This window comes from Pteropus vampyrus, unplaced genomic scaffold (assembly GCF_000151845.1).
Source record: "Pteropus vampyrus isolate Shadow unplaced genomic scaffold, Pvam_2.0 Scaffold19, whole genome shotgun sequence".
Classification (NCBI taxonomy): domain Eukaryota; kingdom Metazoa; phylum Chordata; class Mammalia; order Chiroptera; family Pteropodidae; genus Pteropus; species Pteropus vampyrus.
In genome coordinates this window covers 13,019,406-13,088,231 of record NW_011888800.1, presented here as the reverse complement: position 1 = coordinate 13,088,231, position 68,826 = coordinate 13,019,406, and the positions used below count along the sequence as shown (strand labels likewise).

Below are 68,826 nucleotides of genomic sequence, written 5' to 3'. Positions count from 1 at the left end.
CAAAAGATCTAGAATAGCCAAAGCAAATTTTAAGAAGATAAACAATATTAGAAGACATATACTACCTGAGTCCAGGACTTCTTATAAAGCTGCAGTTTTCAGATAGTGCATTATTGACATAAAGATAGACAAATACATCAATGAAACAGAATAGAGTCCAGAAATAATTCCATACCTATATTAATAATTGCTTTTCAACAAAGGTGTTGAGATAATTCAATGAGAAAAATAATCTTTCCAACAAATGGTGAGAAACAATTGGATAGCCATATGCAAAAAAAAATAAACATAAACCTCGGCCCTGATCTCATGCCACATACAAAAATTGACTCAAAATTCATCATAGACCTAAATGTAAAAACTAAAACTATTAAACTTCTGGAAGAAAACATAGGGAAAAATTTAATGGCCAGGGGTTTGACAAAGGTTTCTTAAATAGAGTCAAAAACTATATACTGTGAATGAAAAGAATCAATAAGTAAGACTTGATCAAAAACAAACAGTATTCTTCTTCAAAAGACATAGTAAAGAAAATAAAAATTCAAGCCACAGACTGGATGAAATATTTTGTAAAGCATATATCTAACAAAGGACTTGTATCTATAATATATAAGAAACTCTCACATGTCAGTAAAAGATGAAAAACCTACTTGAAAATGGGCAAAAGATTTAGCCAGACCTTTCAACAAAGAAGATACATAGATAACAAATATATGAGAAAATGTTCAACATCATTAGTTAGACAAATTAAAATTAAAAAGCACAGTTTGCTACAACTACACATTTATGAGAGTGGCTACCATTTAAAAAGACAAGTTAGCAAAGATGTGGATCAGCTGGAACTCTCACAAATTGATGATGGGAATGCAAATGGTACAACCACTTTGGAAAACAGGCAAATTCCTGAAAAAGTAAACCCAAACAGTCCACTCTTAGGTATTTAACCAAGGAAAATGAAACATATATCCACATACAGATTCACAAATATTCTTAGTGGCATTATTCGTTAATAGCCAAAAACTGGAAATGATCTAACTGCCCATCAGTGGTGAATAGATAAATAAATTATGGTATATCCATGCCATGAATGCTACACAACATGTAAGGAACTCTTGGAGGGATGCTGCATACTTCTTAAGGGTCCTAATGGAATAAAGCAGAGGTACCCGCCTTAATAATTCACCTCTGCTTCCCTAATCATGCTCTTTCACTACTGCTCCCCTGGGATCATTTCCCAAATACTCTACCTTCAACCAAGTCTGTCTCAGGCTCTGCTTTTATGAAAAAAAGGAAATAAAATGAAACTGAAACCACATGTACATCATGGTGGGAATGGTTAAGTGAATTTGAGTAAATCAGTGTGAAAAATTATTATGCATTCAGTTTTAAATGTTTACAACGACACAAAATTGCATTTGAGATAAAGGTTTTCTTTAAAGGGTTCGAAATGTACATAAGATATAGTCTTAATTATGCAAAATAAATAGAAAATAAAAAGGATCTTATACAATAAGTTCCACTTAAAAGTAGGGAATTTCTATATCTTATATAACCTGGTTAATAGTATCTTATCAAAAGCACTCATAAAATATTTGCAGAATAAACAAACATTACTGCAGGCAAAATGTCCAATAAACAACAGTCCAAAAATATAATGTGCCAATTATGTGCCGAAATCATTTTTTTAATTATTGTTTTAATACATCGTAATATATTATAAGCAAATAAGGCTTATCCCAGGAATGAAAAGACAGTTCAATAGAAAATCCATCAATGTAAATTATGACATTTTTTTAAAACTGATCTTCAAGACTGAGAAGACATTTCATAAAACTCAATACCCACTAATGATTTTTTTAATCTTAGCAAACTAAGAATTTTAAAAAAACAACAAAAAAGGAAGTCCTTAACTTAATAAAGCATACGTACTAGAAATCTACATTTATTATGTACCAGACTGTGTTTGACAGCACTGAAGAAGAGAGGCAGCTACAGTATCTGAACTCATAGAACTTGTAATCTACTGGGAAGAGGAGGGGAGATACTGGCAAGTAAGCAGATGATAATAATACAGCCTGGTAAAATACTATGACAAGAGAATTAGCTAGCCCTGACTTTGCTGGAAATAGTTACCGCAATAGACATAGTTTTTGGGCAAGGACATAGTTTTTTTCATCTTTCTATAAAGATAAAACAATGTCGGACACATGGTAAGTGTTCCTAAAATGTTTCTTAAATGAGTGAGCAAATGAACAAAATAAACAAATATTAAATAGTAGCCTTAGATTGTTTTGGAAGTCAGATACAATGTTTTAATAAATTAAATCATTCCTAAAAAGGAAAAAAATATATTTATTATAAATTTGATGTCTCCTAAAGAATTCATGTGGGTACAAATATAAACACACACACACACACACACACACACACACACACACTAGCAATCCTAAATACTCACGGGTACAAGGGATTTGTATTGGCCAGTTGAAGAGTGTGTGTTTTCACAGGTTCCACAGCTATTAACATATCTTGTTCCACAGCCATAGGAAGAACAGAATATCCACAGTAATCTATATGTTCTCCTAGAAAAAAAGAGAAAGCATTTTTTATCACTGATAGTATATGAAAGAGAAACTCCAGTTGATACACAGAAAAAGCTTGACCAACAGCCAGGTTTTAACAAAAAGTAAAAATACTATGGGCAGAAAGTGATTCAGTTTTCTTTTTCTCCCAGACATCTGAGCCAGGAAATTCTGTTAGCATAAATATATGTTATTAGTTTCTGTTAATGTTTAGAGTTCTTTAAAACTTCACTAGTTTTTTTCCCATTTTCTAATTCATAATGATCATGTTTATGTTATGTGACTAGTTATATGGAACATCAAGAAAAGCGTTATCTCCTTTCTCTATTGATTTTTGTATTAATTTTTAATATATGAACAATTGAAGCCTTTAGCACACTCTCCCTTATATTAACATTATGTGAGTCCCATTCTCTTCCTCCCTTGAGAATGAGCTTACTAAAGGTGAGGATCTTTGCTTCATTTTTTGTGGACTAACCAAATACCTAACAAATTACACTGGTACTAGTACATTGTGTTGAATGTGCTACACATAGCTAGGATAAAGAAAAGCTAGAAAAAGAATATTTAATCTGTACTACTTTATATGTAATAAGCAAATATAGGAAGGAAACTATTCTTTCTAATTCTTCTATGAAATACCAAGAGGAATTTTTTTTCTATTATACCATAATGTCTTCTCCAAATTATCATTTAAACTCAAGGTTGTTATTCATAACATTTAAATACAAAATAACAATTCAAGAAAGATGGGTTAAGCAAGCTCATTTATATTCACCAAAAACAGATTCTTATATCTGATTGTTCCTATGGCAGACATTGATCAGTTAAGATCAAAATGAATGGAAGGCAATTAAACTGCATAATTATATTTTAAAATAAATATTATTCTACATATTATTACAGGTAGCAAGTCTTGTTTCTACACTGACATGTCCATTGAAATAACAAAATAAAAAGCAATAATAATAATAAAGGGTTATTTTTCTGGATTGACAATGACAAATGAAGAAATGGTTTCCAAAGTTGTCTTTCTCTCCAATTTTCTTCAAGAAAACAATATTACACAAAACAGTGGTTCACAAGTAGAAAACATATTTAAACAAGGGGAAATCTAGGAGGGCACCAGATTCTGTTGGGAAGGCTGCAGTGTGGATGACAGCCTCCTGACATTCCTCCCTTTGTCAAAACTGATGGAAATACCCAAGTGAGGGGCATGAAGGGAACAGGAACTCCTGGCAAGTAAGGATATGAAGATGATTACATTCTGCATATTTAACGAAAATATAATAATGCTTTTTAATAAACACTGAAATTAATTTCATCCCAAGCACTAACTAAGCTAACTACATCGGAACATAATACCTCCCATTTTAAATCAGAAAACAGTCAATAAATTTACTAGAATAAGAATTACTTGTCAAGAAAATCCTTAATTTGGAAACCTTACACCCAAAACTAAGCAAAACTTGGCTCTCTTCTGAGGATATGGCTTCTTTGCAGTTCTCTCAGCAACAGCAAGGAGCTGTTGATGTTCTCCTTCCACTCCACCATTTCCAGGCCTTTTTTCTGTCCCCCTGTTCTTCACGGCTCATGCCACATTCTCTCCTCATCACTTTCATCTAAGGCTCTTAGATACTCTGTTCTTCACTGAAGACCTTATCATCTCATTTTAGCCCTCTCCATCCCAGTCCTGCAATAACCTGAACAACATCCAGGTAAACAACCTAGTCTTAGGTCCCAGCTTCCTAATTCCTTGACCTCAAAAAAACACGACTTCCCCTCTGCTCTGCTTACTTCCATGGCATTGACAAATCCAGCAATGGCCACAGACCTTATCACCTGGAACTTTTCTACCTATGAAATTTTAGTTTCAAATATCGAACTTCCCATCCTGCCATTTCTATTACAGTTTATCTCACTTTCCTGTTTTCCAGACTCAGTTCTTTGCCCATCCCACTCCCACCCGACAAGCTTCCTACTATCTCTTTCTTTTTCAACCCAGCATAGATTCCAGAGTTCATTACTTTACCTGCTCTCCTGCCAATATCATCAACTTCCTGATGCCTTGTCATTCTTCTGTTACCTCTATCCAAAACAAAACCCCAAACTTAGATCAAACACAGGCAACCTAGATTAGCTGAGACAGAAAAAAATGAAAACTTTGCAGACTGGTATTGCTACAATTCTATGGTCTCCAGCTCAAACCAGATCACAAAGCTACCCGGCAAAGCTTTTGTTGTTCTAGTCTTTTCCCTCTCCCATTCTTCACAAGGCTATTTCGAATTTTGTGCCTTCTTAAACTTCCAATCCCTCCAACTCTCTTCTACAAGAACTCCCTCAACTTTCTATTCAAAAATTATATATTTACCTACATCAAACTACATCCTTTTCTTTCTTGCCTTCTGTTAAAAGAGTCAAAGTGGCCCTCTTCCTGAGCTCTAGATACCAGCTCGCTTGTCTTCTTGGGAATTCTGCTCCATTAGTTTCTCCCTTCTCAGATGTCTTCAATCTCTCTCGCGCGCCACTGGGTTTACTTCGTTTTCCCTCCTTCTCATTTAACCTTACTCAAATATCTCATATTTTTAAAATTCTCTTTATTTGCTTCAAAATAAAATAAGATCGCCTGAGTTGATAATAATTGAAGCTGGATGTTGGGTACATAAGATTTCATTATACTACTCCAACTACTTTTTTGGATGTTCACATTTTCCATTATAAAAAGTTTTCATTTTAATCCTCCTTTGACTCCTGGATTTTTCTCAGTTCCCCATCTCATCTTCTCTCAATAAAACATACTCATTCTTCAGGTCACCACACTATTAAAAGCAAGAATACTGGTTTCCTAGTATTCCTCTAATCCAATGAATAAATAAATGTAAAACCACCAAAATCACTCAATTTAACCTGCAGCACACAAAAATATTTTCATCTCTCATGAAACAATATAATATTCAGATTCCAACAAATTTATAATTTTTTTAAATGAATGGGCAAAATTAACATTAATAACATAAACTGGGAAAGGTGAAAGTATAATGTGTTCCTTATGCAAAAGTTTGCCTTGCTGTAGCAGAAATATGTAAAATATTCTATTTTTTCAGTTCTCCTGGAAAATATTAAGAAAATAATGCATTAACAAAAATTTGTATTTTACCAAAGGACGAAAGAATTAAGAGAAGGGACTTTCGAAATACCTATTATGTTGACTCTTCCTGGTGCTCGAACATAAAACTTGGGAATGGATCCAAACTTAGAGTTAAATGTCTCTTTTAGCTTTAGCAATCTGGAAACAGAGAAGTAAACACCCAATAAATAAACAATACTGTAACCCCTTAAGTGACACAAGAGTATAGCTAAGCACAGAGAAGATTTAAAAAGTTAAATAAACTCATAAAATTTTTCTGTAGGTTTGGAAGTTCTTTCATGGACATAAATCTGGCACATCTTGCTGTGCTAGAAAGTAAGGAAGGGCTGAAACAATGACAGAAACATGTCAGAAGGACACAGAGACCCACATAAGGAGGTTCTTACTGCCCAAATCTGAAATAATCTGAGCATCAAAATAGTAAAAAGGTAACATACTATAACCCATAAAGTAAAGTAAAAATCAATAAATCCACACTGACACAAATAAATGGAAAAGGAAAAACACTTCCTTACACTGGAATGACAAATAATAAATATAAAAATATATTTAAAAAAACAAAAAAGTCACCATTTGGTGACCATTATAATAATAATTGACTCAAGCAAGGATCATCAATGTATGCTAAAACCAGTAAATTAAAGTTTGACATGAAACAGAATATTAACATCTTCTTAAAATATTTCACCAAAAGATACCTACTAATTACAGAAGAAATAATAGTAACTTTACAGTGGGAAAACCAGGTAGTGTCTCCTTAACCAAGTGATTCAAGTTAATAGCGTTGGTAATGGGACAAATAGATACCATGTGCCTCCTGATATGATGTACTGAGAAAACAAAATTACTTTTTTGTAGTTTTCCTACCAAAAATAAAGTGAGTCTAATCACGAAGAAATACTTAGATAAACTATTAAAAGAGAAAATTTTTAAAAGTATAATCATGACTCATACAGACATAAACATGTCTTAAAGATTTTATCTCATTAAAAAAAGATTTTATCTCATTAATTAATGACAAAACCATAATATAATTATTTAGAAGAATCCAAAGTACTCCTCATATATAGTCAAATAAGGAATTTGAAATGAACTCATAAATAGACAGAAAAACTGGTTAATAGCAAGCCACAACAATCAAATGTATTCCACCAAACACAATTTGCAATTTCTATGGACAAGAATCATTTGCATTGCTATCAGTTTTCTATGACATAAAGAGCTGTGAAAGAGCTTGAATATAAGGCTCAGAGCCATATAGAAATCAGATAATCTGGATGATAGGTATGTCAAGCTAATTCTGGTTCTCCTTGGAGATACCCATAAAGATTACTTTTGGTCCATTTCAATGTTTTCCACAATTTTTTCCTGCAACCCAAATTGAGGGATATTCTATAAAATAACTGATCATGAAATACAAAGACTGAGGAACTGCCTCCCACCAAAAAATAAAAGTTTTTAAAAACAACTAAAAGCAACATGTGTCCTAGATAGAACCCTGACCAAGAAAAAAATATTACTATTATTAATGTTTTTTGCTATAAAAGACATTAGTGGGATAATTGGTGCACTTGAGTTCTGCCAATTAGATAATATTCTATTAATATTAATTTCCTGATTTTGATCATTGTATTCTGATTATGTTAGAAAACGTCCTTTTTTCTGGGAAACACACTCCTGTATTTAAAGTTAAAGAGGTATCATGTCTTCATGTCTTCAACCTAAATCTTGAACTGTTTAGGAAAAAATTTATGAGAGAGAGAGAACAATAAAGTAATTACAAAAAATGTTAACATTTGGTGAATCTGGGAGAAGAGCATACAGTAATTTTTCTGTAAGTCTGAACTTACAGAAAACTTTTCTGTAAGTCTGAAATTATTTTAAAATAAAAAGTTTTCTTAAACAATGTGCTGATGCTTTACTAAGTACTCTATTTCAAAAGGAGATTAATAATAGTCCTTGGTCTCTAGGAATATAAAAGTCTGGCAAAAGAGAAAGATAGGTGAGCTAAAAAGTACAATACAGAGTGACAATAGAGTAATAAGCCAGTCTTCTTGGAGTACAGGGAAAAGCTATTTAGCTCCTACTATGGGAGAATGTGTATGCTAAGATAAATCTAGAAGGGGAAGAAAAAGTTAGAGAAGGCTTCTCCAAGAGGCAATCTCTTAAAATGAATTGTAAAGAATGATGTCAGACAAGTGGGATGGGGTGACACATTCTAGGTAAATGAAATGAAAAGGCCCAGCATGCTGCATTCAGAAAATTATAATTAGGGTTTCAAATACATCAAAAGAGAAAAATAGGAAAAGAGGCTAGTGGTAATCAAGTCCCAGATCATAAAGGCCTTTATATGCCAAGTTGAAGAATCTGGCTTTTAACACATAGCCAAGGGATGTGAACAAATATTTAAAGATAGAGTGATATTATCAGTTTCCCTCTTGCAAAAGTTTCCTGGGAAGTGTGTGGAAAATGGGTCATAGGAGGACAAGGCAGAAAAAAAAAAAAAAAAAATCCAATAGGAAGCCATTGTAGTTAACCTAGAAAGAAATCCTGAGGGTACATTAGTGGTGGAGATAGAGAAGGGTAAAAATTAAATTAAGAAAGTCGAATCCACAAGAATTGGTGACCAATTAGATGTGGGCAAGAGGGAGAAGTTTTCTGGCTTATATAACTCCACTAGCTACAATAGGGGCTAATGTTATTTCTGCTTATGAAAATCGTACATAGAAATAAATTCAAGTTCTGCTAACTTGAATCATTGTTAATTTGCTTTTATAAGCACTGCAAACACATACCAAAGAAAAAAGATGAAATACTAACAGCAATGTTATAATCAGTCTCTTAAAATATTTTAACAAAATGATTTTGAGTTATTAAATTTTGTGTTATTTTCCCAGACTACCTCAAGAAGACAGCGGACCATGCCTTACTGTAACTGCTCCTTCACAACAGGCTTACCATACAACATTCCTTGCCTTTGAAATTCAAATGTGCAGAGGCTATGAAAAAAAAACAAGGAAAGCACTTTTTCTAAGAATAGAAAGAACTGATGTGTACAGTGTTTTTCTAAACTTCATACCTAATCCTATAATAATGAAGCAGTTTTGCTGTAATTGGGGGAGTAGCTGCATTTTTATCACTCTCAGCTAGTCACCAGCCAGACTCCATCTCTTAAAATGTAGTCACTTAAAGTATGCCCTCAAAAAAGAGTACAATGAGCAGTTTTAATATGAAAATAAGAGCTCCTACAAAGATTACATTGTTAAAGGCAGAATTGGCCAAAATATCATCACATAAATTGCTGAATCTGGTGCTGTGAATGATCTTTTGACGTAAGATTTTTTTAACAGCAATTTAGTAACAGAACTTGAGAAACAAAATTATGACTGTAGTGAATGAAATTGATTTTACCATAAGGACTCATTCTCAGAGGACCCTAGGGTGAACAAATGGCTAACTACAGAGAAGAATAAATTAAAATTTCAGGAGACAAAACATGTATCTTTAGTTTGTCATTATGACCTGAGACAAGTCTTCTATCCTATTTGTGCCTCTGTTTTCTCATTAATATCAGGATAATCGCTCATGGCATTACATAAAATATAAATTTTTAATACTAATTTAAGAATAATTTGTTGTGAATATGTGTGTTTATGGTGAAGAGGATCAAAATGTGCCACTCCAAAATATGCCATTTGGCATGAGGATTATTTTGAGCGTAAGGCAATTAAGAAATAGCAGACACAGAAGGAGCTCTCTACCCTCTCTCTAGCCACCTAAAAGCTTGGCATAAATTTTTTCCCTTTGAGAAGCTGTCTATCCCCATACCAAGAGATGACTCTTATGACTTGAGACCTCATGACTTGAGTCTACATAAACAAACCTTACTAAAATAATTCTTATTTTCCATTAGTTTCCCCCACACAGTCACCTTTCCACAACTTCCCATCCCTAGAAACCCAGACCCCTACCCCTTTATCTAGTCACTTCTCACAATTTATCATCCTTTGTTAAAATGTTGCTCCCAGACCTAGCAACTTCTTTTGGTTTTCACATCTTTTCTGTAAAGCCCATGTGCATGAGAAATAAACATTTTCTCCTGTTAATCTGTCTTTTATCAGTTTAATTTACAGGACCCACCTACGAAACTTAACAGGATAGAGGAAAATTTTTTCCTCCCTTATTATGGTAATTTATATGAGTTGTTCTATCTCTCACTTTCCTCAACTACGTATTGAGCATAATAATAGAAATAACTGCAAAGTTTTGTTTTGAAGATTTTATAAGCATGTAATAATTATTAGTCATTATTATAAAATTATATTTGAGAATTTAACATATGTTAAAAATGGTATTCAAAGTGTGGATAATTGCCATTGGGGGAGGAAGGGCAATTTTAATCCCTACTTTGCTTCTTCCATCACAATATATTCTCCTAGATCAGAAATTTAAATGTAAAAATACAACAATAATTATATTAGAGATCTTGGAAAATAAAATCCTGATGGTAAAAATAAAAATAGTAGATGGGCCGAATAATAGGATGAAGGGTTAGAGAACAAATAAGTGAGCAAAAGATAACACTGAGGGAAAGTAGAAATAAAGCCAAAATTACAATTATTTAGAAAAAACAAAAATGAGTGATTTGTATATCAAAACTTATGAGATGCAACTATAACCGTACTCAGAGAAAACCTTCTAGCCTCAATGAATATAAGAAAACAAGAAATAATAAAAATTACTATACACATATCATTTTCTTTATTGCTAGCAAAAAAAAGCAATAAAGAAAGAAGAAATGAATTAAAAGGCAAGAGAATTTAATAAACTAAGGGGAAAATAGCAAAAATTTACAAACAGGTTCTTTGATAAAAATAATAATATAGAAAAAAACTTTTCTGAGTCTCATCACATAAAATCAATATTAGAAATAAAAGATAACTATAGATTCAAAAGAGATCTTATTTTTTAATCTATACAAAAGAGATGATTTTCCTAGGAAAATACAAATTTCTGAAAATTGACGGAAGAGAAAAAGAACAGGAAAAAAAAACAGAAAATGTGGTCAGAAATAACCCCGTTAATAAGACCCAGAAAATGTCATTAGTTCTCTCAAGACCTTAAAGAAAGATGATCCTTTGCTTTTATAAATGGTTGTTAACAATAGAAGCTATAGAAAGCATTCATTTTGTGAGGCCAATATAACCCAGATGCTAAAACTTAATAAAAGCCTCAAAGAGCAAACTCTCACTTGTGAAGATAGAAAATTTCTAAATAAAACACTGGTAAATTTAATTCATCATACATTATTTTATAAGTGACCAGACTTTATTCTAGAAATATGAAGGTAGTATGAGGAACTCTGTTGATTAAATGCATTATTCCAATGGAATAAAAAGGAAAACTCTATAACTCCATGCTTCTCTCAAAATATGCAAGAAAAACTGTAAAATTCAACAGCTATTACTAATTTTTAAATTTTTTTACATATTAAATTTTTTTTAAAGCTTCTGACATGCTAGAAAAGGAAATGCCCTTACAGCTAACATCATATTTGATGACAAAATGTTAGCAACGTCCCCATTAAAATCAGAATCAAGACAAGGGTACTAACATTCAACACTGTACTGCATAAAATATAAAATATCTACACAACAAAATATATCATAAAGTCAAAGGAAAAGTGCTAGACTGGGAATAATATTACATTATATATAAAATAACAAAGAGTTTATATCCAAAAATCCATATGTTCATACAAAAAATACATATATATGTAAAGAGCTTCTGAAAACTAACAAGAAATAGATAATCTAACAACATTTTTTTTTGCAGGGCCATTTGGCAGAAACTATCAAAATTTTAAATGTTCATTACTTTTGGCCCTGATTCTATTTCCATGTAAGCATTTAAAGAAATGTTCACAAAAATGCTCAAAGACATATGTAGAAAAGTCCTTCTTATAGCATTGTTTGTAAGAATGAAAAATTGAAAATTTAAATGTACACTCTAATAGTTGAGTGATTAAATAAATAATGTTCATACTATGAAATACTCTCAGCCCTTAAAACAGTGAAATAAATCTATATGGAGTGATATGCCAGAATCTCTGAGAAATATTAAGTGAAAAAAGTGACAGAAACAAACATGATTCTTATACTGATTCTTATATTACATTATATTACATGAATACACCATTTTCATAAAAAATGGTAACAATGATATTATAAGGATTCAATGATACTATAAGGATAAAATGATATTACAAGGATACAAGCCAAAGTGATAACTTCTCAGAAGGGAATTGGCAGCACAGGATAGGAATCAGAGAGTATAGTGAAGAAAGGGATTTCCAGGCTTTACTGAAAATTCTTTTAAATAATCCAAAACTTTCCTATTAAGAATGCATTCATAAAGCACCATTATTCATAGAGCCAAAAAGTAGAAACAATCCAAATATCCATCAACTGATGCAAATGTATAAACAAAATGTGGTATATCCATACCATGGAATACCATTCAACTATAAAAAGGAATGGCATACTGATAACAAGTTACAATGTGGAAAATATTACAGGAAGTGAAAGAAGCCAGTCACAAAAACTACATATTAAATTATTCCATTTATTTCAAACCTCCAGAATAAGTAAATCTATAGAGACAGAAAGTACATTAGAGATTGCTCTGGATTAGGGTAGGGGTGGAGAGGAGGTGATAGCTTAAAGAATGCAAGGTTCTTTGTGGGGTGATGAAAAAGTTCTAACTTTGATTATGGTGACAGTTGTACAATCCTGTGAATATACTAAAAACCATTTCACTGTAAACCTTTAACAGATTAACTGTTTGGTATGTGAATGATAGCTCAATAAAGCTGTTACAAAAAATAATACTAATCTAACAATTTCACAAAAAGAAGGAAGAGAAGAGAGAACGCTGCAAAGAAAACTAGAATAGTGAATTTTAAGTAGTCTTACAGTACAGGATACATGAAAGATTGGGATGAGAAAAAAATATTAGAGCTTCTACTTCTATTTGATTTTATATAAAAAGAATAAAAATGATGTTGTTTACTAAAATGTATATCATGGTTGATTAATGCCTTTACTCAGAAGATTATATGTCCTGTAAAGCTGAAGAGGCATCCTGAAGAAAGACCAGGAGTTCCACAAGAAGACTGTCTGACCTTGATGCTCTGGTGCATTTTTTTTTCCTTTCAACATGTTGTAACATATGAGCAGCTAGGTGAATTTATAGATACACTATCTAGATTTAACTGAACTCACCATTGCTAGAATGAATAAGTGGCTGAAACATTGCTTGACACTGACAATCACACTGCATGCACAAGTGAAAAACAAGAAAATGACAGAGAACAAACTCATCCAACTGCTATTATGATCTCTTCTGTGGCTAGCATTTGTTACATGAATGAACACTGTGAAAGTCACAAAAAGGCAAGAAACTCTAAAGAAATTTTATAAACAGTTTGTTTTTAATATGTTAGCATCATTCTCCCTCCCCTGCAGGGTAACTATAGAAATATTGAGCATTATGATTGAAATCATAAAAGAGAAGAAATTTATAGATATATTTTATATAAAAGACTAAACTACAAGGTGACAGATTATTTTCATGTAACAAATTCCTCATGAATCTTATTCGAAGCATGTCTTTAACAAAATATCCTTAATTCATTCAAATACATAAGGGCAACAGAGAATATAATGACATCCAGAGACATTCACAAGTAATCTAAAAGCAATGTTGATCTCCATAATAAAAAAGTATGTTTCTTTCTGGTAACTAAAGACCCATTGTTTGATAGCTTAATGGTGTAAAAGCATTCTCAAGTTTTAGTAAATTATATTGTCAACTGTCACATGACAGTCATATACCAGGAAGTAGAGAGAGCTTGAGGACATAATGTTAGAGAAAAAAGTTAACACGGGGGAAAAAAAGTAAAAATTAGAAACAGCAAAGGGAGAGAGAAATCACCCTTAGAAAAAATTGTAGCCGGTTATAGACTTCATACTAAGAGATTCAGTCCTGTGTCAGAATGAAGTATTCCTACAAAGTGTCTGCAAGACATCCTTAAATGAAAAGATCCTCCACTAGGTATCACTAAGCTTTTAGTTATTCTGTAGTTCAGTTATTCTGTAGTTAGGTACTGGCGGCAGATTAATTCCCACAGTGACAATTCATAGATTCCATTTGTTTAAAAGGATGCAGAGACCAAGGGTTTTTTGTTTCGTTTTGAGTGTTTGATTGTTTTCAATGAATATTTTAGAAAAGGGACCTTAAAAACTACTCTAAGTTGGCAGGCAAGACAAAGAGAGAAGAGGTTCAAAGTTAATTTGGGTATTTTTGCTAAAGCCCTGCAGAAGAGTGTGCCACCTTCAGCAAGAAAGGGAAAAGAAGGATCTGCATGACTGAAACAGAACACATCCCTGGTAGTAGCCAAGGTGGAAAGTGCGGTGTGCTCTTTCTTGCAAGCCCAGCCACACGGCTTTATAATATTCCTAGGATTCTGTCCGCCCCCGGGGGCAAAAGCAGCCCCAGTGAAGAGCCAAAAGCCCTGGACACCATCGGCACTTTGCCAATCCAGGAGATCCCAAACCGTGGTATCTCCTCTTCCCCACCTGGGATGTTCTGCCACCTGGATTCGACACGTGGCAGGGCCCTCCGTAGCCATATTTCGCTAGATCCTATTTTCTTCTGCAGTTTCAACTGGCGAAGTAAGGCTTCTGAGGTAATCACAAGACATCTGCAGCAGGAGTCCTTTCTTCCGGGCGACACCAACCCCCACCCTGCGGAAATCCCGCCGCTTTGCTGAGGTGACTGCTTCCAGTCCACCCCGCCTCTGGCTCCGCCTCCCTGGGCTCTAGGGATCCGTGCCCTCCTAGCCGCTGTCAGGCACAGCCACGTTGCTGCTCTGAGTTCAAGGGAACCCAGGACTCCTTAGAACCCTGCCTGGAGCCCATGAGAAAAAAGGTTTTGTTTTTGCGAATAGGGTTAAAATCTAGCACCTCAGGTTGCTTTTTTTCTTAAATTGGGTTTTTTTCTTCTTTAATGACCAGCAACTACTCCCCCAAATAACACTAAAATATTTAGTATTGCCTCTTATGTGGATTATTTCAAAATCAGGCAGTAGAAAATTGATGCAGCCCTCGATTTAAACATATTTGCATTCATTCCAATAATAGAGGCATTGGTAGGCCTTCCTAGAACATAATAACAAAAAGAAGAAAACGCGTCTTTCAAATTCTATACAGCCCTTAGCATCCAGTTCAACTTAAAGAAATCTCAGATGCCCAATATCAAGAAACACACCATCTCCACCCTATTATCACTCTACCACATTGCTGGTTTCCTTCCTTCATAGTTTTCACAAGTTATGCATATTTATTTTCTTATTTATTATCTGTCCCACCATTTCCATTGTCACTACCACTACAAGATAAGGAACTTTAGGGTAGGAACTGTGTATCCCCAGCACCCAGATCAGTACCTGGCTAATTGGTTTTTAATCAACAGGTAAGATGATATGAATGAATGACTGAAAGGTGAAGTGACTTGCCTAAAGTCACACTGTTAATTTGGTAGCAAAACCTGAATGAAACCTCAGGTCTATTAACTGTCTTGTGCACTTTGTACTTCAGAGTGCTGAGATTAAACCCAAGCAAAGCCAGCCAGCAATACACCCATTTCAAGTTTCCCTAGTTGAGGAAGTTTGGGCCAACACTAGGGGTAGCAGTATAACCCAAAAAGATTCAGTACATTGCCACTCCAGAACTTCTATATGTATACCTTGAGGAAAGGGAAATGGGAAATGAAGGCTAAAGTGTGAATTGACAATATCAAAGTGTAACTAAAGGGTTGCAGCCCCTTTGTACCCCCTTTCATTGTTACTGTAAATGGAACATCATGGAAACAAAGTTATTCTGGTCTCAGGACTATTTTCTATTGTCTCTGTCCCTCCTTATTACTTGCAATGAAGCAGTTATATCTTTTTTTTTTTTTTTGAAGCCCAATAAATCCCAGTATGATGTTTATTGTGGTTTACTCTTAAGAAGAGGCATCAATGTCATTTCTGTAAATAGGTTTGCATGGGGAGAGAATCTAAGTTAGAAAAAAAATTAAATTTTTAGGAACATCAGTAAATATGGAAAAGAAAAGATCATTTTTATACAGATATGTTTCTAATATATCCTTTTATGATCATTGAAAAATAATTAAATTTTGAAGTTTTGTAAATATTGTTAATCTCAAACTCATTTTGTACAGTATTTTAAAATGAATGCATTACCTATAGAAACTGTTTCATAAAAGAATATTTCCTATTGAACGTATATTTGATGACCAAATATTAACTTCACTAAATAAAACCTGATGGCAAAGCGTTACTTTGAATTTTAGATACATTTCAATTGCAGTCTCAATAAAGCTGATACAGACTAGAACACACTTTATACAGCAACAAGTAAAACTCCCTTTTTTAAAATGATTGGCCTAAAGTGAAAGAGTAAGGAAAGAATGGGGCTTGAATGAAAACCCAGATTCTAGACTCCTAGCCCAGCCCATTTCTGAATGTGTATGATCTTTGATGAGTCTCCAATGAAGTGTGCTTAAAAACAAATTATTGAAATGATTAGTAATTTTGTCTCAAAATTAAAATGTGTACATTATGATTTTTATATAACATTGGCCTTAAAATAACTTGTTCTTAAAGTACTAAAGAATCTCAAGTAGAAACCAAAAATCAAAACTCACATTACTTTCTTATACTTTCTTCTTTATGCCAGGCCTCTTACTAAGTAAGCACTTCGCATGTATTATTATCTCTTTAAATTTTCCCAACAATCCTTATGAAATAGAAAAGTATTGTTTCCTTGTCAATTTTAAGATATTCTTTTGGTCTTTATTGGACATATCTAATAGAGAAAATGTTTAATGTCTAAATTTTACAGTGTTTTTATTTTTATGAATCTTGGACTTCCCAGTTCTTTATTTTTTGCATATGGGCACACTTACAATAAGGTTTAGACTCTAAATTATAAATTAACAGGTATTTTATGATAGATTCTTAAACATAACCCTAATTAATAAACTTGACATTGTTTCTCTTCAAAGGATATTTGTTTCTGTTCAGATAAAGTATTGTAGCAAACAGAACACCAAAATGAAACAAAACAAAAACTTGTTCCAAATTCAAAGTAAAAACATTAGAGTCACACAGACCTGGCTAATTCTTACCTATGTTAGGTCTTAGCTTAAAAATCGCTTTCTTCAGGAAATTTTCTCTGTTCCCTGTCCCTATCTCTACCTTCAAAACTAAGTCTCTAAGACCATAGATCATTTATCTGAAATAATGTTATTTCTGTGGTTTAGTCTGTTTGTGCAACTTCTGGAAAATATTTCTTAACTTGACTTATAATAAAAAAAAAAAGTATTGTTCACAATTGGGAGAATCTATTTCAGTGACTTATTTTGTTTTTTCCCCATTATGGTAAAATATTATATTTCTTTATGTCTTCTTTATGATGTTCTTTATTCACCTGTATATAGAATAGATACATCTTTCTAACATATAATCATTTAAATAAGGGCAAAACATAAGACATGATTCAGAGAAATATGTATTTATATAGTTAAATATAGCATGCTAATCTTTTATAAATCAATGTGAAAGAAAGAAAAATTATCTGTGCAAAGGTGCTTTAACAGAATATAGGTTGTTTTGCAGTGAAAAACAACAACTAATCTAAATACCCTCTTCTTGCCCAGTCATAGCAATTATTACACCAGTACTGTTATTACTTGTGTTTTCTTGTCTATATAATCTAGAGCCTTGCTATTCAAAGTGTGGTCCTCAGACCAGCAGCATTGGCATCACCTGGGAACGTATTAGAAATATACAATCTTGGACCCGAACCCAGTGAATCAGATTCTAAAATACAAGCCAAATGTCATTTTAAATTTTCTATAAGTCACTTTTAAATGAGTAGAAATAAGTAAATTCATTTTAATAACATATTTTATACAATATATCCAAAATATCATTTCAAAATATAATCAATATAAAAAATATTCAGATATTTTACTTTTTCATCTGAACTTTTCAAAATCCAGTGTATTTTGAAATACATTTACAGCACACTTACGGCACATCTCAATTCCAACTAGAAAGATATGCCTGTTGTATTAGGCAGTTTCTATCTAGATTATAAACTCTCTGAAGGCAGAAACTTACTCTGGTTTTACTCTGGTTTTATAAACTCTGGCTCAGTGTCTATTAGGCACTCAAGAAATGTTTAATGAAAGAATACATCAATGAACCTGGATTAGAGTGATTCAGTCACTTACTAACTTTGCAACCCTGGGCAAGTCTGATTTTTTTCCTCCATAAAAGGGAGCTAAAAATACCTACTTCATAGCGTTGTTATAAAAAATTTTAAAAACCATCTAACCTTCCCTGCAGTCATTCTCCATCCCAAAACCTGGTTTGTTGTGTTTATGGCTATCTAAAATTAAATTATTTATTAATATTTATATTTGTTATATCTCTACCACCAGAATTTACATTTTAGGTTTCATCCATTGTTCTATCATTATTCTTTCATTCATTTAACAAATGTTTATTGTGTGCTACTATGTTCTAAGCACTATTCCAAGCATTGGGATATAATGATAAATATAAACAAAAAGTTCTATTACTCTGGCAAATTAAAATTTAACTAAATAAATGAATTGATAAAAAAAATTGGTACAAACTCTCCATATAGTACATATTCCATGAATAAAAACAAACTCTGGTATGTAAAAATTTAGATTAACTTGATTTTGAAATTAGAAGTTTACATTTCAAACTTAAAGTATACACATTGGACTGGACAAATTGCAGATAAACTGCCCCAATTTATAATCTATATTTTGTTTTTTCTTTTTACTTTCTTGACCCAGGAACTAAATATGGTACCAAGGATGTTCAAACTTGACAATACCTTCATCTTATCTTGTCATTACCATCCAATGTTGTCTACCTCAATAAGTAATTATGTTTATTATTTTAAAAAATTCTTTTTTTTTTCCTTTGGAAGGCATTTTAAGGGATCTCAAGTGACTGGCATAATTTAAGAATTTATTTTTCTAGGAAAACAATTGTGATAGTCAAAACAACTTATAACATCTAAGTGTGTTTCATTCTATAGAGAAAAGGAGTTTTTAAAATTTTTTTGATTCTCAGATCAATCCATGAAAGTAAATCTAAGCCATAATGCAGTAATAATAGTACTAATAACTCATCCAGAATCCAGAACCCTGAGGTCTCAAACTAAGTCCTTAATTAGAGATGGAGATGAAGGCAGGGACAGTAGATTGGAGCAGAGAAAGGATAAGTACAGATTCTAAAAAATAGGCAAAATAGGGGAAAATTATGGTTTAAAATGAGTCAAAAAAGGGAAACAGGAATCTCTAGAATCTGAAGCAGATTCTGTTAAATAGCAAAAGTCTGACAGAGTCCAAGATGGAAAGGTGGCACGGGGAATAGCAAAAGGGAATGCAGCTACAGCATTCCTATGTACAAATTGTTATGTCGATTGCAACTGAAGGCTGTCTTTGCTGTTTTAGTTTACAGGGGAATTGAGGGAGGATTAATGCAAAACACAAAGAACTTACAGATTTCAGTAAAGAAAAGAAATAAAGGTAATTTTGGAATTACAGTACAGTATAATTGTGTCAGCCCCCTGCTTCGCATCTTACTGAAAAGTGGGTTCATTTCATAAAACTAGAGAGGTTTGGTCACCATTTTGGGTGAGAATAAAAACAGTGGGCATTAGAAACACCAAAATGGCAAATAACAATAATAGTGCTAAAATTGTGTGATTGCATTTTTATGAGACATTTTTACAAGGTCAAATTCAGTGTAAGTAATGAAAACTCCTAGCATGCCTGATCATCCTCTATTTGCATATTCCTCCTATGGCAATTTTAGAGATGAAAGATATAATTGCTGGGCATTCTGAAGGCTTAGTATGAGTAGCTTGATTAAGTTATAGATTATACATTTATTGAGTACTTTTTAAGTACGATGCATTTACCTACATCATTTTATTTATTCTGAAGAGACTGCGGCAGATTAAAAGAACTAACTAGGCAAAGGCATCAATCTATAAGGTGGAAATAATATATGATATCATGTGAACTGTACTTATCATAACTCCTCTTAGAAAGGAGTGGGTATTAAATGTACATGGAAACAACATTTTGAAAAGCCACTTACATTGGTTGGCAAAATCAAGGGATAGGCTCCAACAACAAGATAGTCACTAATTTGCCTTTTAAGGAAAGAAAATTCCTTCCCTGGGTGAAGTGCTACATGCTACAGCTGAATTGCACAAGACAATGTCGTGCTGTTTAATCCCCATTTAACTTTGGGATCCATTCCTCGCCTTTCCCCATATTCCTGGAGGCTGATCTCTATGGACTGTACCTGAACTCCTTTACCCTTTGGCTTCTGGTTGGGGTTGGTCATAGGCGGGATATTTAAGGGCAATGGAACACACACACACACACACACACACACACACACACACACCCCACCACACCTTTGCCATAGTTGTGGCAGTAGCTGTGTTTCTTTATAACCATGGCTGCTGTTAGGAGGTCAATCATCCAGGGCTCCCACTCTTACTGGGCTCTAGTAAAACCACCACCATTCTTCCCTTCACCCCTTCAAGCCTTCAACAGATGGCAATGACTCTCAGCCTGTTGCTAGTCCTTAGATGTTTCACCAACATCACTGGTTCCCTCAATCCCTACACCTATCCCTCTAAATAGTCCTTTCATTAAACTCTTTTTATTTAACTCCCCCACCCTGAGTATATTATGAATTTCCTGTCCAGATATTGACTAATCAAAAGGAGTCCTCCTGTTCTGCCATCATTACATAGTGTTCATCCTTTCTTAATAAATGTAGTAAAAAATATTTTTTTTAAGATTATCAATCTGAAAGGATGCCAAATCATGACCCTGTTTGGGGTAACCATATGTCTCAATCCAGGACAGTGAGGAGTAATGAGTACTAGAATTTACTTCACTACATCACATTTTTATTGAGCATTTCCTATAGGCAAGGCACATGCTGAGTTTCAAGGGATTCAGAAGTAAGTAAGATAGCTGTGTCCTTAAGGAGTTTTCAGTTTAATGAAGAATAAACAAAAATAATCATAATACAGGTTATATAAAATTATCAAAAATATACTTTAAAGAGTCAAATTATGTTGGGAATTAAATGGCCAATTATTTTTGACAAAGGTGCCAAGATAATTCAATAGGGAAAGGATCATCTTTTAAATAAATAACACTGGAACAATTTGATATCTATATGCAGAAAAAAAAATCCTCCATATTTACCTCACACTATATATGAAAATTAAACTTGAAATGGGCCATAGACCTAAATGTAATAGTTAAAACTATATGAAACTTCCAGAATAAAAACTAAGAGAAAATCTTAGTGCCCTTGAGTGTGGCATATATTCTTTAAATACAACACAAAAAGCATAAAAAAACTCTTACAACTCAATGGTAATAAGACAAATAACCCAACCTAAAAGAGGTGAAAGAATTGAAGAGATATTTCACCAAAGATGATGCATGGATCACAAATAAGCACATGAAAAGATGTTCAACATTAGTCATTAAGGAAATGCAAATTAAAACCACAACGATATACTACTTTAGTCTTGCTCGAGGGCTAAAACCAAAACAATTGACCACTCTAGTATTGGCCAGGATGTGGTTCAACCAGAACTCTTATACAATGCTGATGGATATATAAAATTGCAATACCAGTTATGAAAACAATTTGACAGTTTCTTAAAAAGTTAAACATACACCTACATATGATTCAACCATTCTACTACTAGGTATTTACCTGTATTCACATGGATTAGTGCATAACAATATTACCACAAACTTAGCAGTATAAAGCAATACACATTGATTATCTCACTGTTTCTGTGGTGCAGGAGTCAGGGTGCAGCTTAGCTGGGCCCTCTGCTCTAGGGTCTCACAAAGTCTTATCTGAGGCTTAACTGAGGAAGGATTCATTCCCAAGATCACATGGCTCTAAACAACATTCATTTCCTTGTAGGTTGTCAGACTGAAGGCCAGTCTCTTGTTAGCAGCTGACAGATGCCGCCCTTAGCTACTTGCCACATCATGGCCACTTGCTTTCTGAAAGCCAGCAAGAGAGACAGAGTCTCTCCCAAAAAGATGGGTTTACAACCTTGTATAAGGTAATTATGTATATCGCCTTTGCTCTATCCTTTAGTTAAAAGCAAGTCACATTTATTTGTCAATAATACCTCAGTAAAGCTGAAAAAAAAGAAGCAAGTCACAGATCCCATCCATATTCAGAGGGGAAAGGATTATCCAAGACATGAGGAATGAGGAGACCACCTTAGTGACTATCCACCACATTACATGAGAGAATTGAAACCTATGTCTGCACAAAAACTTGTATACAAATGTTTTTAGCAGCTTTATTTGTATTAAATAAAAACTGAAAGAAAAAAAAATCTCAACTATCCATCAACAGGTGAATCGATAAACTATAGTATATTCATACAGTGGAATGCTCAGCAATAAACAACCAATTGATACATGCAACATGGATGAATCTCAAAATAATTATACTGAGTTAAAGAAGCCAGGCATAAGATTACATACTGTATGCTCCATTTATATAAAATTTCAGAAAATGTAAACTAATCCATAATGGCAAAAAGTAGATTAGTGATTGCCTGGAAAAAGTGAAGGAAGGAGACGATGGATTACCAGGGGGGCAACAAGAAAACTTCCACAATAATAAATACGTTCATTTTCTTGGTTGTGCTGATGGTTTCTCAATTGTACACATATGTCAAAATTCATCAAATTGTATACACTTTAAGTATGTGTAGTTTAATGTATCTCGATAAAGCTGCTAAATTATACCTCAAAAAAGCTTTTCTGTAAAATGTTTTTTAAAAACATAGAATCCACTTTCCACAAGGACTCCACATCTAATCAATACAGTATTAAAATAAAAATCTGTTTCTTATTTATCATTGAGTGAAACTGATGTCAAGAAAAAGGGAATATAATAATTGCACAAAGTATTAAGGATAGGCTATGTGAATAAGATGACATTTAAATGAACTTTAAAGAACAGAAAAGATTTCGATGTGTAGCAATAGATATAAGGATATTCCCTGCACAGAAATATTAATTAACATGTTTATTCAAAAAACATTCATTAGCACTTGTGTACCCACCCAGTGTGCAAAGCACTGTGAGGAACTTTTTAACTGCTCTTAGCAAATTTTCAGACCGAGCTTATTAAATTTGGAGATGGCCAAAGATATTATGTTCAAAATTTATCTGCATTTTCCTAATGCTCCTATTCATTAATTTACTTAAATTAGTGAATTAAAGTAAATTAATAAATTCATTAATTTACTTTAATTCCTTCCCTATTATAGGATAAATTACATTAAAAAGCAGCAAATTCTACTAATTTAATGTAAATCAATGTGCAGTTTTATAAATGCAATCAGTATACATATGATTAAGACATAATTTCAAAATTACTATATTGACTAAAAAGCAAAACTATGTATCTCTAATTACTCTGAGCAAATCAATCTCTTGACTACTTTAAGATTCCATTTTCTCTTTTGAAGAATTACAGATTCCAGGTAAACATGTGACTTATTGTCCAAACTTCTGAGAGTAATGGATGCTGGTGATTATTATTCTGAGACAACAGTACTAAACCAGGGCTGTCCTACTGGGGTGAATGTATCATCACCCCAGTTACAGAGAGATTTAGTTTTGTTTTACAAATAAAAGTTACAAGTAAAGATTCCTGAGCTCTACCGAGACCTAACGAATCAGAATCTCTGGTATGGGATTTGGAAAGTTATAATATAATGAACTGCCATGCTTGGGAAGCCTTGGACTCTAAAGCGATATCATTAAAGGCTCTTCCAATTCTAAAATTCTATGTTTAATAAGGGAATTTTGACTATGTTCTATTAGATGATATCAAACAATGATTAATTTTCTTAGTGTAATGATGTGATTATATAAGAAATGTCCTTATTTTTAAGAGATACACATAGCTGCATTTACAAGTTTCATGATATGTGCATTTTTTTAATTTTAATTTTTTAATTAGAGTTGACAATGCATGTTACTTTCAATTCATTTAGGAAATACATACACCTACATAAATAAAGCTGATAGTGTGTATACACGTTTGCTGGACTATTCTTTCAATTTTTCTGTATGTTTGAAATTTCTCTTAATAAAACATTGGAAGAAAAACTTAGGGAAAAATTTTGTTTATAAGTACAGTATTATTATTATATCACTTTTAAGAACTATGACAAAAAAAGTCAATACAAGTGATTACTGAAAACTCCAGCCTATACATCCTCTTCTTTGACTTTTTTCTAAGAAAAAATAAAGTGACAAACACATTCATTCACTAAGAACTGTTTAAAATAGTGTTATTTTTGCAACGCTCTAAATGTATCAAAATAATGGCATGCTTAAGTGAATTAAGGTGTATTGGTACACTGAATCAAGGGATTATCATGCAGCCTTTAAAACAATCATTGTCAAGAACCTACCGTACACATTGTCCTATGCTGTTACATAATTAGGTGCAAAAAGAATCCGTTATTACATCTGTACTATAACTATATAAAATTTGTGACAGAACTAAATGCTGTTTGAAAAGTAGTTTTTTCCTTTTATTTAATTTTCTTATTTCAAATTATGCTAATTACTTTGTGCAATAATAATGCGTTTTTTAAAACCAGTCGTTAACTACCTTAATTTGGTCCCAAGGGCAGCAAATGTCAATTTATAATTCATTGAATAACTGAAGACTTTGGGCTCCTCAACTGATTGATGCTTAACTAATTTGGGATATCCATAGAATCGTTTTGCCGACTACAAATATAACAAACATTACGTGTAAACTGCACTGCTGAAAAGGTTTCCAAACATCACAGGTACACCCACTGCAATGTGTGCGCTAAACGCATATAGGTAATGATAGCATAAATAATACCTGTCGCATAGCACGGGCATGTCAGCCTTTTCTCCGCGAAAGGCTTCTGGTCCTAGACTGCCTCTTACTTTCACCAGAATAAGATGGTTCCAGAGTCCCAGGCAAGGGAGGAGACTGTTCCCTTGCCTAAGAGGCTGGAAACTGCTCTATGTAAGCGCGAGGTTTCCAAGGCCCTTTAGTTGACAACCGCACCACTTGACGATTCCCCAGTTGCTAGGTTTAGTTGCTAAGGCACCAACCGTCTCGCAGGAAGAGAGGGCGGTGCACTCCCTTTTGGCGTCGTAGCGAATCCTCTCGATGCCGAGCGCTTTTGTTCCGGGAAAAAACATTCAGCTCTCCTAAGCGCGACGGGAAGGCGAGAAGCTGGGAGTGACGTCTCTAAGCCGCGAAGGATTGTGGGAGGAGGTTGTCTCCAATTTCTCCTCCCCCTCCCCCCGCCCGGCCAAGATGTCTGACATGGAGGATGATTTCATGTGCGACGATGAGGAGGACTACGACCTGGTGAGGCGCAAGGGACGGACCTCTGGGGCTAGAGGTTGTGTCTGGCTTTAGGGGCCGGGGCAGGGGCGGCTGCGACTTCTCCCCGTAGAACATGTGCTCCTTCCAGCCGCTCCCGGTGCAGTGACAGGACGGGTTTACCTCCTCCCCCTTCCCGCACCGGCTCGGGCCCCGCTTCTCCAGCATGGGGGATGGGAGGGTAAAGGAGGCAGCGAAGGGGGTCCCTAGCATTGCGCTCCAAGTCTGAGCGCCTCCTGGTTTACATGGACATCCCTGGCCTCTGGCGTCCGCTTCTCGGTGCCGCCTACCTCCCCACCGCGCGAGCCGCCTCTGGGACCGTGCAGTGGTCTAGGCCCTGGCTCTGCCCTTTCGGGCCCAGCATTCCCGGCCCCTCTTATTCACTCTTGAAGTAAGCTTGTGCTAATTGCTGGGAGAATGGTCTGAAAACTGGGGGCCTTCCTGATGCCCCTAGACCTGACGGTGAAACACCGCTTGTGAGTCTCCTGGAAACATAGGTTAGTCTTGTCTGGGGTTCGTTTTGGTTTAAGATGAAGGTGCGGTGGAGAATTCAAAGCAAAGATAGCTCCAAAAAAAGGAGTTGAACTATTTGTTTTGTTTTAAGAGAAAAGCTGGGGAGGTTTTGCTGTTTGTTTGTTTGTTTGTTTGTTTGTTTTTGGTGGGGGGAGAGGGAAATAAGTGGATTGACCGCAGTGGCTTTTTTCTTGACTTAGAAATTTCCCAGTATTCAAAGTGAAAAATATCAACAGTGTAGAAATATACGAATTCAGGTAGCTGAGTGGTGATTTTTAAATATTCAAGGTTTCATTTATGAACGGATTTACAAGTTTTTAAAGAATTCACTAACATTTCAGGTTGTTATACAAAAATATTATCTTTGTGGGAACTAAGAAAAATTATCGGGACCAAGAATTAACGTCAATTTTGTTTTGTTTTGGGGCGTTGTTGTGCATGGTTCATGTATGTCATAGTGATGCTGTAGTATCGTAAAGTTTTGAAGTTAGTGCTTAGGGAAGTCTGGCTCTTATATTTTAAGTGCCAGAGATTCTCAAGGTATTAATAATCTTTTTGTAATTAGTGTAAAACTTCTTTTTAAAGTCATTTCCAATTAATATTTCCGTTTTAAAAGAAAGCACTTCTTCAAAAGGGAGAAGGAAGTGCTTATTATTACCTGAAAGTCATGGTAGAGGTTTTGATAATTCCTACAGTTAGATGTAGGGTTTTGCTAGTAGTTACGATTTCTGCCTTCCATTTTAGTTTGTGCAAACCAAACCAGTTGTAGGCAGTGCCTTCAGTTCATTAAGAATGTGTTACTTGTGATATGTTTTTTTATTTATTACATGCTTTATATTACAGGTACTTTTGTAACTATAGGAGTGTTCCTTTTAAATGTTTGTATTTTTAGCTTGTTTTTCAATATTTCTGCTTATCTCTTTATTAAGCAATAGTTTACTAAATACATACATGACTTAACACTATGGTTAACTTAAAGGTCATCATTAAGAATGTAATGTAAGAATGAATGGCAATGAGAATATTGTCCCATGAAGTACTCAATTTTTTGCAAGAATTTTAATTAAACATACATCGTTTAACTTGACTATGTTTCTCCAGCCTTTTAGGGCCTACACTATATACAATATAAAGCTCAACATATAGTTTTCCTTTTTTTTAAATTTATTAACCAAAAAAAGTAAGATTTTACACTACTACATAACTAAATGAAAAAATTTCACCCAGCATTTTGTTAAATAGTTGTCCTCCCCATATCTTTCTTACGTAGATACCATTCTGAATTTTCAATCAGATATCAAGAAGTGAAAGCTTTTATGCTCCATTTACTAATAGTTAAACTCTTTGGGTGGCATAAAATTTATTTAGTAATTTAATTTTTACTTTCCTAGTTAATTTCCATAAATGATTATATATTAAAAAGAAAGAAGATTAAGAGGTTGGTTTCCCATTTTATGCTTACATGTTGCCAAAAGAGAAGTTTTGGGTTGTCTTTTGTTTGGTTTTGTTTTGTTTTTTGGTTAATAGTTATTTGCCTGGGTCTTTGTTTGTTCTTGGTGTTTAAAGAGTCTACAGAATTGACTTGCCGTTCTAGGGAAACTTCACTTTTTTGTTAAAAAATATTTGTTGGAAATTTGCCATCACTTCGTTTTAGTCAAAATGTTAACTAAAGCCATGAGGATTTCCGACCACAAATATATTCAGCATATCTTTTATAGGTTGTCTATTGATAAATTATAATACCCTAAATTACAGATTGTTCTTACCCAGTCTACTGAAAATAGGTAATTAGGCTACCATTGGGAAAAGTAAAAATCTGTTTCTAAAACTATACTGTTTTAATCCAAGAAAGTAATAATGACTTGTGCCCAAAGTCTATTAAAAAAGAAGAAACAAACATAAAAGAAATTTAATGTTCTTGAGCTCTTTGAAGATCTTTTTGATTTTTGTTAGAGGCAGAAGCAGGCATTTTCTAAGCATAGGAATTGATGTGGCCGTGAATGGAGAAGTAGGAGATGGTCCTGGTAGATGTCTTTTAATACAGTGCTAATTTTACAGTCATAGATTATTTGCTGATCTAAGAATATTAAATAACTGTAGTGCTATTCATTAAGTTAATAAGGCCATTGATAAGTTAATTGTAATTCCACAATCCAGTCATTTTAATATGAAGTTGCTTAGTATTTCTAATCTTTTTAGAAAGAATTTTAAATGGATTGACTTCATACCAAAAGTTATTCTTTAATAGATCCTGTGATAGGTAGGGCATTGTATATTTGCATTGAAATGTATTGTAAGGGGGAAAAAATTGTCAGAAAGGTAGATTAATTCCACTTGGTTAAATATATTTTCAATCTGTGAGCCTCATTATATTCCCCTAGTCAAGCTCATAATTGTGATTAGTTAATGAATGTTCACTAATGTTTTTCTTGATTTAATATATAATAGTTTTAATACCCTAATTCTTTTTTACCTACTTTTTTTTTTAAGAGGCAAGAGATGTCTTAGCTGTAGGAAGTCTTATAGAATCTCTATCACCATTTTAACAAGATCACACAAATGATGGCTTGAACTTTAGTTTCTCATGTTATAAAGAACCTTTGAACATGGTTTAGCAAATTAAAAAGTAACACTAACTTCCATTTTTAAAAAATATTTTTAATTCATGTGAACAGAATCTATAATATCATTTGAGAAAGAAGTGATAGATTAATATAGGACAAGGGCAGAAATAGCTTTAGGGATTTGTGTGTTTAAAGGTTTCATTTGTCATTGATTGTGCATATAAGGAGCTAGGAGGTTATAGATTATTTTCCTCTGAGATTGTTGCCCTATTAATTTACTACTTAACAGACAAAATGTTGGGGATCTTTAAGAATAGATTTTCAAACAGTATACAATTTATAAGTCTGGGCCAGTGTTTTCTATGCTGGCACACACATTTGGAATTCTGTATGTAGTCTTCATGAAGATGAAATTTGATTTTGCGGTTGAGGCTTTTAAAAGAAACGTTTTTAATTGTAAATAATTGGAAACAACCCCAAATTATCAATAGTAAGAGAATACTAATAGTATTAATACTAATGAGGTAAGGAGAGATAAATTATGGTATGTATATTCATGTAATGGAATGTTATATCAGCGTTTCAAACCAGGCTTCTAAAGAATTTTCAACAATATGAAAAACTTTTGATAAACTATATTGATCAGAACTCTTGGATAAGGAACAGGAATACATGTTAAACTAGTTTAAACTAAAAAGAGCATATATTGGCTCACATCACCAAGAAGTATAAGTATAGCTGGATTCATAGGCTCAGATGATAATGCTGCATCTTTTTCTGTGTCTCTCTTTCTGGGCTGCTTTCCTCTCTTTGTTGGCTTAATTGCCTTTACATTATGTCACAAGATGTAATTTGGCATCTTCCTAGGGTTATAACCCCAAAGACAAGAAGGTGCTCTAACAGAGAAATCCTAGAAGGACTTTTATTGACCTGCACAGCTTAGGTCTCTGTGGCCTTCTGTGAATCACTCTCTCTGAGAAAGGAGATGAATTGCTTGCCTTCCTCTGTGGGAGGGACACTGTAATTGAAAACCCTCACCTGGGATGGGAAGGATTAGTTACTAATGCTGTGCGTAGAGTGAATGCATATCCACTTTAAATGTAATTTGTGTTACAGTTTTATTGGGTGGGAATAAAATTTATTTTGTCAAGTGGGAAAAATATAGAAAAATTGTCTGGAAAGTCTGAAAAGTGTCAGAATAATTAAAATTTGCTTATTTCTTGCAAACCTTTCACAGTAAAACTTATATTACTTTTATTGCTGGGAAGAGAGGGGGCAGGTTACAGGGTGCAAATGATAAACAAAAATCTCACTTTGATCTTGGGAGACCAAAAGTGATTTTGTCTTTGCTCAGGATTTTTTAGAGTTTTCCTCTTATAGAATTGTCTTTGAAACCTGAAGCATCTAGCTTTTTAAAATAAGGAATACATACACATGATTCAAAAGTATAAAAATCAACTTTCCATTTTTGTTCCCCATTTGCCCAGTTCCTGTTTTTTCCCATAGGTAACCAACCAAATATACATTTGTCCCCTTACTCATTTTTTTAAACAAGATGTAGCATTATATATAGTGTTCTACACTTTCCTTTTTAATTCACCTTAGAAATTATTTCATATAAGTATCTAAACAGCTTACTTCTTTTTATAACTGTATTGATTATGTAGATATGCCATACTTTGTTTAACCAGTTTTCTATTGATAAGAATTTGGCCTGTAGTTTTTTTGCTGTTATAAACAATGTGCAGCTTTTTTTTTTTTTTTTTTAATTTCAGTTGTAGCCAGGTTTTGTTCTTTTTGTAGGTGTCAAAAATTATATTCAAAGTCAGGTTTGATAAATAAGTGGGCTATCAAACAAATGATGCTGATTTTGGTTGGAAATATCTGACTAATAAGTTTGTCTTCTTGAGAATTTCAGAACTGTTAACTTAATAATACATGTCAGTATAATTGGAATAATTTTACTACCTCTTAGTTATATTTCAGAGAAAAGTATTAGTTTGGAATATAATATTCAGTGCATTTTCAAAAAGACCTGCTATATTATGTCATAAGAGTACCCTGTATAATGAAATTAGAGATGTTCAAACAAGGATAACCTAAATAAAAAGTAATGGGAGACAACTCTTATGTGCAAAGAATAAAATAAATTTAAGGCTTTTCACACCTAACTTAAATTTGTAAATTATGAATACACAGCAGAGTGAATTTATAATTATTCTATCTCAAATACGTAAACATCAGCGGGAATTAAAAACTTTTCGTAGGGTTCCACCCACACATTTGACGAGAGAAATTAAAGCATCGAATATAGAGTGACTTAACCTAATGTACACAAAAATTAGTGGGGGAGTCAAAATTAGAGCCCAAATCTAATGACTTTTATGATGTCTCATTAGAAAATTTAATTTGAAGACTGAAAGTTTAGAACAAATATAAGAATATTGTAATTTGCACCAAAGATGACGAATTAGGACCCATTAACTTGAGTGAAATTTTTAAAGTTTTGATAACTTTATGAATGGCTAAATCACAAATGACTACCTAGGACTTGGATTATATCGAGTCCTTAAGAATAATAGGACATTGCCCTTTATCTCTTTGCGTGCCAACATCTGGTACAGTTGTCTGGCCATGGTCAAGGCTTGGGAAACATTGTTAATAGTGAGTTTTCCTAGAGCACATTTCTTAAGACTTCCGTTGGCAGCAGACACAGGAGTAAGTAGAAGAATTGTGTAACTGACCCTGTTCAGCCGGGACTACATTCTGACATAGTCAAAATTGTCCCCTGACTATTATGTGTTGTGTTATTTTGGAACATTCACCCACTTTTCATTTCAATTAAGCTAATACTGGGCATTTTATAATATGCCAGGCTCTGGGGATACCAAGATGAATAAGAGAAAGTTCCTGCTTTTGAGAAATTCATTGCAGGGCAGGTGAGGGGAAATAGGAACAACATACTACACACAAGGCTCTGTGTTAGAGACATGCATGTCAGCTTGACTAAAGAGAAAATTTATTTTGCTTAGAAGAGTTGGAGAAATAATTACAAGATAAGCCTTGAGAAATACATTTTCCAAGAGTGTTAGGGCAAAGGAGCATCATAGGGGAAAAGTGGAAAGTTTGTTAAAAGGAATGGTGGTTTAGAATGCCTAGCAGAGAGAATAGTTTATGCCAAAGCAGAAGTTTTAAATTGCATGACATGTTTGGGAAAAGAAAAATAGATTTGGGTGGTGTGGATGGATCACAGATTGCTTTGGGAAGATATCAGGACATCAGTTGTTATATAACTAAGTTGGAACTATTGTGAACTTCATTTTTTTATATATATACATCTTTAAGTACTTGTGTCTTTTTCATATATTGTGAAATTTTTTGTTAAGGCATTTTTAACATTGTCTAAAATTTCAGATTCTCTTTTAAAAAAACATTTCATTTAAACTTTTATAAATTATGGTTCCTATTCATCTGACATAAAGGAATTCCATTTAATACTTTTTTATATTCCCTATTCTGACTGATGGCACTGTAGTCATTAGAGATAGTTGTATTTTTCTTTATTGTGTTCCCATGTTGTGGGTTCTTTTTATTTTACATTCTTAACATCACTCGATATCTTCTGAATTAATTCTGTCCCCTTTCTTGCTCCATAGTCTACTGCTTGGAAATAGGCCGTCATCATCTATTGAGCAGACTGTGGTTAAGAGTATCCAGTGGGCTACTTCATTGCTCCCAGAGTTCTCTTCCTAAAACACAAATCTCATTATTTCCCTGTAAAATCTTTTAACGGCTCTCCATTTGATCTAAATTTCTTCTATAGTCTTGTTCCCAGTTTACCTTTCATTGACTCATTACACACAGCCTGTGCTTCAGCCAAATCAAACTATTCATGATTATTCCAAATATGCAATGCCATTTCAAGCTTCCATGCCTTTGCACACATTAATTGCTATGTTTCAGATGCCCTTCCCTATCCCTGGCAACTTATTCATGCTTTTAGAGCTAGTTTGGGTAACTTTTCCTTCCTCTAACTCACTCAAGTGTAGTTGATTACTCCTATTTGAGCTGCCACTGTACCTGGTGTGTCTGTTATTGCTTTTATTGTTATATTGCTGTTTTATTTTGCATCTGTCTCTGTCCATGAGTAACTAGAAGGGAAAGACTTAATTTGCATTTGTTTGAGCAGCACTTAATTGCTGGTATACACTTAAGATCATTATCGTTAAATATAAATAATAGATATCTAAACAATTATTCTAAAGACTTTAAAATATTGTTTAAAAATCATTGCAGTGTAATAAATGAAGAATGGTTTGCTGTAGTACACAGCTTGTATTGATGATGTGAATCACTGAGCTGCAGACAGGTTAATGATATCATGGAGGCTGGTTCAAACCATGTGAACCTGGTGTTGCAGACCACAACCAAGGTACTGCCTAATTATAAGAAGCTAATCAGTAGCATATCAGTTGTGCCAATCTCATATATTTATAAATTTAAGCAATGACATTTGAGTTGGATCGCAATTATGCCAAAAGTATTATACATTCCACCTCTTAATCCATATAATACGAAAAACCAAAAGAAAAGATTCACGAAATGCTGAAGGCTAGATTAAGTCTTATCTCAGTCATTGTGATTTTGGGGAGTTCTAACATCTAAAGTTTGGAAATATTAATCTGGAGCCAGCCAGGTCCCCGAAGTTGCAGGTAGCCAGTCTTGGTACTATATAAGAGGCAGTCAGTGATTGAATGACAAGGCACTGTGCTAGACATGATAGGAAATGTAATGGTTCCAGCCTTCAACGGTGGTATAATTAGTTTGGTAATTTCCGGGTAATTGAAGTTAACCTTTTTAATTCCTAAAATATTATTTTCAGTTTTCCCTTTGTTGGCAGCTCCACATCCTACTACTGAAGAAAGACCCATTTGACACCCCTGTAGTAGAGGTCTCACAGCATCCCTGGCTTCACTTTTCCTTGCTCTCTGGCTTAACAATAGATCGTCACCAGCGGCTTGATCCATAGCTTAGATTGTCCCTGTCATAGAAAGTTGCCCTGAAACTTATGATTAATACCTTTATGTTTACTGACTATAATCCTTTTGGTCTAGCATTCTTTCCAGACTACTCCCATCTTTGTTCCTGGGTTGCTAATGCCACTCGAGGACCACATTGTCAGAGGAATGGCTCCGTGAAGCATAACAGACCCCCCAGAACTTCCACGTAGCTCCTAGAATAATGGCCAGATTTTTCCGTAAATACCCTAGCCAGACTGAGAAGGCAGGGCAGTTTTTGAAGGTGTTAACCTACTGCCTTCTTATATCACTGGTGCTCTGACAATAAACGCTTATTGTAAATAGCCCAACTTCTGTATCAGTCTATTGGCTGAGTGTCACAGGCAGCATGAGCCCAGGACTCATTTGTCCTCCAGTTACACTACCATCATGTGTACCTTCCAGCTTCTACTTCCCTCTTTTCATATCCTGGCCTAGTTTTTTCTAATCCGTTATGGGATAAGACACCAAAAATAAATGGGCTTTGAATAAGAGTCCAGATTCTTAGACTTTGGAATAGATATAAATAAAAAAAGTCTTAACTTCCAGATTTAGAGGGCACTTTGAAAATTTGGATTGCAGAAAAGTCATTTTCTGGTTGAGTTAGCCATTCTTGTATATTATTGAACAATTAACTCGAGCAGAAATGATTTCTGAAGGTGTAGGGTAGGTATTAATAGCAGTCATTCTTTACTATAAGTTTTCCCTGAGGAGTTGACACTTAAGCTATAATGATATGCAATAGTTAACCAGATGAAAAGAGATGGAAAGAGAAGGGAATGGCATATAAAGGTGGGAGAGGCCAGAGTGGCTGCAGCAAAATGAATAAGGAGGAGTTTGATAGGAGATACAGTTGGATACATAGTAGAGAGTCAAATTTTGATAATTTTTAACTTGATTTTTAAAGCAATGGGAAGCCATTTTTGAGATTTTACATTTTATGAAGGTTATTCTGGCTGCTTACCATGAGAAGATTGGAACTTAAAGGTTGAAGGGGAGAATAGGAAAGCTATTATTATAGTCTGTGGAGAGATGAAAGTGGCTTGGTAGGCTAGGGTAGTGGAAGAGAGAGGGAGAGAAAATGGATAGATTTGAGATTTATGTTGAAGGGTGGAATCAATAAGAACTTTTTATGTTCCAACAATATGACTGCTTTTAGTTCTTCAGTTACCTCCTGTTGTGCTGTTTTGTATCTCCTGTTCTCTATCTACTCTTCCATTTTGTCTAGCAGGCAAACTCATTTTTTCCTTTATAACATAGCTCAGCGTAATTTGATGTACAGTTGACTTTTCATTCTTTATTAATTGTTTTTCAGTTTGATCAGTTTCATTGTAGTCAAACCTAGGTTACAGGATTAAGAAGCGAATGAATGATTATGAAATTTAATCACTGCCCAGAATTCGATCTTATCCCTAACAGAAGTGTTCCAAAGGATTTTCATATGTTAAACATAACTGAATTCCCAAACTTAAATCTGTGATAACCAAATACCAATGCTTCATGTCCTTACACTAGAAAATAATTATCCTCTAGAGGGCGCACATTACAAAGCCACTGTGGTCAGATAAAATGGTTTTATGCTAACATTAAACGTCTCCCTCCTTTTATGGGTCACTGGAAAAATTCATCTTGTGTTTATGTATTTTTGAGCTTTCCTACACTACCCTCAGTATGCCTCTTTTCGTTTTTGTGCCTTTATGAAACATTACATAATTTTCCATAAATATCTCTTTAAAAATGTATTCAATAAATTCCATAAATATCTCTAAAAATGTATTAAACTAATTGAAATAACTCTAAAATACTGTTCTTGTTTTTTTGTGTTTACTTTCAGGTACTATCCTTAATCTAACATAAACTTGCCCTTTGTAATGACCTGTAGCTTAAGGAAATCTTATATCTTCCTAAAATAATTTTCATTATACTAATTCATGTGTATTTTATAATTCTCATCATTAAATTGAATACCTGGGAACTGTTTCAAACTCCTGTTTACACCACTCCACAAAATAGTTACTCCAGTTTTCCTTTCTGCGTTATTATTTCAGTACTAGGAACTGAATTTATGTCATGAAGTCACATAAAATTATATTATTTTAAAAAATTTTTGATTCGTTATAAAGCTAGTTAAAGTACAATCATATAACTGAACAGCTATCGAGTAATATGGAATGCACATAAGGCACATATTCTTATTATCTTATATTTAGCATACCCTACTTTGCCATATATAATAGATTATCATTCTAAGTATTTGGAATGTGTTAGAATAATGGAATTTAGAATTAAGGAGTAGAGAGAATAAGATTATGGAACTAAAGATGAATAATTAGCATTTATGTAATTAGCATTTATATAGATTTTTCTCAGATTCCATGACCAACAAAAGGTCATTTACAGAATCGAGAGTTATTAATGAATATTGTTTCTTTGCTTTTTGTTTTTGTTTTGGTTCTATGGAAACTGTAGTTTTAATATGAAAAAAATAATTCTATATTATCCACTTGATTTTGCCTTTTCCTTTTGTTTTTTAAATAATGGTTAAATATCTGGGGCATTTTATCTATATATTCAACGTTGTTTTGTATAAATGTATGATTTTTTTCCCTCTTACGGTATTCACTATTTACAATGCAATGTGTGGGTTCCTTTTCCCTTTTTTTTTTTTCATTTTAATAATCTTTCTCTCCAACACACAGGAATACTCTGAAGATAGTAACTCCGAGCCAAATGTGGATTTGGAAAATCAGTACTATAATTCTAAAGCACTAAAAGAAGATGACCCAAAAGCAGCATTAAGCAGTTTCCAAAAGGTTTATTTATTTATTTTTTTCTGGTTGATTCTGTTCTTCAAGTTTTTTTTTGTTTGTTTGTTTTTTGTAATGTCTTAGATCGAATAAGTTCAAAGTGATTTTATCTCAGAAATATGTGTTAGAGACTTAGTGATAATCCTGTAAAATAAGTTTGCATTATGTAGCACAAGCAAATATTTCTAAAGGGCTATCCTATTGTTTTTTTTTTCCAGTCAAGCTATCTATAAGACAGGGCCATTGTCCTGAAGAGCTAGTATGGCTCTGGCAGAAGGAGAACCAACATGATGGTCAATAGGTATTATCCCTGCAATCTTGTGCTTTTGGGAACAGATCACACAGGTGTGGTTTCACTATTAAATAGTGTGATTTCTTGACTACTTATATACTTTTGAGTTATTCTTACCAACAGATTATTCAGAGAGAAAAAAAGTATTTCTAGGACTGTATAATAATCAAAAGTAGTTCTTAATGTTTTGATGAAGGAACTTCAAAATAAGCTTACGTAGCCTTAAGTGTTTTAAGACTTGTTTTCTTTTTTTTACGCTTTTTAAAAATGGCATTGAGAAATGGTGGAATTCATAGGGAAATATTTTTTATGCATATAATGTAAAATAGAAAACAGACATTGAGTGTTACTAGAAAATAACAGTATTAAATTAAACTAAAAATCTCTTCTTTTAGGTATTGGAACTTGAAGGTGAAAAAGGAGAATGGGGATTTAAAGCACTGAAACAAATGATTAAGATTAACTTCAAGTTGGTAAGATTTGTTTTGAGAGGAATTAAACTAATAAATAAATTCTGTAGGTAAAAACTTCATGGCAATGAAATATCATTATATATATCTGCTGCCCTAAAATAACTCTTGATATGTTTCCATATTTAGCCTACTTTTTATTTGCGATTACAGAAATACCGAGTAAGAGAAATTCTGCATAGCCTACAAAGTTTTTGTTTTGTTGTTCAAACAGAGTATTTTTTTTTTTTAAAGAAAACTGATCCTTTAGAAACATGGACAGTATTTGGTTGCATTATTAATAGAGTGACTTTTCCACAGACTATTTGAGTTTATTTTGGAGTTTTAAATTTTTACTTTTTTATTACAAAGAGTTACTCTTCACTGATTAGAGCCAAAACCTTAGCATTATTCTTGACTCTTTGTCTCTCATCCCACAATAATCCATTAGTAAATCCAGGTAGCTTTCTATCTCTTGAGAATATATCCAGTATCTGACTGCTCCTCAGCATTTCTGCCTTTTCTACTCTGGTTCAAGCCAACATCATCTCTTACCTGGATTATTTCACTAGCTTCCTAATTGGTCTCCTTATTTCTATTCTGGCCCTACTTTAGTCTGTTCTCTATAACCAGCTGAATGATCCTTTTAAAATATAAGTCAGATTATGTCATTCCTTTACTCCAAATCTTCTGATGGTCACCTCAATAAAATCCAAATCCTTAGTATGGCCTATAATGCCTTATGTCAGCTCACCCTTTGCTACCTTTCTGATCTTGTTTTCTATTCTCTCCCTTACTGGCCTCCTTAATATTCCTCATGTCATCCCAAGCACACTCCTACATATGTGCTTATAATTACTGTTTTCTCTGCCTTAAATGCTCCTCTCAGGTCACCATATGACTCTTTTCCTTATTTTGATCAGGTCTCTGTTAAGATGTCAACATCTATCAGGATGGCATTTCCCTGACCACCGCTATGTAAAATAACATCTTTCTCATCATTACTTACTTTCATCTTACCCTGCTGTTTTCCCTTTTTTACATGTATTATCACTTGATCTGTTTACTTATTTGTTGCCTTTCTGCCACCCCTGCCCCACTCATCTTCATAGGTTATGAGTTCCATGAAAGCAGGACTTCATTTTATTCACTGTTGTATTCCTAGCACCAATAATAGTGGCTGGCATTCAGTAAATACTGAAATTTTTTTTTCAAATGAACTCATAGATAAGCTGGAATTGTTATGACATTGTACTCCTAGAATTGCCACTCTTTAATAGTGCAAGGGAAAAGTGGAGAGAAAAAGAAACAGTTAGTAAATGAGAGGACTAGGTACAGACATTAATCTTAAGATCACTAAGGGTAGAGGAACTTGTGAGAAAAGGATAAAGTGGAACTTAGATTAGCAGAGAGAAGCATTTGTTTCTATGGCAAATGGAAGGATAGCTGATAATCTGTTACCATTTTCTTTTTCCCTGTCTCTGTGTTTACCATATATCTCCTCTCTCTCTCTCTCTCTCTATTAGCTTCTTCATCCTTTCTATCTGAAATTGAACTCCCTGAATTGACTAGTGCCTTTTTCTAGTTAACTTCCACTAATCTTGCATCCTGCTCTTCTTGAACTCATTCTGGCATCCTCACACACTTTCAATAGGAGGGGCACTCTATGACATCTGCAAAAACTATCCACAAAGTGTTTTAGCTCGTTTCTTCCCCCCAAAATATCAGGACTATTCAAACATGCTGAATGTTATTAAGTATATTGTATATTGCATTTAAAAATAGTTAAAGAAGGAAAAATATCTATGTTGCATTTACCCTTTCAAGTTCTACTCCTCTGATATTTTCAAAGTATCTCTGTGTTGCACAAAGCCCCTGTGGTTTCTTTTCATGTATTTTATGTGAAAATGTTAAACACAAATATTGACTATATTTAAATTAATAACTTAGAGGGTTATGGAAGAAGTATCAGATGTCTCAAGGGACAGAGATTTTGATTTAACAATTATAGTGGCCTTAGGGACCCAATGTTCAATGTTCAGCTCTTAAGATTCTATGATAATACCAAGAGACCCTATAGAAATCTGCTGTCTTAACATACTGAATGGTTTAGTTTTTGAGCCCATTTAAACATGTGCTACCCACAAGACTTGATTTTACCTTGAGCCAACATAGGAAGAAAGGAGAAGGATTATTTGTATTGTATGTTGTTTCCTACCTTCCTCCTCACATTTTATTTGCTCTATAGCATCTGTGCATAAGTTGTGGTTTACAAGAGTAATTTCAGCTTCCATTTCTTCCCCCCCGCTCATTTTCTAGTTTGTTTGTAGTAGGACCCATGTTGCCATGCAGTGGTTTTGGGCAGTAAAAAGTTGTAAGGGTTCATTATCTTTTGCTCTGCATGTTCACCACTGTAGATAAAACCAATTTACTTAATTTTTTCTAAGTTTTAATTACAGTAACATAATTTTTGAAAAGTGAGCTTTAAAGTTATTATAGCATGAGGAAACAAATTCAAAACAATCTTTTTGTTAAAATCCTATGTCAGTATCAAGATACAGTCTCAAAGTTAAAATAGTCATATTTCTGGTTTTCCTTTTGCCATAAGATAAGTTCTGTAACTTGGGTTTTAGCAGCTTACTGAAAGAATGTTACCGATTATTTACCATCACATGGTACTGGCAAACTTGAAAACAAAAGTAGTATGATATATATTGCCTTTTCCATTGTTCAGTCCATTTTTTCCCACCTACCCCTACTACTGTTTTCTTTTTTTCTAATTCATTTCTTGCTAAGAAGATTTCAGAGTCTTCCCATGTTTTCTTTTTCCATTCCTCATGCTGTATCCCAGAGGAGGACATAGTTATCAGCAGGAAAATGAACAGTATCATTGGTTTATACTTCACTCTAAAAAACACACATTCTATTAGTGAAGAAAAAAGACATTATATCTTCCAGTGCTCTCTCTTCTCTGGTTAAAATTAGAGAACCCAGTAAAAAGAGGGACTAACAGCAGTTGGAGATGATGGGGACTAAGTGCAGGTTTTATACGATTACACTCAGTTGATTTTCATGATGTACTTTGAGAGATGATAGACCCTTCCTCCACCAAAATACTTAAGTACTGGATATTTCACTAGGAGTCCTTTATTTCCTCAGATATTTTGTATTTCTTGGAATAATGACAGTATTACAAATAATTCTACAAGGAATAACAATATTAGCTACATCTGTTTTTGAGTAGTGCCTTAGATGGGAGGACTTTTGATAGTAGGATGAGTACCTGGGCTTGAGATTCTTTCACTTCACAGCTTAATGCAGAGCCAGCCAATAAATACTAGGGAGACTAAAAACATGTAACTATTATTAGAAAGCTTGGGGAGAGAATATAGCTGATACATGCATAGCTGGGACCCAAGCTATTTGAAAAGTTGAATTAATTTATGTTTTTTAGTCTATGAATATTTTAGTAGTTTTTATGATTTAAATAAATATGTTGTACAGTCTTAATCATATGTACATATTTTGTTGCATAAATAAGTATCTAATAATGCCTTTTTTCCCATCACAGACAAATTTTCCAGAAATGATGAACAGATATAAACAACTATTGACCTATATTCGGAGTGCAGTCACAAGAAATTATTCTGAAAAATCCATTAATTCTATTCTTGATTATATTTCCACTTCTAAACAGGTTAGATTCTGTTTTTACCTTTTGGTACTTATCATTGCGTTTATTATTTATATTAAAGGCTTTGTGCTTTTTTTTTTTTTTTTTAAAGCCTAGAAGTTCTATTTAAGCGTTTATGCTAGTTATTATATTTAATATAATGTATACTATTTTCTTGAGTATGATTTATATGATTAGAAGGTAATAACTCTAATCTCTTTAAAGAATATCTTCAGTTACTAATGCAATATACATACAACTTTTGCAGTTTTATATTAGATTCCCATTTAGTTTCTATCACAGTTCCTTCTAATAAACTCCATTGCCACTTCAGCTAGTCATCCTAAGCTATTTAAATACTTAACAGTGTGAATCATAGGTCATTTGTGTAGATTTGATTAGATAAAGATCCTTGAGAGGAGAACCTGTACTCACATAGTTAATGCTTGGCATTACTCAACAGGTATTCAGTAAACACTTCTATAAAGAATAGATGAATGATGGATGATGAAAAGAAGGGCTGATTATGAAGAAACTACAATGGGCATTGGGAGTGATGATGATTTTATTTTATTGCTAAGATAATTTTTAATTGGATTGTTTGCAGTCTTTTAAGCAACATAGTCGAAAGTTTCAGCTTTCTTACACTGATATTTAATCACAAGAAATATTTTCTATATCATTTAGTATTTCTTAGAAAATTTGATAATTTTTTTACTCATAATAAAAAAATCATCTCAAAATCAGCCTCTTTCATTCATCTTTTTAGATGTAATTTTTATTTCTTTATTCAGTTTACTATTTTTACTCTATCAAGAATATATGTAATGGAATAGAGGAAGATAAACTTAAGTGTTTTGTTAGAACATTAGCACTTAATGGCACTATTTCTAGAGGTGTTATGTATCGGGGCTTTTCTGAAGTGGGAAAATGTTTTCTGAGATTTACAGACAAGAATCAAAACATTTATGGTACACTGTTATAAAATGTTATGTCACATGTCGGGGAGAGATTAGTAATGATAAAACTTTAAAATTGCATGTTGCTTCATGTATTATATGTAAGCTTTTTGTCATTTGAAAGTAAGAATAGATATTGGGTTGGCGGCACTTGACTTATTCAGTATGCCATCAAAAGTTACAAATAAATAGAAAGGCTTTTTTTGACAGTATCAAACTTTCCTGTTCTTATGGCCTTGTTACCTCTTGATCCAGTTAAGTAGACATCTAGAAAATCAGGTATTCAAACAAAGGCGACGCAGAAGTGTGGCGAAAAGTGTGGGCAGGGGAGCTTATAATGCACAACAATCAGTGATTTCATAGAAATCATTTAAAAAAAAAAAGTCACATTCAGATTGGTCAATTGTTGGTGGTTAGACAGAGCAAACATTTTGCTAGACTCTTCCCTCCATCCAACTCCAACAGTTTACTAGTAACTTAAAAGCTGTGTGGTTCAGTTAATTAGTTACATTTATAAGAGAATTTTGAAGGAAGAAGCTTATTCTAATTCTTTTCTTTAACAGCTTGCTTAGTGTTTGTCACATAATATGTACCAAATAAGAGTTGAGAAAATAAGATAGACACTATTAATAACAATACAACTAGGTCTACGTACATGTCTTTTATTTCCATTAAGTAAAAAATGAGTTAATAGATTGGAAAATGAGTACTATTAGAGTATTAGATATTTTCTGGTTTTAATTTTTAAAAGCTCACATAAAAACAAATCTTGATGCTTATCTTTTGTAAATTTGGTCTTATTTTGCTAAGGTTTTGTTAATTTTGTGGATTGTCACAAACATTTGGTAAGATACAGATGATAGTGTATCATAGTGTATGAAAGTTCAAAGATGCACTTTTAGTTTGCTCAAATTAACTTTATTAACAGGTACAAATTTGCTGTTTACAATTATAGAATTCTGATTTTTTATGTCAGATGGATTTACTGCAGGAATTCTATGAAACAACACTGGAAGCTTTGAAAGATGCTAAGAATGATAGACTGTGGTTTAAGACAAACACAAAGGTAACAATTATAATTACTTACATTTTTTTCTTTTAAAGAGTGGATGGGTGTTCTTAGTAAACTGTCCTAAAGATGCACACCTTCTCCCGTTGAAATCTTTTGATTTTAATAAGTTTCTTTTTTTACAGCTTGGGAAATTATATTTAGAACGAGAAGAATATGGAAAGCTTCAAAAAATTTTACGCCAGTTACATCAGTCCTGCCAGGTAGCATTCCCTTAATTTTTTATTAACATTTCTTCATAATAAAAAGCATAAAGAAAAAATTATATTCAAAACATTGTTTAGGGGTATTTTTGTTCATGCATCATCTCAAAAATAAAATTTGGAAAATTAAGAAAAAGCTCATTTTTTCTGAGAATTGCATTTCTTCCTGTTTTAATCCTAATTTCAGTGCTTATCTTTATGGAATGAGGCACAGGTATCAATAAACGGACGAACAGGCGAGTCATTAATACTTACTAAGAATAAGTCTTCCATATTTAGTTATGTACCTTGTGAAAATTGGAAAGGATATTGTAGACATATATAATGAAGATATTTTATATTCTAGTTAATAATGTATGAATCCCCTATAAACAACGCTGTCCAGTAGAAGTTCATGTGATGCTAGAAACATTGTGTATCTTCTCTCCAATATGGTAGCAACAAGTACATGTCACCAAGCATGTGAAATGTGGCTAGTGTGACAGAGGTGTACTGAGTTTTATATTTAATTAATTAATTTAAATTTGAATAGCCACATGATCTGGACATCTATAATTTTTTGTGTACCTCTATAACTTTTTGACTGTGGGCTATAGTTTTACATTTCCTTTTTTGTCTTGATCAATAAGTTATTTGATATTAGTTTAAATTTTATGTGGAAATACTGTTTTAAATTGTTAAAGCTCTTCCAAGGCCATGTACTATTGTTTTAATTATATATATTTCTATGAATGAGGGGAAAGTTGGTTAGGAAAATGTTCTAAATTAATCACCCACAAATATTTTTATTTGTTTTCCCTTTTTTTTTTTAGTTTTAAAAACAAGAAAAATGTTTATATTTTATAATAGTTTTTGTTTACAAAGCAGATGAGTCATTTATGACTTGTTTCTTATCTACACATTCTAAGGAAAGCCTAGTCTAATGCATAAATGAGTTCAGTTCCACGTGACATGGAAATGGTAGAGAAGCTATTTCTGAATGGAGGAGGGTCTTGCAGTGATAAATGAGGAACATGAAAAAGCTCTCTAGAGAAGTTTTGCTTAGTTTATTTTAGCACATAAGGAAAATGCTATCTGGATTGTAAATAACATAGTACAGCAGAGATGCATGATAATCTGAATGTACAAATTGTCTTGCATATTTCTATTTTTTACTCTTATGATTCATTAGTGAATAACTAAACAAGTTTGAAGTTGGAAGATCAAATAAATAATAAATTTTGGCTTTGTATAAGTCAATGTTTGATATTTATGATTATCTGACTGTTGACCATATACTATTTTTCTTGGCCTGCTTTGTCATCTGTCAGAGTCAAACTCAAATGTCACCCCCCTTTGTTATTCTTTTTACATCCCCCAAGAGAGTCCTTTTCTCTTCCATTTTTTAAGGCACTGGTTTATGCTTAAACTAGAATTGTTATTGTTTATATGATAATTTATCTGTTGACAGATTAGTTTTCTCTTAGATTGTGAATTTTTGAGGCCAGGAACATTGGCTTATTTATTTCTCTAAGGTAGACCCAGTGCCTGGCATAAAAAAAAGTACTCAGGAAGTGTTTTTTGATTGAATCAGTGGATCTAAAGAGTTCACAAAGATTTGGGAAGACCATAACTAACCTCCTCAATAAAAACAAGCATTATAACATTTTATACACTGAAAGTATTCCTCTGGCCACTTTTTTCTTATTGAATGACTAGAAAGTACAAAGAATGTGTGGGTTTCTTTTTGACTCTTAAGGGTAGTGTTCTCAGGACTCGAGTCTCAATTTGTACTGCAATTGTCACACATAATCAGTATTATAAATGTAAGATTCTTGGACTGACTCAAATAAAAATTACTAGGTTGACTCTGAATTCTATCTTGACTAAAGCTCATTATTTGTTTTCCTAGACTGATGATGGAGAAGATGACCTAAAAAAGGGTACACAGTTATTAGAAATATATGCTTTGGAAATTCAGATGTACACGGCACAGAAAAATAACAAAAAACTTAAAGCACTCTATGAACAGTCACTTCACATCAAGTCTGCCATCCCTCATCCACTGATCATGGGAGTCATCAGAGGCAAGTTTGGTTTGGAGAGGGTGGGTTGTGTCATGGGAAGATATCAAGGTATCATTTCATATAACTGACTGACTCTGAAGATTGTTTCTATTTTAATGAAAATAGTTGGCAAAGTAGTGAAGTCATTGAAATGACATAGTCTTAGAAAATAGGATGAATTTTGGTCTTGTAAAATTTATGTCAATGAAGATATTGGTAGAAAAATCATCAGAAGTTCTAGAATTACAATGATGTATATAAAATTACTTTCTACTTCAATTGAGAAAAAGACTAACAAATGCTTGTTTCGCTGATGCTTAATGAACAACTTGTTTTTTAGAGTTAAAGTGTGTACCCTGGGGCTAGTACTATCCATGCTACAGAACCAAAAGACGGGAAGACATTGAAATAGTTTCCATTTGATTTCTATAACTCAATTGTGTTATTACAGAACTGAAAATGTTCTCTTCTCCTGTTTTATTCTTTACAGAATGTGGTGGTAAAATGCACTTGAGAGAAGGTGAATTTGAAAAGGCACACACTGATTTTTTTGAAGCCTTTAAGAATTATGATGAATCAGGAAGTCCAAGACGAACCACTTGCTTAAAATATTTGGTCTTAGCAAATATGCTGATGAAATCGGGAATAAATCCATTTGACTCACAGGAGGTATGCATGTGCTCTAATTATTAATTTCTATCAACTGTCTTTTATGGAAGTAAACTTTGTACATATACATAGTTAATTCTTTTTTTTACTATATTTAGGCCAAACCGTACAAAAATGATCCAGAAATTCTAGCAATGACGAATTTAGTAAGGTAAGATTTTATATTTCAGTTAAGGTAAATTTCCTTAAAGCAGTAAATAAAGGAGAGAACTTCAGAATTCAGTTAATTCTCAGCAATTACTCTTTTGTATTTTGGGTTGAAATATACTAAATATACTAAAAAATAACATTTTATCTTCTGAAGATAAAAACTTATTAGTGCTGCTTTTCTCAGTCACGAGATTTTATAAAGTATCAGCTGCTTTTTCTTCTCTGTGTGTACTATTTTTTAGTAGAAAACTGATTATAGATTTTTTTTTAAAATTTCAGTGTTTACTATTTCTACCTGCCTTAATCCAAAATGAAATTGTGAATTGGTTCACATAAGTCGAAAATTTTTATTAAGACAATTTCTTTACTCATTATTTTCTCAATTGACAAGATAAAGAAATAATTTAAAAAATTTTTACCTCAGAATTTTATGAGATGAGTAACTGAGGGGTCACGCTGGTAAGAAGCCCAAGGATTTATTGATGTCTTCTATGGAGAAAGATATGACTAATGATGTTTAACAACCAAAAATCCTGCCATAATTAATATTAAAATTATAGCAGATAAAACCAAGTGGAAAGCCTAGAAAATAGAAAAGGCCTGTTTTTGCAAAAGAAATCAGTGAGCAAGAATAATTTTCCTCTGCACCAGGAATAAATAGAGCCTAAGCTTTAATTGGCTTTCTTTGTAGAAAAGTATGAGAAACTTACTACATTTCTTCAAGTCCGTTGTTTTAGATTATACAAATGAGTATACCAAGGCAAGAAAAGTAGATATATAGTACAGAGGTAGGAACATAGTACAGAGGTTTTTTTGTGGATATATGTAGATAATTTAGATGACCAGACATTCTCTTGTCTTTTTCATTTAAAAAAAAAAAGTCCTATTAGACTATAAATTATGAGTTACCTACATATAAATTTTGTATACTTAGAGAAAATGGCTATTTCATGATATTGTTTAAGTTCCTACGTAAAATGTCTTCAATTTCCTTTGTTTTTGCTTGGCTATGATTTTTACAAGTTAGGTTTTCTTTTTTTTTTTTTTAAGGAAACCTTAATTTTAGCTGTAACAAAAATAATGATTTTGTTTTAAGGGAACTAGGAATGGTTAGGACATAAAAAACCCTAAATTGCAACATTTAAAAATCAGTGTCTTTATTGTGTATTTCTTTAACTATTTAATACATATTTGCTGAAGTAAGTTGATTTTAGGTATGAAAAGAGAGTTCTCCATCTTTGTTTCAGACAGTTTGTTCCATCTACATTTGGCCACGTAACTAAAAGATGATTCGGTTAGAAATTAATTAACTTCATAGTACTTTTAAAAAATTGTTTATAAAGTTAAATTGCTAAAGTAACAGTTTAAACTTTTAAAACTCTTAAATATTGAGGGAAAATTTGCCCTAGACATTAATATTTCACCTAAATTAAATTGGTTAGTTGATGAAAGTGGATTAAAGGACTGATTTATCAGACCTTTAAAAAGTAATAGCTATATTTATATATTTACTTTATCTCCTTTATATTGGATCTCGGAAACTTAAAATGGTAAATTTTGACCAAATCAAGTGGCTTATGTTTCCCACAGTTTGTATAAGATTTTTTTTAAGCCACATGAATAGTGGAAGAATGTCTCTTGGTTAAAATACACATGCGTGCAAGTGTTTTCACTACTTGAATATATCCTCCTGTAGTATATTACAATAATACATTTGGGGTAGGTAAGAAAGTAATGCTTCCTAATTTTATCTTCCTAGTCAGTTGCCAGCAGACTAGAGGAAAATAATTCCTGTTGAAGCGCTTGAATCACCTGCCCCTAACATGAAGTTACATTGCGACCCAACAGATGGAAGCACAGCAGAGGGCGTGCAGAATGGCTGATGATATGTCTTACATATAAAGCAGACAGTGGTGCCATATCCAGAAGGTTGGCTTCTTCCTTCTCAGCACCTTTAGCAATCCCCATAGTGCCTTACAGAATTATTTCAGGCGTAGACACTAGACACCTCAGAGAATCATGAATATAAATCAGCCTTTGGCCTTCTGCAGCAGGGTCCATCACTCTCCACTTTGTGCATGTGGCCCATTTGGCACTAATGATCCACTACTGATATGATTTTCTGCTGTGTACCTCAGTGGAATTTTCAGCCTAGAGAAAATTAGGAATCAATGGTCCCTTTGAAAAGTTTTGGCAGTTGCTGGTAGCTCTCTAGAAGAAAAAAATTAGGAAGCTATATTTCTGAATAACCTTCAGAAAGTATATACTGTCTTATTTGAAAGACAGGGCCAAACTCCTCCGTACAGTAGTATGCATGAAACTTGGTTTCTTAGAGATTAAATGCACAATTGAATTTGAAAGCATCAAGCATTAAACAGTTATTAAACTGATGCCAATTCTTAACAATACTAAGATTTAAATTAGCTATGTGTAAATATATAACCCCAAAAGATATACTTAATCTTTTCTTAATAAAACCAAAAGCATGAAAAAGGAAATTCATTTTATTTGCAGAAGGATGTGTGTATAACTCCAATTTCCACAATAGAAACTATAATATAATTTAGATTTTTGCATATAAAAATTGAGAAACAGGTTCTTTGGATTATCCAATTTTACATGACTTCATGTTTGACCAAAAATATACTTTTCTTTTTCTGTTAGTGCCTATCAGAATAATGACATCACTGAATTTGAAAAGATTCTGAAAACAAATCACAGCAACATCATGGATGATCCTTTCATAAGAGAACACATTGAAGGTATATTCTTTGTGCTAACTGAATTCTATTACTTTCTTTGTCACTGTCAAACAGTGCTTCTTAATGGAACTGAATAGAATTAAGCTGTTTTCCTTTACTTTATGGAAAACTATAGAAATGTTTCTAAGTGTTGTCATGGAATAAGATACTCCCTAAAATTATAAAGATGTTTTAAAGATATCATTACCCAATACCATGTTGTTAACATAATCAAATTCTTACATGATGTCTGTTTCATTTAAGATGGCTGTCCTTTTTACCTTTTTATTCTAATTTAGTTATTGTTGCATGTTTATTACCAATGCTTAGATTCTAAGTTAAATTTTTAGGATTTATTTTTGACAAGTAACAAAAGCTTTGGAAAACGGCCTGCTATAGATAATGCTGAGTTGCATTTACTTTGAAAGGTAAACTAATATTGTAACAGTAAATGTGTGAGATTTTTAACAGCTCTATTGGATTCACAAAGACAATCATCCCTTTGTTCTGGGGCCTCTTCTAACAGTGTTCCCACCTGTTACAGAGTTATTGGAGAGTTTCCAAATGACTGTTTGGAACAACTCATTTAAATACTTAAATTCCATATGCATCAAGAAAATCCAAAGAATACTTTAGAAGTAATGTTCTTTTTGTTCCCCACCTTTTTTCTCTTTCAACAGGAATTTTTAAAGTTCTTATATGAACCTAGAATGATTCTGCACTTTGTGAATATAGAAAAATGTAGAAGCTTTACGCATGAACTCCACAATCTGTCTGGTGTAAATCAGAGCTTCTTGAAAGATATTAACTGTAGAGGAAATGATGATTTATTGAGAATGCAAGGAGATATTTTAGGTAGTGTCACAGTATGAGCAGAATCACAGTATGAGCAATTATGGGAGACACAGCCCCTAATCATGCTGTGCATCTATTGGACCCAAATATTTTTAGATCCAAATACCTTATGTTCTTGCCAGACAGAAAGAAGTATTTTAGGAAGACAAATAATACAGTTAATTAATATGATTTAGAAGTACATAATGGTTCCTAAAGATATAGAAACTGTTGAATGCAAATGTATTTTATTTTTTGTCTTTCAGAGCTTTTGCGAAACATCAGAACACAAGTGCTTATAAAATTAATTAAGCCTTACACAAGAATACATATTCCTTTTATTTCTAAGGTACTTATATTCATGGATTATAATATTTATAATTTGTAATTATACATGCAGTATACTTTTCATTTAAAAGAGCAATTCTTACTTGTTAACATTTTGTGGTCTTACATTTCTTAAGTATAGCATAACTTAAGGCCCTCACTTTTCATGTGAACTTTTCTGTTTTCCTGGTATAAATTGAGTTAACAGAAAAGAGAATTAAAGATCATTAAATTTCTTTTTAAAGATTCTTTCAACCTCAGAGAAAATTATAGAAGAAAGAATACTGGCTAAAATATTTAATTGACGAAGGGTTAGCCCCAACCATGATATAATTGTGGTAGGACTATACTTTAAAAGTTACAAAGTTAAATTTTATCAGACCTGTGTTCTCAGAAATATTTTGAAGTGATAATGAAATTTCTTTTAAATTTTCCCTTCACTAATTTTCCTGTAAGTGGTATAAATGAATTTAAAATCAGAATAATTGTTTATATAAAATCATAAGTTAATTAGTAGAATTATAATGAGTCTTTTGTCTTAGGAGTTAAACATAGATGTAGCTGATGTGGAGAGCTTGCTGGTGCAGTGCATATTGGATAAGTAAGTACTTGGCTATTTTATCACAATATATTTAGGACCATAAAGTTTGAATATTGAAGGCAAAGGTAGAAGGTGAATTCTTGATTTTTCATAAACACCCTCTGGCTATGATTTTCTATTAAAAGATATATATGTATGTTTGTGTGATTGTTTTTGATGAATGAGGATATTAAGCACATGATCTCTGAAAAAGTTCTAAATGGTTTTTCAGAAGGATTTCTAATTCAATATATGACCCATATGCAGCTAGAGAATTATTTAATGAGTAGTGTTTTTTTATGTATAAGGTATAGTATACAATAGTTTTGAAATTATCTTTCTTAAAAGCAGTGTGTTATTTAAAACTTCGCAAATTACATTTGCTCTTGATCAATTGGGTAAGTCTATGCCTGCTGGTTCTTTCAGCGAAATTGATGAAAGGTAGCTGAAATCTGGTTTATGTCTAGAATTCAAATGAAATAACAAATGTTATAATTAATCCTGAACTCAGTCATTTATGTAGGCAGCAGTTTTTTCTTTTGTATTTATTAATATTGTGAATATTTTATGAAGTATTAATCTAGAAGATATGCTTAGTAAAAATAGTTTGTAGACATGTCTTCTTTTATTTATTTCCAGCACTATTCATGGCCGAATCGATCAAGTCAACCAACTCCTTGAACTGGATCATCAGAAGAGGGGTGGTGCCCGATATACTGCACTAGATAAATGGACCAACCAGCTAAATTCTCTCAACCAGGCCGTAGTCAGTAAACTGGCTTAACAGAGAACAAGCTTTTACAGACGTACTTAAGGCAACAGTGCAGAGATGTAATTCTTAAAAGAACTGGGAATGGCAAAACTACTGTCGGTTGATGTGTCCTGAAAATTATTGGAGTTATGGCAGAAGTGCTTTTTTTGATCAACTGGTTTGTGTTTTGCTACTGCATTTATCCCAAGAAAAACAGCTTTAATCTCCAGAAGAAAACCAAAATGCCATGGGATTTATGCTGTATTGACATCTTGCCCTAAACATACAACATCGTAGTAATTTGTCATGGGCAACATGACCAGAGAGAAGATTTTTGTCATGATTTTAAATACACTGACACGCTACTGTTGGTTAAATTTAAACATGTTTTACCTGCAGAAATTCTCTCACAAATAACCTGCAATAACTTGAAATGCATACCCTTTTGAACACTTCCTTTTCTCATGTATAAATTAAAATGTTTGCTGCATTTTGCAAAATGTCAGTTCTCCAAAAATGTGTCCGTATATTTCTGTACCTGCAGTGTAGTAAAGGTTTAGATGAAACCCCATAATTATAGTGGCATACTGTCACTTAGGTTTCAAGCAGCAAAATAAACAGTGCAGCTCAGAAATTGTAGTTTGGTTCTTGATGTGTTTTTATTACACTTGGGTTTTTGTTTTGATTTTTAGTATCTTAGAAATTTCAAAGTTTATCTTCAGTTAACGATTTTAAAAAGACTGGGAGCAGATAAGTTTATTTGCTTTCAAGTTTTTAAAGTAAGTCTTTATTGATAAAGTAAGTAGAACTAGTTTCTAACAAAACACTTGCATAGTACTTACTTTGACAGTGATGCTTAAAAGGAATTAAAAAGAAATTTTAAGAATGATATTACTTTTTAAGAGAATTAATTCTAACTCTCAGAATGTTCACTTTAAACAAATATGCCAGAACATAGACAGCTAAATGAATGTTACCCTGCATAGCGATCATGCAATTTATCATTGCTCAAAATCTTGGGATTTGCTCTTTTAGAATTGCATTCAGAGCTAATTTAAGTCACACACACCATTAACTTTTTGAATCCACATTGTTTTTGTTTTTGTTTTTTTATGTATTATCAACCTTAATTGTATAATTGCCATTATTTGGCACCAAATGACTTTTGATGGTTTCTAAAAATTTAGTCAGTCTTTGAGGTAATCCTAGAAAGTATGCAACTGGCTTTGAAGGCGATTCCAAAAGAGTTTTAAAGGTATTTTGAGCTGTGGTAGCATAGTTAAGAGAATGAACTGTGGCCTGCCAAGGTGACTACCTTAAAGGAAACGCAGCTCATTTGAATGTATTGAGTTTTGGATGTATTTGTTTGATTTAAAAAAAAAAAAAAAAATTCACATTATTTTATAGTGTCAAAAGGAAGAACTAAGATTAAGATAATTTCTTTGGTTTTTCTATTGCTTGTTATTATGTAAAAAGTGAGTGGCAGTTCAGAAGGAAGACTGTTGTAACTGAAGAATGAAACCAAGAATTTTTGATCATTAAATCAGATTTTATAAACAGTGGAAAGAGCATGGACTTAGAACAAGGCATGCTTATTCGGTTTTGTCAAAATTTTACGAAAATATGTGATATATATTTATACTAAAACTATATAATCCTTAGATTTAGGAAAGCAATCAGTTAATGTCTTCAGATTAAAGCAGTATTAAATACAGGTGCAAGTTGGAAATTGTAGAAAACGAAGAAAATGAAAGATAAAATTAATGTCTATGGTAGGGAATAAAAAAATTTAAGATATAAAATTATGTGTATTTTCTTCTCTTTTACATAAATCATTTGTGAAGAGTGTGCTAAATTTTTTACAGGAGTGATAATTAGGATTTATTTTTCAATATCATTTGGAGACCCTTTGTTACCCAAATAAAAATGACAAGTTTCTGTGCCTGTATTCAAATATGTATGCATGTGCTAAGTCTGGAAAAAAAGCCCTGCTTAACTCTGAATTGATGGAATTAGAAATCAAAATATGTGAATGGCGTGATTTAACCCTTACTTTCTAACTCTTATAATGCCCAGGTCTCCTGTGATATCTTTGCTGCGTTCAGTTGTGCATCTCCAGTTTCTAGAGGGAAAGCATGCACTTGTTATTCTTTAGGAAACTGGGCTACGTGTATAACAATATCCAAAGTTATATAATAATCTTCATGTAATTGTATGTATCACATAGGCTTTGTTTAATATTACCTAGATATAGGTTGGTTCTTTTTTTAAAAGTCATTTGCCACATTTATTCTAGAACACAGGTTTTTGCTATATCTTAACAGTCTTAAAACAATTTATTATTTTTTCCTTTAAATATTTTCTATATTCTTGTGCATCAAATCTTACAGAGTAGAAATCTTAGAGATTGCTTATCAAATATAACTGCAAGAAGTAAAAAATTGGCAGATTCTTAGCACTTAAATTGCAGTTAAATCTTACCCTTTTGTGAAAACTAGTAACAAGTTGTTTACGTCAGATTGTAATACTATTTATCTCCTCTTTCTTTTTACCCCTAAACCTAAACTTACTCCACAACAAACTTTGACTGCCACAAATAGATACTGTCTACAAGAGCTGGATTTCCATTGCTCATTCTAGCTCTTACAATTAATTTCTAAATTCTTGATTAAATATTTTTTTCTTCACATCTTAATGTAACTTTTTTTTTTAAAGATGAGCTGACTAATAAGTACTGCTTTCATTATGAGTCCCTTTTAGCTAAAAGTTAATAGTGTATCTTTTAACACGACTGAGAATCTGATTTCACATTGGGAGTTATAGTTTTAGTAGAACCTGTTTTAAATGGCTACACTGTGGGCAGTATAGTACTTTTTGTTAACCTTATAATAAAACTGGTTTGTCACAGACTGAAAAACAGCTATTCTTGATACTTTAAAATACTCATGATGGTAAAAATTTCTAAAGAAATATTTTAATCAATAGTTTTTATTTATGATTCTTCAGTAAACACAGGTAAGTACACTTTTGGGGTACAGATGAGGGTGAGGATATGTCCAATCAGCATATGAAGCAGATTATGTTGGTACAAAATTTAATCAGGTCAGTCCATAGGATTAAAAAGTTCTTAATTGCCTCTTACCTTTTTAAAGGACTCAGAGATACTCTAACCATTTATTTGCCAAGGCTACATTTAAAAACATTTTAGTACTGTTTTTAAATAAACCTGAAAGTTTTCTTTTGATTTAGGTCTTTAATGTGAAACTTAGGCATACGAAACTCTAGTAAAGCTAGGAGTTATATTTTTTATATGAGAGAACATCATTTTGAACTGAGATAATGTAACAATAAATTGGCTTTTTCAATTTTTTTAGAGATACAATTGACATAACATTATAAGGAACTGACTTTTAAAAGTGTTAGTATTATCTAGGTACTTGGAAGAAGAGACTGGGTGTCAGGTCTCAGGACTTGAAGCTCAAGGGCTTTGTACTTTGTGTGACCAGAATTAAAATTTTTCTCTTTTTGGAGGTTTTACTTGTTTTTGTTTTTGCATCAGGTGTCCCCACCCCAGCAGCATCCTATATTTGTTTTGATACAGTTATAAGTAGGAATAATTTATAAGAGTTTCAGTAATGTAGACATATCAGAGTTTCTTATTATTTTTTAATGTAAGCGTATCAGGTTCTTTTTAACTCAGGATTATTAAATTTTACTATGCATCTTATAACTAGTGTGTGCCCTTAATGGTGTGGATTACCAATGGTTCAAACATTTTGTTTACTTCTCTTTGAATCTCTAGGTAAGATTTTAAAAGGTTTAACTTTTGGAATTTCAAAGCAAGTTAAAATAGTAACGCCATTTGGAGGAGGATTTATGTTTTATGATACTAAGCACCGTGAAACAAGTGTCAGTGATTCTAAATATTTCTCAAAATGTTAAAATTTATTATCAATTTGCTTTTGAATCTTGAAAAGATTTTACTTGGGTAATGATCCAGAAGAAACCAATATCTGTTTCTCTTAAGTTTTTGCTTCTTTGGTGTCACATGTTATTTAAAAACCTGCTGGAAAAATTAAAAATCAATTTTATGCCATCAACTGACATTGAAGGTAGATGTCAACTCTACCTTAAAACCTTGTGATAGACAAGAAAAAAATATTTCTTAAATAATTATCTTACTATTGGGGGTCAACTTTATTTTCTTTTGGCCAGGATTTTAAATTTTAAACCTTGGTCAGTATTTGCACAATAATGGCTGGCCAGTACTGTGTGTGTGTGTGTGTGTCTGTGTGTGTCTGTGTGTGTCTGTGTGTGTGTGTGTGTGTGGAGAGAGTGCCAGTGAAAGCCAGCACACTTACACTTGTGAGAATACAAAACTCCCTGTTCCACCACAATAACTTTTTTCCCACTTTCCATTATTTAATATCACTTGTTTCTGACTCAGGTCTATACCATGAAAAGAATTTTCAGTGTACCAATAACTTCTATTAAGGTTTATGTCCTCCATGTGAAACCTTATGACTAGGTTTCACATGGAGGACTGTCTAAATTTACATAATTTAAAAGAATTAGGTTGAAATTTTTTCTTTAATTCTGAAATAGGGCATCTTCAAGACAATTGATAAAGGTTAAGTCATTATCATTAATCTTATGTGAGTTTACAGTTTTAAAAAAGTAATCTTTAAGTTTTAATCATCCCATGAAGTTGTTAAAAGTTTTCATATGTTTAGTTACTATTGTAGTACCATATTAATGCTGTGTTGAATATCTAGTTTTTGTTTAAAAAGTTTTCATGTATCTCAACCAAGAAATAGAGCAATGGAAAAATGCCAAGTTGTTTTATTTTGAAAGTTATTACATAGTTGCATTATGAGTTTTCTTAATTTCCTTTTAAGAAAAATACTAGCTTATAAGTATTGAATATAACAAATTCCTTGATTTCATACTAGGTAGTAAAAAGCAGGTGACTAGGAGTGTGGCAGAGGATGTCTACCCTAAATTGGAAGTCTCACCGTTTCTACTAGAGAATCGACTGATATGTGCAGGATGGGTCGCAAGATCCTTTAAGACTTAGGTATTCAAGGATTTTTTTTATTACTTTATCAGTAATAATTATATAATCTACCTCTTAAATATTTATTGTGTAAATATGTTTCAATTAGCACAAGGCCAGCACAGTGGCTTTAAACATTATACCTTATATACTTGAACAAGTAATTCAATAATGTATACTTAAGTATAATAGCTTTTCAATGTTTTTTAAATGTTTCTCAGAAAGTAGTACTGAAAATCTTGTTCATTTGGGTTGAAAATCAGATATTAAATGTTTTTCACTTTTAAGATTATCTTGTTCTGCTTTCAAGCAGAGGAGTTGGCCTCTCCAGAACCCTGTTTAATGATCTGCCCTGGAACAATTCATGTTGCAAACAAATACCTCAGAAATTAGTCCTTCAGTATAAAACATTACTAAGTAGGAAATTAAGCCAAGGAAAGAAGTGGAAGAAAAGTACTCTCTCAAATCCCTGTTATGATGCTTTAAAATGAACCCTTAAAGGGCTGCAACATCTAAGAAACCAGTTCTGAATTATGTATCCAAAAATATGTATCCATCTAAGAAACCAGTTCTGAATTATGTATCCAAAAATAATGTTCTCAGGTGTAACCTTCAACCTAGTGAAATGGGGCAACCCTTATCTCAAAGTAGGATAATGCAATCAGACAGCTTTTGAAAGTCAAAAGAGCTTTCAAACAAATTCTTCATGGCCAGGGTTCCAATGTAAACGTATAAAACCAATGTTACTTTGCATATCGCACATCTTTTGACCTTCCAAATTGCAAAGTGACGAGTAAGGCAGATAAACTTCTCCCTATTTCAGCTATATTCAACCAGCAGTGGAACCATATAAACAATATACATATAATATCTTGAGTTATGTATTTGTTTTATGGTCCTAACTCAATTTTTAGATTAATAACTGGAAATTTATAGAAACCTTTGTTATGTTTTATGATTGAACCTCTGTAGATTAATGGCCTTTAACTGAAGAAGGGTACCTATCTTGGACGTGTTAAAAGTGAGTTGTATTGTGAATGAATATAGACTCCAAACTGATGTACGTTATTGGGTAGGGTCAGGAAAAAGAGCTGGCCATGCAAATCTCAGGGTAGAGCGGTCCAGGCAGAAGTTAAATGCCTCTAAAATGGTAGGAGTATATATCAAATTTAAGCAAGATGGAATGCGATGTTGAAAGGTGGTCAGGGACCAGATAATGAGTCGTTTTATACTTTGGGATAATGAGTTGAGATTTTATTCTAAACACAACGGGAAGCCATTGGGAATCTAAATTCTGGTATGCCATTTTAAAAGATGATTCTGAATATTGTGTGGAGCAATGATTATATGGGGCAATAGTGTGACCAGGGAGACCAGCAGGAGCCCTTTGCAGAAGTCTGGGTGAAAGACAATAGAGGCTTCTAGACTAGGATTTGAAAAGGAGTGCACAGAATCACAATTGGCCAATTATAATTGAAGGTTATAAAGGAAAGAGACAACAAGGATGGCTCCCAGGTTTCTTACTGAGCAATTGGTAGAGAGTGGTGTCACTTAATGAAATGGGAAGACTGCGAAAGCATATTTTTGGAAAAAAAAAAAAAAAAAAAGGCAGCAGAAGAGCCAGCCGAAGAAACAAGTGGAAAAAAAAAAAAAAAAAAACAGTAATATCACAGAAGCTAGGTATTTCAAAACTGATCAACTGAACCTCAATAAGATGAGGTCAAAGAAGAGCCCTAGGATCTAGCAAAGTAAAGTTTTTGGAGATGCTAATGAGCATTTTCATTGGCATGATGGGGATGTTCCAGCTCTTCTGGTGGACTGTGAGGAACTTTAAACAGTCACTGTCCTTCATTTCTCATTAGAAATGGAAGGTTTAAGAAAAATCCGTCCTTTTTATATTTTTTGAATGTTAAATAAGATAACAAATTTTGAAACAGCAGACCATAACCCAAACATTAATAACAAACAGCCTTCTACAAAGTATCTCCTATAAAATATTTTAAAACCTTTTTTTCCCTTTCCAGCACTATGAATTTATAAGTATTTAACCGAAATTTTTTCCTTTGATATGTATTACTATGAGATTGCCTGATATCTATGGCCCTACCTAACATTTTTATCTCCCTACAAAAGCTGTCAAACCTTTTAGTGTTTATGAAGAATGGATTTGTCATATATGTAAAGAAGCCTTTTCAGCTTATCAATTTTCATTATATCTTGGGATATTAATATAGCTGAATGTCAATGTTACCAAAATCATGAATTCCTAAAATGTTTGGATTCGTCTCCAAGGAACTAGTTCAAATATAAACAGTACTATGACAAGGGTTGGTATTTTGAGTAATCTCAAACTAACAGTGGAACAAGAACACACCTTATCCTGAAATTATTATATTTTATCTGAAAGTACACATTTGCTTACATAGTTGAGTGCCCATGAAAGCAAGTAGAATAATTAAATTTACTGATGATATCTCAGAATTATAGTGGTTATTTTTCGTAATCGAAAATCATGAAACAATTGACAAGTGGGATTGTGCTTCTGAAGACAAAATACAACTTCCCAGGGGAGAGGAGTGTAGTAAAGTAGAAAGATCTACATAACAGGAGACCTACATTCTGCAGTTGGCCATGAATTGAGACCTTGGCACTTAACCTTTCTGAGTTGCAGTTTCCTTAGTTGAGTGCCTCTTTTTAACCTCAGATACTCAGAATTGAGAAAATCATAATCCTTGGCATATGGCACACCATCATGTCCTTTCGGTTTATTTTTTAGATTTGTGTATATCTTGAAAAAATAATATGAACGTCTTAATTTCCATAAATGATACAAATTTCATTCCTTTTGAAGCTTTTTGTTAGTTTCAAATCTAGTTCATTACTCCTGACTGTCTGGTCTTTTCCATCTCATATATATGCCACAATTTAATTCATTTCTCCTGTGATCTGTGTTCCTTTCAAATTTTTACTACAGTAAATAATCCTGTGATGAACATTTTATACCTATCTCCTTACGGACTTGTACAAAAAATTATCCTGGGGAGTATATCTGGAAATAGTGGGTCTTAGGGCATAATACTTAATCTTACCAAGTACTGCCAGATTACTAATCAAAACGGATATGCCATTTATGTTTCAACCAGTAGCCTAAGGGTTCCAGTTTTCTTCTACCCTTGATAGCCCTTGATAACATCCAAGTTTCTAAAGTGTTATTTTACTGTTATATTTAAATTAAACATTTCTATGATTACTAGTAAACTTGAACATCTCTTCATAAACTTATTAGCCATTCAGGTTTCTCTTTCTATGGACTATATATTTTTTACAACCTTTTATTGGCTGCCTATTTTTGCTGATTTGTGGGAAGTCATTGTACATTCTAGGTATTAACTTCTTATCTGTTTTATTTTTAAGACTTGTGAATATCCTTTGAAGCACTGTCTTTAGTTTCCTTCATTGGAGAGAAATCTCATTTTGATGTTAAAGCTATCCATTTTCTCCCCCTCACCACCCATACGTTTTGGATCTTGTTTAAGAAATCCTTTCTTACATTAACATCACAAAAAATTCTTTTATAGTTTTATAATTTCCCCCTTTATATTTTATTCTTTATTTGGAGTTTATTTTGGTGTATGTTTTGAGGTAGGAATCAAACTTTATTTTTTTCTGTGTAATGAGCTGATCGTCTCAGTATCATGTATTAAATTATTATTCCTTACTGATATGTGATGTCACCTTTTTCAATTACATATACAAGGGGTATATTTCTGTGTTTTCTAATCTGCTTAACTATTCTATTTGTTCCTTCACCAGTGCCAACTTGTGTTTTTATTACTGAGCTGAGTAGTGTCTTAATCACAAGAGAATCTTCTCACCCAATTTGCTGCTCATTTTGAAAATTATTTTAGTATTCGTGGACCTTCACTTTTTGATATCAATTTCAGAATCAATTTGTCACATTTCCTTAAAGCCTGTAGAGTTTTAATTGGAATTGTATTGAATTTGGAGATCAGTTTAAGTCTCTTTTTATGTCACTTAAAAGAGTTTTTAGTTTTACTCTATAAAAATCTGAAACATTCTTTTTTATATTAATTTCTAAATCTTTATAGTTTATGGTTTCTTATTTCCTAAAACATTTTCTAGTTGGACTTTATGGGGTAGAAGAAAGATATTGATATTTGCATATGGATTTTTGCATCTATCAGCCTTAAGAACCATGTTCTATCAATAGTTGGTCTATTGATTTATCTGTTATTTTCTATGTAGGTAATCATTATCAAGAGAATAATTATATTTTTACACATTTCCTTCTATCCCTATGCCTCTTGTTTCTTTGTTTTATCTCACTGCATTGCTCAGTAGCTCCAATAACACAAGAAACAGTAGTGATAATAGCAAGCATTCTTGTCTCTTTCAAAGAAAAAGCATCTTGAGTTTCTCCATTAAGTATGAGGTTCATGATTAGTTTTGGGGAGTTAGCTTTTATTAAATAAAGTTTCCTTCTGTTTCTAGTCTCCTAAAACATGTGTCGGTATTTTTCTTATCATAAATAGGTTTTGAGCTTTATTAAAAGTTTCTAGACCTAGTAAGATGAACATGTGATTTTTCTCTTTTAGTCTATTCATGTAGTAAATTACACTCAGGTCTTCTAACATTAACTCAGCCCTACTTTATAGGGTAAACTCAAATTGATGATTACATATTCTTCTTTAATACAATGTTGGATTTATTAGCCAATATTTTATGTAGAGATTTTCCATCTATGTTCTTAAGTGAAAGTGGCCTATAATTTTCTCTTCTTGGGCTATTTTTAATCAATTTAATTATCAAGGTTATTTATATTATATCACAAAATGACTAGGAAACCTTTCACTCTATTTCTGTTTTTTTAGAGAAATATGTATATAATATGAGGATAATCTGTTCTTTGGAAGAACTCATTTGTAATGCTGTTTGGACTGAGATATTTTAAAAAATAGTAAGATTTTTAAGTTACTATTTTCATTCTTTTAGTGATTGTTCATCCTTTCAAATATGATTATTTATCTATTCAAGTTTCTTCATTTTATGCTATTTTAGCATTTATTTGTTTTCAGAAATATATTCTAGTCTAGATCTTCATATTTATTAGGATATAATTTTTATTTTTTCTTTTTTAATATCCATTTTATTTTTGCTTATTTTGCCGTTTTTGTTCTGTATTTGTTTATTTTGTCTTTCTATGATGAAAAAAATAAACCAAGAAAAACACCATGAACATATTTCTAAAAAGAGCGACACCTCCTCAAGAAGAGCCTTGGTCACGTCTTTCAGGAGGTAGTCTAGAAGAAGTCAATGTTGTCATAGATGACAACTCCATGCATGTCCTTGCCTGAAGACCTTCCAGTGGGACAAGAGTGGAAGTGGAAGATAGTGATATTGATGATACTGATTCTGTGTAGGCCTAGGCTAATGTGTGTGTGTGTCTTAGTTTTTAGCAAAAAAAAAAAAAAGTTTAAAAAGTAAAAAAAAAGTTTTAATAGAAAAAAACTTATAGAATAAGGATATAAAGGAAAAATTTTTTGTGCAGCTATACAGCGTGTTTGTGTTTTAAGCTAAGTGTTATTACAAAAGAGCCGAAAAGGGTTTTTTTAAGTTTATAAAGTTAAAAAGTTACGGTTAGCTACGGTTAATTTATTAAAGAAAAATCCTTTTTAATCAAATTTGGTGTAGCCTAAGTGTATGGTGCTTAAACATCTACAGTAGTGTACAATAATGTCCTAGGGCTTCACATTCACTCACCACTCACAGACTCACCCTGAGCAAATTCCAGACTTATAAGCTTCATTCATGATAAGTGCCTTATACAGATGTACCATTTCTTTTATACCACTTTTTTACTGTACCTTTTGTACATGTAGTTATGTTCAGATACACAAATACCATTATGTTATACTTGCTTACAGTATTCAATACAGTAACATGCTATACAGATTTATAGCTTAGGAGCTATAGGCTATACTATATGGCCTAAATGTGTATCAGGCTGTGCTACCTAGATCTGTGTAAATGCCCTCTATGATGTCCACACAACATCTAAAGTGCCTAACAATGCATTTCTCAGAACATATCTATTTGTTAAGAAATGTGTGACTGTAGTTAAAGATCTCAATATGAAAACACCCTGGATTTAAAATGGGCCCTAAATCCAATAACTGGTGTCTTTATAAAAGAAAAGAGAGGGACATTTGGGCACAGATCCACACAAAGAGGAAGGCAGTGCGAAGACAGAGGCAGACATTGGAATTATGCTGCCACACACCAAGATATGCCAAGAGCCACGAGAAGCTGGAGAAAGGCAAGGAAGAATTCTCCTAAAGCCTTTGGAGAAAGTGTGGCCCTGGTAATACCTTGATTTTGGATTTCTGGCTCCAGAACTATGAGAGAATACATTTCTGTTGTTGAGAGCCATCAAGTTTGTGATAATTTGTTATGGCAGTCCTAAGAAACTAATATACCCATCCATTAAATTATTCTTTAAGAATATCTTGGGAAAATACAAAGCTAGGTTCCTGTGAGCCAATTCATCAACTGATCAAGACACATCCTGTTTTATGTGTGTTTTTGTTTAAAGATACCTTGTTTAATACATATTATTGACTCATTAACTCGTGTCCAACAACACTCATGCCTGAACAAAGCTTATCTCAAGTAGGTGAATTCATATATATGAACTCTTCAAATAATGAGAATCAACTGTAGAACTAAACCCAAGCATACTTTACTTTCCATGAGGAAATTCAAAGTGAGGAGGAGAGATCTTATATAGCTTCAGATATGAAGCTACAGTACTATACAGTAGTCCCCCTCCGGCCCCATCCAGAGTTTTTCTTTTGTAGTTTCAGTTATCTGCAGTCAACTGTGGTCTAAATTTCCCCAAACATTGACATGGTCTGCTCCTTACATTCAACCATCGACATCATTATGACTCAATGATCCAGGTTCACCAGAAGCAGATGATCCTCCTTCTGACGTATCATAATATCCTGGAGCTGGGAAGAGAGCGTAGAATAAAAATCAAAGTACTTAGCTAATGTGGAATCAGGGGATCCATTCTCCTTATGATACAGCTACAGTTAGCTTATGGACTCTGGATTCAGACTGAATCCAGAGTCCATAAGCTAACTGTATTCTGACTCAGTGAAGAAAAAGTGTTGAGCAGAATTGGGTGAAGCAGCAAAGCGATATCCAGGTGGATGACTAGGTAGGACAAGCAGGTGGTAATCCCTGTTGTCTGAAATGTGACTGGAACATGTGAGTTCTTCTGAGGAGAAGAAGAGTTTCTTCTGGATTGAACTTCATTAGGTCACCTCGTTTTCATAAAAATGTTGTGGCTTAACCCCCAGGTTCACAGAATAACCTGGGAGTGCTTGGAAGTAATCCGTAATGAGAACTCCTTGTTCTCAACATGAATTAGGCTGTAAGTAACTGCCATAATATTATAATAGTTACACATACACATGTGCATGTGCATGCCCCCCCCACATATTTATCTCTATGTCCTTTTATCTTGAAAGACAATTTCAAATGACAGTTTTTTTATCCCTTCTCCCTCAATTATACCTAGAGCGTTGAGACTTACTTTTAATCTGAAAGTATAAAGTTTTTTTCTATATGCATTTTTATATGGCTCAGAAAATTATTCTGCAAATACTATGTTTGTTATTTGAAAATTAAACTCGAGAGTGCACAGAGGTATATAATGAAAAGTAAAAGAATCCTGACCTTGGATATAATTACTATAAACAGATTACTGTCTGCTCTTCCAGAAATTATCTGTGCATAAAAGGCATATAATTTTTTCATAAATGGGATCCAATTAAATGTTCTTCTACTTGCTTTGTTCCTAATGTGTATATTTTAAGCCAATATAAAAAAGGCACAGCAAGACTGTCCACCATGCTACAGTATGACATTTCACAGCATTATATTACTTTCTTTTGTTCTTGACTGTAACATAAAGTGCCTGTAAAGTGACCTTTTGTTTTGGTATGTATGGCAGGAACACAAGAGTTTTACAATAAACACGATCTCACAATAATGACTCATTATTTGGAGGAAAAAAATCCAGCAAATATCTTTAGAAAATGTCATCTTGCATCTGGTGGTCAGCAAACTTAGAGTGGGATTCCTGTCTATTTCTACTGCATTCCGTATTCAGTCTCACAAAGAATGGGATTGTGAGAAAACTCATTTTACCAGTGGGATGTGGGAATTTTTTTGACTAAGATACTCCTACAATTCTCAAGACATATAAGCTAATTGGATTTTTTTTAAATGAACTCCACAGAAAGCTTAACACTTATTTTTAGCACTATAAATGTTTTCTCTTTTGGATTTTAAAAAGACAACTTCCATCAGTTAATTATTTTAATGCCTACTATGTGCCAAGATATGCTGAATGTCTTATATACATGATCTCATTTAATTCTCGCAGCAACTGTTCTTTTCCAGGTTCCTTTTAGTTAACAAAATCGAGGCACATAAAGGCTAAATAATATGTTCAAGGTCAAACTGCTGAGTGAAGAAGCCGAGACTTAAACCTGGGTCAGTCTGAATCCAGAGTCCATAAGCTAACCTTTGTGCTACCCAGCTTTCACTCCTATACCAGACATGTCCCTACTCTTCTCAGTTATTGCCTCTCTCAGCTATTGGTACACCACAATCAGCATATTTGCAGTGTTATGAAATTTACACAGATTCCTCACCAGAAACCCAGTGGGCCAGCACCTTAATATGGGACTTCCAGCCTTCAGAACTATGAGAAAAATAAATTTCCATTGTTTAAGCCACCCAGTCGATGATATTTTGTTATGGCAGACTGAGTAGACTAATATACTGGGGTAAAAAACCTATTTTTCTGATTCCAAATTCCTTTACACATCCTACCAAATTCAGTCCTACCATAATTACTCAGTCTCATCTCCAACTTCTCCTCACTTAGCATTTTTCTGCCCGAGTCAAATATGGTTCTTTAGTATTCCTTGAATACCTCTGTCTTTTGCTCATGGAGGGTCCTTGCTTAAAAATACCACATGCCAACCACACTCACCACCACTGCAGCCATCCCAGCTCAAACCCCCATCATCTCCTGAGAGATCATTTGAACACCCTCCTAATTGGTTTCCATGGTTTTACCCTTCAGTTTATCCTCAGTCTATTCCTAGCACAATTGCCACAGTGATTCTGTTAAAGCATGTCCAATTATCTCTGCTCAACACCTTCTGCTGGATTTCCATCTCACTCAGGGGAGAAGACAAGTTCTTAAATGGTCTCCATTCCCTTCCCAGATTGTCCCCCATTGCCTTTCTGACCTAATCACCTTGCTCACTTCACCCCAGCCCTACCGGTCTCCTTACAGTTTCTCAAACCTCCCAGGCACATCCCTCCTCGGCCCATTGCTCTTGTTTCCTGTGCCTGGAATACTGTTTGCCCTGGATAGCCACATGACTGATTCCTTCATTTCCTCAGCTCTTTGCTCATATATAGATCACCTTCTAAGAGACATGGTCCTGACCACTCTATTTTAACTCGCACACACCCAACTCCCTATCCCCCTTCTTTGCTTTATTTTTCCATTGCCACTATCTAACAGACTACGTGATTTACTTATTTTTGCTTATTGTCATGTCCTCCTAGAATGTAAGCTCTCCAAGTATAAGGATTTTGTGTACTTCGATCATTGCTATGTCTCCAGTAATTAGAACACACAGTGAGTGCTCAACAACAACAACAAAAATGAAATCTCACCGCCTCTGCTTCCTTTTCCTGTCTGATTTAATTTTTCTAGTTCATTATCCCAACCCACACTACTGTCACCTTCAATCTGTTGAGTATGTGTTTCATTTTATCCTCTCAGCTAAACTGTAAGTTTCTTAAGGGCAAAGACAACATAGGATTTTTTTTTTTTATAATCCACAGCACCTAGCAGAGTATTTGGGCATGTAGTCAACATTTGTTTGATTCTTGATTATTAAATTCTATCTAGAGTGGACCAGAGTCTTTCAAGGTGAGGTTGCCTATTGGATAACCATAAAAAATTTCCAAAAGGGCCAGGCAACTGGGCAAAAGGTATCATTCTTTCTTGAATATTCAAGTTCTTTGTGATAGAAATTTCCAAAGCTCAGAAAAGCCAAGTAGAGAGTTCATTGTTTGGGGGGGCTTAAGGAAATATGGAGGCCGCCTAGGAATCTTCAATAATTTCTAAGATGATCTGCTGAGAAGAGGATGAAAGAGCTAGATCCAGGTGCACACTAAATGCCGAGAGAGGTGGACTTTAAATCCTGGGGTGGAGTTTATAAAAGTTAATGTAGCTACTTTGGGAAATAGTTTGACAGTGTCTCAAAAAGTTAAACATGAACCTACTGTGACCCAACATAAGTAAATTTTATGATATGTAAAATATATTTCAGTAAAGTTGTTTTTTTAAATATGTACTTTTTTTCTGACTATTAAAGGAATATATATTCATTTTAGAAAGTACAGAAAAGCGTAAAAAAGTTTATCAGGAGATAACATTTTGCTTATTTATTTATGTGTGTGTTTTACGTAATTGAGGTCATTCTTATATGCAATGTTAAATCCTGATTTTCTGACCAAACATATTATAAGCATTTAAGCTTATAATTAAAGAATTTTAATAAATATCAATATTGATAGCTGACTAATATTTCATGGAGCTATATTGTAACTCATTAACTACCCTTCATTGATGGATATTTTAATTTTATAAATAGCACATACTAAACATCTTTGTACCCCCTCCCTTCCCCCCAAAAAAAATCACTGAGGTTTAGTTTTCAATCTAGTTTACCCCTGTTTCTTAGTAGACTTCAGAATTTTTTAATTTGGAAACATGAGCTTTGAAATATGGGCTTCTTTATATTCAGTTGGTGAATAGAGCCTTGCTTAAGTGCAGGGAATCACTCATGATTTCAAAGTAGGGCATGGGCGACAACAGAACAAGGCTGATCAGGTGGACCTGCTTGTGCAGGGGAGAGAGCCAAGCAAGTGTCAGGGGCTGGGATTTGCAAACAGAGGGTGAGGACTCCAGTGTAGCATGAGGTCAGGAGCAAGTCCAAGAGCTTCAGCCTGGAGGCCAAGGCAGTAAACATAATACCAGCAATAGGAACCCAGAAGTGAGCCTGGCACTAAGGTAGAGTGTTTGCTATCTGCTCTCTCACATACTAATCAAAAGAGAACTCACCTCTCTCCCACATCCTCCTCAAAACTTTCTGACCTGTCTTGGGCTACAAGCACTAGAGCTACAGGGCATTTTTCATTTGAGAAATACCATTTTAAATAATTGTAAAACTAATAACAAATGGAAACTGATTTCAAATGCTATGCAAAATAAAGTTATTTGCTTTCTCAATCTTCAGAGAAATTGAACACAAACATTCTAAAATTGACTTTGGTGATGGTTGCACAAACACAGTAAGTATATTAAAAACTATTGAATTGTACACTTTAAATAGGTATATCATATGATATGTGAATTATATCACATTAAAACTGTTTAAAATTTTTTTAAAAGACAAAGAAATTGATCATGATGGGCTCTTCCTGAACACCTAGAAGATGGAGCCCATGAGCTTCTATGTTCGAAATCTCTACCCCATCTGCTTCCCAGTGCACTTAAGTTTTCTACACTGAAGATTGATCCCTCTGTGTCATTCCACTTCTTCGTCCAAACCTCAAAGTACTCTGGGAGACTCAACGTGGGGAAATTATGGTTAAGAAAACTCTGCCACTTGCCCCTGGAGGATTAGCACACAGCCATTAAAGGCTCTGTGAAAACGTGAAAAAAACAAGGTATGGAATTTATATACATAGGTAGAAGCTCATGGGCTCCATCTTCTAGGTGTTAAGGAAGAGCCTATCATGATCAATTTCTTTGTCTTTTAAAAAAATTTTAAACAGTTTCAATGTGATATAATTCACATATCATATGATATATCTATTTAAAGTGTACAATTCAATAGTTTTTAATACATCATTACAACCACATACGCAAAGAAAAAAAGTTTAGAAGAAATTAAAATGCTAACAGCAGTGCAAGAAGGTGAGAATGAAGGTAATTTTTCTCTAGCAATTTATGTTCTGATGTTTCTTTTCCTGTCAAGAGATAATAGTCTATGGTTTTTAGTGATGAATTACTCTGGAAGAGACACCACCACCTCCAGTTCTGCTCAAAGAACTTGCTCTATGAGACCCATTTTTTTTCTGTGACAAAAGGAGTCCATGGAAATATGAAAACTCAGAGTGCTGTGAGGACTAAAAGAGGAGATAAGACAGCAGAGGAAAGGGAGCCAATAAAATTACCTTTTTTGTTCTTGTTTGGAGTTTTTGTTTGTTTTAACCATATGCAAAAAAAAAAAAGTCCTTTGAGATTGTAAGTATGCCAGACTACCCAATTTATCTTTTCTCATCTTTGCCTCTTCTACTTCAAAATATTTTCTTTGTGAAAATATCAAATACTAGCTGCTAGTGTCTTTCCTCTTACAGCCAAGTACCGGCTGCTACTCTCTTTTCTTTTTAAAAAGATATCTTGTGCCATGTAATCTTGAGTGAATTAATTCTGTCTTATCTGCAATGAGAACAGCAACATCATACAAACACAAATAACACAAACACGAATAAAAGCCTTTACCCAGACACCATAGCTAGCTTGATG

General features: G+C 33.3%; 2 protein-coding genes across 3 annotated transcripts in view; one reads left to right on the top strand and one right to left on the bottom strand.

Annotated features, from left to right (window-relative positions):
* GALK2 (galactokinase 2) overlaps positions 1–14,554 on the bottom strand; it is a 97,673-nt gene extending 83,119 nt beyond the window's left edge. The window contains exons 1-3 of the mRNA XM_023527837.1: positions 14,370–14,554; positions 5,780–5,868; positions 2,459–2,582 (exon numbers count right to left, since the gene is read on the bottom strand). The gene's annotated coding sequence lies outside the window, so the exon portion shown is untranslated. The remainder of the gene's footprint in view (positions 1–2,458; positions 2,583–5,779; positions 5,869–14,369) is intronic.
* A 10,668-nt stretch (positions 14,555–25,222) lies between these two features.
* On the top strand, positions 25,223–53,088 carry COPS2 (COP9 signalosome subunit 2). Of its 2 annotated transcripts, none has more exons than XM_011355084.2 (13): positions 25,223–25,357; positions 36,206–36,319; positions 37,001–37,078; positions 40,626–40,751; positions 42,663–42,752; positions 42,881–42,958; positions 44,850–45,024; positions 45,494–45,672; positions 45,771–45,823; positions 48,487–48,584; positions 49,664–49,746; positions 50,267–50,325; positions 50,944–53,088. In XM_011355084.2, the coding sequence occupies exons 1-13, from the start codon at positions 25,304–25,306 to the stop codon at positions 51,086–51,088; spliced, it is 1,332 nt and encodes a 443-aa protein (XP_011353386.1). In that variant the 5' UTR covers positions 25,223–25,303; the 3' UTR covers positions 51,089–53,088. The 2 variants fall into 2 exon arrangements, with proteins under 2 accessions (XP_011353386.1, XP_011353385.1); XM_011355083.2 differs by having other exon boundaries at positions 42,642–42,752.
* The last annotated feature ends 15,738 nt before the right edge of the window (positions 53,089–68,826 follow it).

Bases quoted from the DNA above. Each gene is read 5' to 3' on its own strand.
- COPS2 (XM_011355083.2), top strand. From the start codon at position 25,304: ATGTCTGACATGGAGGATGATTTCATGTGCGACGATGAGGAGGACTAC. The intron at 36,320-37,000 runs GTTTATTTATTT...CTCTTCTTTTAG, and splicing joins CATTAAGCAGTTTCCAAAAG to GTATTGGAACTTGAAGGTGA. The intron at 45,025-45,493 runs GCAAGTTTGGTT...TATTCTTTACAG, and splicing joins GATCATGGGAGTCATCAGAG to AATGTGGTGGTAAAATGCAC.